Source organism: Miniopterus natalensis, chromosome 5 (assembly GCF_054644295.1).
Source record: "Miniopterus natalensis isolate mMinNat1 chromosome 5, mMinNat1.hap1, whole genome shotgun sequence".
Classification (NCBI taxonomy): Eukaryota; Metazoa; Chordata; class Mammalia; order Chiroptera; family Miniopteridae; genus Miniopterus; species Miniopterus natalensis.
The window spans coordinates 49,084,322-49,147,402 of record NC_142085.1 but is presented as its reverse complement, the minus strand read 5'-3'; the positions used below and the strand labels follow the sequence as shown (position 1 = coordinate 49,147,402).

The 63,081-nt window shown below is 39.8% G+C and overlaps 1 protein-coding gene and 1 pseudogene across 7 annotated transcripts; both read left to right on the top strand.

Moving 5' to 3' along the window:
* Window positions 1-14,238: 14,238 nt before the first annotated feature.
* On the top strand, window positions 14,239-47,146 carry GPR63 (G protein-coupled receptor 63). Of its 7 annotated transcripts, XM_016220211.2 has the most exons (4): window positions 15,164-15,394; window positions 15,481-15,556; window positions 17,304-17,371; window positions 44,521-47,146. In XM_016220211.2, the coding sequence occupies exon 4, from the start codon at window positions 44,665-44,667 to the stop codon at window positions 45,922-45,924; it is 1,260 nt and encodes a 419-aa protein (XP_016075697.1). In that variant the 5' UTR covers window positions 15,164-15,394; window positions 15,481-15,556; window positions 17,304-17,371; window positions 44,521-44,664; the 3' UTR covers window positions 45,925-47,146. The 7 variants fall into 7 exon arrangements, with proteins under 7 accessions (XP_087673644.1, XP_087673645.1, XP_087673646.1 ...); XM_087817518.1 differs by lacking the exons at window positions 15,164-15,394; window positions 15,481-15,556 and adding an exon at window positions 14,239-14,364; XM_016220212.2 differs by lacking the exon at window positions 15,481-15,556.
* Window positions 38,577-41,404, top strand: LOC107542769 (translationally-controlled tumor protein-like; annotated as a pseudogene).
* Window positions 47,147-63,081: the final 15,935 nt, after the last annotated feature.

The following is a 63,081-nucleotide window of genomic DNA, read 5'->3' as shown; positions in this document are numbered from 1 at the left end:
AGGGAGTTGACCCCTTGTGTACAACACAATACTGAGGCATTTCAGGGAGGGCTTGTGGGACAAGACACTGACAGAGAGATGTTATCCCTTCTCTACTCCTGACAGTACTTCCTAATTCCATAAGGTGTTCAAAAGAAACTAGAAGTAGCCCAGCCCAGCGTGGCTCTGTGGTTGAATGTCAACCTAGGATCCAGGCGATTGGGGTTCGATTCTCGGTCAGGGCACATGCCCAGGTTGCAGGCTCAATCAGTGACCCTCTCATCATTGATGTTTCTGTCTCTCTCTTTCCCTCTCCTTTCCTCTATCTGAAATAAATAAAGATATATTAAAAAAAAGAAAAAAAAAGAAACCAGAAGTAGAGAATGGAAGGAGAGAAAACTCAAGAATCTGAATAACTTTAAAAGAAATTATGTAAGATTGACGTGAGTAAAATATCAAAGAATATCCCTTCCTGAAGAAGTTGATTCTACTGGTAAACAGAGAAGGGATATGAAGGTGTGTGTACTTCAGGCACCTGAAAAAGGTTTGAGAAGGCAAAGTGAGTGAGCGAATGAAAATAATGTGGAACTAGTGTAGTGTGATTGTGAGGCATATAAGAATGCATAACCTGAGAAAATAAACATGGAAAGGGCAGGGTGTAAATGTTCAGACTTGTTCAATTTAGACACATCATATTTTGTTTTGTGTTCTCTTTGCTGTCCTAAAAATATAAACTGAAATATTTCCTCACCATCCAGGAGAGTTTGAAGAGTCAACCCTTCCTTCCTTCAAGAAAAGAGAAACTAGTTTCAAGATTTAGGTGCTGGGTATAAGGGGCCTTCTCAGCTCATTGTGAAAGAACAGGGAGAATATAGGGCTTGTGGAAAGAAGCAGAGTGGCTTGGAGAAGCTGAGACAAAGAGGGACGTCCTCAGCCTGCAGTAAGATTCCCCTGGGGGTAGGGAGTAGAAGGGGCTCAGAACATCCACTGAGTTTCTTACCAGTGTTAGCAAATCCAAAAGGCCCTGGGACAAGGAGAGAATTTATTTAGAAAGCAATTTGCAAAATGGGAAACACACCTTCAGCGGAAACCAAAAGTGTGCTCTGACTACACAAAGTGGGGATACCACCTTTTATAGAGAAAGTTCCCACCTGCGTTGCCAGTTAGTATACAAATTTGTACTGTTTCGATTGGCTTGAATCCCAAAGTCCTGATTGGTCAGCATTATGTGTTCCAATTGTTATGGAGCAGTTCTGATTGGTCTGTTTAGATGCAAATGAGGCTATAATTATGCAATTCTGATTGCATAGGATAGGTCTTAGTCCATTGCTTCAAAAGATGAAATCAGGAGCTCCCTTAAAATAGTTGACGCAGAAGGCATAACCCAACAGGGCACAGTGCAGAAGCCGAGAGTACAGTCTGAGGTTCCTCCCAGTACACAGAGTACAAGAGAAGCCCTGTCAGCAGATGGCTGCTTGATTCATTATTTATAAAATGTGGGCCCTCAGTTGACCATGGGAAGTCCATTTCAGCAGATAAATTTCTCAGTTGATCATCGGGAGTCAATCTCAGTAGATAAAAGTTCACATCAAATGAATCTCTCTTCTCGGGGTCCCCATCAGACATATAGTTTTACCCCATATTGGCCTCTGTCCTGACACTAAGAATGCATCTATTGCATCTATTCTTGCCCTGGATTTACAGGATTCTCCAAATATATGGAAATGTTCCCTACCAAAAATTCTGGTTTAAAAAAAGGTAGGTGTTAATATATAGGATGTCCCCCCAAAATGTATACAAACACTTTGAATAATTATAAAGGCAGTATTTATTCAAATACATTTCATTTTCAAAATTGAGCTGTCAACTATTAAAGTGTGTCTACATTTTGGGGGGACACCTTGTATGTGATGAGGGTTTATTTGATAGGGTCAGGGCTTCAGAGCATTTGCTCACAAATTTCAGGTATCTCTCCTTCTAAGTAGATTGGACATAGGAAACAGATACATAAAAGCAACTAGTCTGTTTTTCATAAATGAAGCCTGGAATTTAGACAAAAAGTTTTTGGTAGAGCTAATTCCCAGTTAAAAGGGATATCAAAGCCCCTTATTATCTTTTTTGTGTGTTAATTCTCAGAAAAGAGGCCCAAGGTGTGGAGTAGTAAAGTCTTAAATCTCTGTGATAACTCAGGGGTCTTGCCTTGAGAGAAATTTCTGTGAAGTAGAGCAGCAGAGGGCAGATTTGGATTTGATTTGGGAAAGTGCTACAAAGCGCTGAAAGCTTTGTAAAGGAAACATGAATTTCAAGGTGGAGAGCAGCACTGTTATAGGTATGTGGTTCTGGTTGTAAAATTTGTTGGGCTGAGATGTGGAAGGGGAAGGATGGAAATATACTGAATTTGTCTAAAGAGTTATCTTTTCCTAATGATAAAAGTATTATATGTTCAAGTGAGCAAAATGTGTAAAAATAAAATATAGAGAAGAAAGCAAATCTAGTTTTATCCAGAAATAACTATTGTAAACATTTTGGTGCATTTTTCTACAGTCTTTATATATATTCTAATATATATCCTGGGAATATACTGCAGATACTGCTCGTAGCCTGTTTTATTCACTCTATAGTGAATCACTAGTCATTTTCTATGTCTTTAAAAATTCTTCCTAAACATCTTTTCGAATGACTAAAATGTACAGCATAACCAGAAATGTATAGCATAACTTATTTAATCATCTTGCTTTTTAAGGGAAATTTTTATGGTGAAAATCATTGCAAATAAACCTTTGACATACCTCGATTATTTCATCATAACAGATTTCTAGATGTCACTTTGGTGGGGGGCAAAAATTATGAACTTTCTGTGGCTCTTAATTTATATTATGAAGTTGTTTTATAGAAAGGTTGTACCAGTTTATGCAAGAATGCCCATTTTATCATGCCTTGAAGGTCCTAAATAGCATCTTCTAAAACTCTTTGTAATTTAAAATGCTTAAAAATTGCATTTGTTTGAGTTTGCATTTCTTTGATTATGAGTGTATTAGTTACATACATTTTGTCTTCTGTAAATATGCCTTGGACTTGCTGTCCTATTGAGAGCTTTAGTGTTTTTCTTAACACATATATTGCTATATATATTGAGGATAGAAATCCTTTGTTATATTTGTGATACACATTATGAATTATGTGGTATATATGTGCTTCTATACTAAGACAATTAACTCTTTGTCTTTGCTGAAATGTATTTTTGTCTCATATAGATATCGTCCTCTGAAGTTCTGATCAATTTTTCAAGGACCAAATAAAATCTGATTTCCTCCTAACAGCCTTCCAAGATCCCTGAGGTGAAATTAAGCCTCTCCCCTTAAACACTACCACCATATTTGGTTTCATTACCCTATAGCCCTTGTTTCCATCTGCTTTGGAAGAAAGCGTTCCTCTTTGGATATCCCTTACAGTACTCACACAATCCTTTGCACAAAACAAGCGTGCAATAAATGCTTGTTGTTAAAGGAAATCAAAACAATTATAAGCTTAACTTTCAAAGATAAGAGATCCTTATCATTTCACAATTACATGTGCAGTAGACTTGGCAAAATCAGATACAATCTGGATGAATTAAAAAAAAAAATCACCATGAATTTTTTTCCTTATAACCCAAGCACAGGCTGTAGGGATTAATGATTCTATAGTAGTTGGGTTGAAGTTAGTCACTCATATGAGCTTTTTCTAAACTATAACCTTGAGCCCATATAATTAAATTTCGCTAGGAAAAAATACATCATAAAAACCATTCTAAGTGACACAGTTATAAAAAAGAGAATTAGAAGCTAGACAGGCACACTTAATCACAACTTCTAATGGGATTAGAAATATGAAAACAACCACCAAAATAACAAAACGTCCAAGAATACTGAGTTAAAACTGCCAGGAGTGATTCTGAATGGCATAATTTTGTTTTATTGGTACTCAGGGCCTTTAAGGAAACAGAGAGGGTGATAAACATAACCAATAAATAGGACAGCGGAGGGTGTGGTGGCAGGCCATTCCCCAGGAATACAGATGTAAAAGGCTGACTACTCAATTGTAAAACTAAAGCCCTCCATTTTCTTTGAAAAGTAAGAATTGTCCTTTTTTTTTAAAGGAAAATTCATATGAGTAAAGGTCTGAAAGACGGGCTGCAAGTGGAGCCTGAGTAATGTGAAGGTGTCAGTTCGTAGCAGGATTGCCTGTGCCCAGTCCTTCGGCTGCGCGAGGGGAGCATTCCCCTGGCCTCTGGGTGCCTTCACTCCTCCACGCTGACAGGTTGTATGCCTGAGGCCGCCACCACTACTGTGGGGGAAATGATTTCAGAGTGAGCAGATCCTCTAGAACTTGGAAGCCAAGAAAGAAGGAAACCCTTCACCTGGTAGGATGTGCCATTTTTTTAAGCTTTGAAATTCGAAGAGTACCATCCAGGTATGAAGCAGAAGAGGTCTGGAAGAGGCACGATAAGAGAAACACGTTCTGACACGGAGTCACAGAGATTGAAGGGGAGTTAAGCGCAGCACTCTGCATCTCCAACCCTCCCTCTTCCTGCCTCCACTCCTCTCCTCCAAACCATGTTTCTTTTGTTTAGTTTTGTGTTTGTGACCAGGAATACATCAGCAGGGGACTCAAAGGGAGCTGTGCCCCATTACTTTGGGGAGATCTCAATGTAAACGGAACTTTTTCTCAGTAAATGCTCCCAGGGCTGCCAGTGGTGAAAACTCTAACAGAGATGGTGGTGAAGGGATATTGAGCCCATGTCAGTGCTCACTAAGAGATAATACTGTGATCAAAAGTTAAATGCTGCACTGAAATAACAGTAGAAAATTTGAATTTTAGAATTGGAATGCACTTTAATGATGACTTAGGCAAGGCCTCCCATTTTACAGCTGAGGTGGTCTGACCGAAAGTATATAATGACTTAACAAGGTAACAGCTCGTTGGTGGCAGAGTCCAGATTAGAATAGAGGCCTTCCATTGCCAGTGGCTCCTGGCTCTCCAGGACACCAACTCCCCATCTCCCCAGGATTTCCAAGCATTTCTCTTACAGCTTCACATTTTGTAATACTTTACATAATTAAAGTATTTTATGAAGGTACATATATAAGCAAAATTATTTTTAAAAAGAAAAACTAAACCATACCAAACAAAACCCACGGAAGGACTGGGAAGAAAAGTAATAAGCCCGGGTTCTACATTTCTTCTATCCCATGCATCTTAGACCATCCTTCTGGGATCGTTTTCCTTCTTCCTAAATTACATCTTCTAGTAGCTCTTTTAGTAATAATCTCTGGGTAGAAAACTCTTGGATTTTACTTATTTGCAAATGACTTTATTTCACGTGTTTTCTTAAAAAAATAGTTTTGCTAGGTACTCATTTCTAGGTTGATGATTATTTTCTCTAAATAATGTGGTGATATTATTCCACTGTCTTCAGAATCCATTGCTGCTATCGAGAGGTCTGTTTCATTCTAATTGCTGTTCCTTTGTGAGTGAACAACCTTTCATTCCTTTCTGTTTTTAAGATCTTCTTTTTGTTTTGGGTGTTCTGAAGCTCTCCTATCATGTAGCTAGGTGTGGGTTTCTCTTGTTTATACTGCTAAAGTCCCAGAAACCTGTGTTTTAAAAACCCTCCTGAGAGTCTGTTGCATGCCAAAGTTTGAGAGCCAGTGCTACACAGCTCTGAAAGCACACCCTGTAGGGAGCCTGGCCATCTGAGGTCACCATGCTGGAAAGACTATGTAGAGAAATAGAGAATGATGCCCAAGGAAGTCCAGCTGATTCAGCCCCTTGCTGGTTGACATTAATTTCTGGTGTTTTTAATGTATCTTTGAATAGATATACAACTTTGAGATGTAGTGCTGTTTGTATATGTGTTTTTAATTTACATAAGTAATATTGTCTTGCACTGTTTCTTATGTTTTTCACTTAACAGTATATTTTCACATATTTCTCACTACTGCATGCTATCTCACTGTATGGATCTGCTATATTTAGCATTCATTCCCCAAATGATAAGCACCCAGGCTGCCTGCTACCAATGATCAACATTCTCATACATGCCATGCCCACTTCATGAACCTATACAAATTCCTATGAAGGATATACTGATGGATGAAAACTTAAATTCCCATTTTAATTTAAAAATAATTTTATTAGAAGACAAAGCTTTTTATAAAAAATTCTTAGACTGGTTGGGACACAGTCACTACAAATAGCCCTGATGCTTTCATACACACACACCACATATATAATCCCATATTCTTGGTTTGAGGGTTGAAACAAACAAAAAAGTCACACGAGTGACAGATTGTTATCAGTTATAATATTTTCAACTGAAGTGTATACTATTTGATGCTTTTCTTATAAACTGTGTACACATGAAACCAGGTGAAGAGTGCAGTTCCCTGTAGGAATGTGAATTCCCTAGCTGGTTGGCAATAGCATAGTCTTAGTAAATACATAACCAGTTGTCAGTGAAGGAGCCAGGGGCTAACACTATGTACTTTAATAATATTCATGGAGTAAACGGTTGTCTTAGAAAAGGTCATTCTTCAGAACTAGTATTGGTTTCTGTTATTTTGTGAATTTCATAACAATTCAGAAATAAATGTTGTTGTAATGTCCTTAGAAAGGCAGAATTTCAAAATTTTTAGTCTTATATAAACCCCTTTGTGAATTTTTTGTCATATCCTCAAAATATCTGCACTTTTATTCACTTACTATATTTTAATTGACACATTTTAAAAAAACTTAGCCTCATTATAAGGAATATCCATGAGATTGATCTGCTAGTTATATTTTCTAATTCACAATAAATTAAATAGCCATATTAAAAGTTATTCTCTTCTAATATTTGATTGTGCCAATAGCGATCCAGGTACCAGTGTTGGAGGCACACAGACTAAGACGTGGACCAAAGCAGGCTGAATGGCTACCCTCCATCTCTTTTTACCATCCTTGGCTTATGGATCTTACCACTGCAATGTTCATTGGTGTGTGCATGTGCCAGTGTGTGCCTACTCTGGGGTGTGATGGGTAGGGTTGGGGAAGGGAGAAGGTGAAGATATCATGTCTGCACTAAGGTTTACAAAAAGAATAGAAGCAACCAGCCAGTTATCCTTATAGACTCACCTACAGATCTTACCATGGACACTCTAAGGTGGAGACAGCCAAAGCTAGTCATTGGAGATAGTCACTGGGGCACAGAGATACTTGGAGAGTGGGCACCTGCAATACCGAGAGCAAGGTGTGGGGTGGTTGTGCATTCTTCCCACAGAGAACCTCAGCGGTCCAATCCCATGCCACTGAGGGGTCCCTTAACAAAGGGCTGGAATTAGCGCTTCGTCCTCAGTGTGCAATAAGTTGAAAGATGCCTTGAATATGACTCCTAAATATTGGCTAAAAAATATTATGATAAAATACTTTTGAGCCTAAAGCCTTGTTTATAAAGCTACTCTAGATGCAACCAGGCCCAGATTACAAAAATTTATCACTGTCCTATTAGTTAAACCAAGAGAAAGATTTTAATGAAACATTAGCTAAAACATCAAATAGAAAGTTTTTTTTAACATTGAAAATTATAGTGTTTTATTTCTTTATGAGCATCTTTTCTATGCCTTGGCAAATCGTCACGCTCCTTTCTCAGTTTGGATCCACTTCCGAAGTTTTAACCTTTGTGCTTTCAATGGCAAAAAATCTGAGAGTTCCTTTAGCATGAAGTTTTTCATCTGCATCACTTCCTCTGAAACACATTCTTCCTTTATGACACAACCATTTTCCTCACATATAACTATATGTTGGCCTTCGCTGAGTTCCTCTGGCTGCAAAGCAGAACTACTTCTCGACTGGAGGCAGTGTCAACTTCCCATGGTCACCTCCAGCTTCTATAACCCCATTTACGTTCGTTCCATCTACATCTTGCGCTACTGTGCAAAGCCAGGATTGCCTGTCATTCTTGGAACCTGGGTGCAAATTTTACAGTAGCAGCCTTACTTGAGCTTGTAGTTTCCCCAGATAGTTTAAGGTTAATGAATTCTTGCAGACTTCTGAAACGATGAAACTAGCCTTTACTGACGGTAAAATGTTCTTTTTGTCTCCTTCTAATAACCATTTCCCTCAATGCAGCACTTCTACACTTTGGCCTGACTGTTTAGCGAAACTGATTGGGATTTGTTTTTGATTATACTCCTCAATCTAAAGTAGAAGTAAATGCTCCATCTCAACCATAAGTGGCTTTCTGTTCGGAGCGCAACTTAAACTAAAAGATGTTGAGGCAAATTTACCTTGTTTTACATATTCATCAGGCTTTTAAAATATGGCTTGTGCTATAGCTTCATGTAGTCCTAGGTCTTTGCTGTGCTATCACCATTTTTAAATCTAACCACATCCAATATCACTTCCAGTGTTATCATTTTTTGTTTCTTTACCGCTGTCATCTGTTGATTATACATTTTTGTAAAATGTCACCTAGGTTTATCAATTATATAAATCTTCTGAATTCTTAATCACATAAATCAGACAAATGGTTTCTAAGAAAAACAGGCTTCAATTTTATTCTTCCCCTGTGCATATTTCAAGTCATCTTCCAAGACCTAGGAACCTCTTCCCGACATCTCCAAGAATATAATGCCTTGAGCTAAGTCTTTTTGGCTGGGGAATCTGGGCAAAGTAAACCAAAAGGGGAAAAAGAAGCAGTTTTGCTTGGGAATGTAATCCTTCTTGCGAGCTATTTCCTTCTTAATTCCTGCTGTTTCAGAGAGTCTTGCAAAAAACTGTTGAATTAAAAGTCAAAGTAGTCTCCCATTAGACTCATTCAAGCTACTCTGGGGTCACATACCTACATAGGCCCAACCATATCAACAGCTCCTATACTATCTCTGCATCAGGGAACTACAAAATGCAAAAAAAAGAAAATGGCATGCCTCTCAATAATTAATTTACTTTTGGCCCAATTTGTCCTCAACATTTCTAGGGCAAGCGCATTTACCCCTCTTTCTCCTGTCCCTTCCTCCCATCATATCCTCCACTCCCTTTCAGAGCTTGCAGCCGGAGACCCATCCACATGCCTCTGGATTCTCTTTCTTCCATTTTTTTTTTTTTTTTTTGCAGGATTATAGAATTCTTCAGTATGTACCCCTGAAGACACTGTGATTCATATGAAACTGTCAGACCACTATCACATCGAACAAAATGAACAATAATTCATTTATAGCATCTAATACTTAGTCTGTGTCTGGTATTCCTGATTGTCTCAAGGGTTCTTTTCACAGATGGTTTGTTCAAAACACAACAAAGTCCACACATTGCATTTCATGATCATGATTCTTAAGTCTCTTTTACTTTTTTACAATCTGCATGCTGTTTTTTCGCACCATTGATCCGATGGAGGAACCAGGTCCTTTTCTTACTGAGTGTTCAACGTTGCGGATTTGACGGATTGCTTCCTTGGGGGTGGTGTTTAAAACTTGATCCTCTGTCTCTATACTTCCTCTTAGGTCTAGAGGCTTGACTAGATTCAGATTCAGCTTCTTACGCAAGAAGGCCTCAGACTGGTTCTGAGGAATTCTGACTTTGTCATATCATGATGCATATATATGTCTGGTTGTCGGATGCTCAGGTTTTAGTTTTTTTACCTTTTCTTTCTTATCGTAGTTGCTTTGTCTCTTGGCAAGATTTCAGAATTATGTTACATTTATTATCTTTGCCCAATCAAATTAAAAGCAAAAGTTGAAATTTACATAGACAAAATGACTAGGCAGAATAGCAGTGGTTCTTTCTGAGTTGGACAATTTATGTTTGAAAAAGCTTCTCCTGGCTCACAGACAAAGAGGTCGACTGCATAAGGGGAAATGTATAGGATATGAACACTTAGGGATTATTGAATGCAAAATTACAAAAAGCACATCACTAATTACTATATTTATAAGCTACATTAATAAAAGTCAGGATGAAAACAGCTGAAATTACAGTCATTCATTAATTAGCTGATAGATTTCCAATGTCATTTGCTTTTAGCCCTTTCCCTCCTCCGTAGGGAATTTTAGATGGTATTTTACTGCTTTTTAACACCTCAGGAAACTACTGTATGCTTATAACTGGCCATAAATTGTACATGTGGAGAGACACATAAGAGACTATGACTCAGGGTCCATGCTGTGCTACTGACGGAGATTAACCATGAGCAGTTTGCACCACAGTTGAAGATTTTCAGAGTATAAAGAATAATTCTGGTGACTACCTAGCATGCTAATCATTGTTTGGTAAAGAAACAGAAATATAAATCATGAGGGTCAATGTGCCCACTAAAGAAAGAGACAGTGTGTCACCATCTTCTAGATGTTTGGTGCTAGATGTGTTCTGCTATGGGTCCAGCCCAGGAGTCTGCAGCCATGACCACACCAGGGGAGCTTTTAAAGTCACTGATGTCCACAACTGAGTCTGGGTCTCTGAGGGTGGGACCCAGGTATTGGAATTTTGAAAAAGCTCCTCAGATGATTCTCATATGCAATCAGGACTAAAAATCTCCAATCTGTATCAATTATGGGTCTTACTGTGCAGAAAAGCTCTCCCACATAAAGAAACTGCTGCTTGGAGAGATGCTATTTGCTCGGTCTTGCTACAAAGCAGAATTTCACACCTGGTCTCTATGGCTTCAGAGCTAGGGGCTTTGAACTTTTTTTGAAAATGACCCAAAGTATTACTTTGAACACATAAGATAATGAAACACAAGTTTAACAAATAACACTTAATCTTATTAAGTATGAAGCACTGATATTTTGTTTTACTTAATTAAAAAATAGTAATCAAAGCCCACTAAAATGACTTTATGACTTGCAGTTTGAAACACTTGTCTAAACCATGACAGTATAGACTTAATTTCTGTTCCAGACACATGGCAAAATCTTTTTCATCAGTGCCTCCTCATTTTGTTTGTTTTCTCATAGGGAAAGCTCCCCTCCTCCCTTTTTTCTCTCATTTTTTAAAGGCCATCAAGTTGGTTCCTGGCGGAAAAGCATTTCCCAGACTACACAGCTCATAGTGTCTCTTATTTCAATGCCTACAGTTAACACAGAGAGCTCATCACATTTTAAAAAATACTAAATTGATAGATTGTGATGCTCTGTAATTGTGTGTCCTTGATTAAACTTAACCTTTTTGAGGACAGTGACCATGTTGTATGCTTTTGCTTCTGCACTTTTCAAAATGCCTAGCACATCACAGATGCTAAAAACAGCTTTGTGACCCTAGACAAGTCAATCTCTGAGCTTCTTTTTCTTTAAATTTTTTTTTTTTTAATTTATTGGGGTAACATTGGTTAATAACATTATATGTTTCAAGTGTACAACATTATAACACAACATCTTTATACTCCATTGTGTGCTCACCACTCAAAGTCTAGTCTCCCGTCACCACGTGCTTGACTTCCTTTACCCTTTTCATTCCCCCCCTTACCCCCAACTTTAATTGCTTCATCCCTATAATGAAAGGGGCTATTGCAGGTTAATTCTAAAGTCTCTTCTGAGTTTTTAAGTCCATTTTTCTATGATATACAAGAAATTCTTCCATAAAATATAGGACGAAAACAGAATATATGAAACATTTTTATGGACAACTGTCAGAATAGTCCTTGTGTGGGAAGAAAAAGGCTGATACGGTTTGGCATTTTTAGCATACAAAATTTAAACTCTGTGCTATCTCCAAAAAGATTAAGAACAACTTATTGGAGTTTGAAAATGAAGCTGGGCCCTATGTCACTTGGATACTGAAATGTGATTATTCATAGGCGACATTTCTTTCTCAAGTTGAACACATATGCAACAAGAAATTTCTATGGACTCTTATTAAGTTGAATTGATCACATAATGACACAAAGCATTGGAGGCATGTAGAGGCAGATGTATCATGGTTTAGGGAAAAAAGTTATTGAATACAATTACGTTTTAGATATTGTTTGTTTATAAGTGGTTTGTTAAACATTACTGAGGCCCTTCCCAGTGGCTTCTGAAGCCAAAGGATGTGCTGCTGGTTCAATTACTTGAAATCCCACAACCACCAACATTCTTCTTATTCTGAGGCTACTGGCAGAGGAGCCAGGCAGTTGGTAGTCAGTCCCTTCGGTGGTGTGTATGTACAGGTGGGCATGGGTCATCTATAGCCTTTACCTACTCAACATTCATTTCCTCTTTGTTAACAACACTAATTTTCCCTCCTCTCTCCCACTCAGTCCATCTGGCTTGGAGGGAGCGTGGGCACTAAAGATGTCTTCCCTGACCTTTTTCAGACAATCTGGATGTGTATGTTCCAACCCATGGTTATAATGTGCCCATCTGCAAGATGGGCACAGAATCCAAGTGAGTCCAATGAGACTCAGTCCTTGGCCTGCTCTCTTGCTAATGGGATCAACTGCTAAGGAGACTGGAGGAGGGAGGAGGTGAGCCTGGGCCTGTAGGTCTAGGTCCAGATTACGGAAAATAAAACCAGTGCAATGAAATCACAGCCATGATATGGAGAGAAACTGCATCCTGACTCTCTTCGAGTATCTGGAGAAAGAAAAAAAAGATTTTAAAAACTCTCTCCCTTTTTTCACCCCCCAGCTCTACTCTTGGGATTTATAAGCATATGAGCCAGTACATTCCAATCTCCTGCACTGTAGGTTTTCTTGTTGGTTCTGAGTTGGGTGCCTGTTACATCCAACCATCTTCACTATACCCCTATAAAACCAGGGTATCTTCACTCTTGCTCGCTGCTAACCTCCTCCCTCATCTTAATGTTTGGTTCAGGCAGGACCACGCCTCCTGTTTTTTGAGAGCCCAAGGCTTATTTTCTCTCCATTTTGTAACAGAAATTGCTACAACCTTTCGCATATTTTCTCCCTGCCCTCTTCCTCCACAAGTCCACATGTGCTTATTTCGCAGTTGCAGGTGGCAGGGGAGGACGATTTGACTTCCAGTGTCAGGTGACCCATGCAAGGGTCTTTGTGCAAATTAGAAAATAACCCTTTCTCTGAGCCACACCCCACTCTGCCCCTTTCGAGCCCAGGCTGGATCTTCAACTCAGTTGCCTACCTATAGCCACTCCACCAGAGGACACTGTGCAGGGTACAAATGACACAACACTATGCTGAGGCCCTACAGTACTGAGAAACAAGAGTTGGAGCCAGGAGGTAGAGAAACAAGGGGTGACTGCGGTCTGTTCCTGGGGTGATGCTAGCTGCTGATGCTGTGTCCCTGGGGCCTCGCCCACACTGGGCATACCCCACTGTAGTCTCAGCAGTCATCACAAATGTTGATGATAGCTGGAAAAACAATAACGCTTGTCATTTAAAAGCGGCATGTCCCAGTATCATTTACATCCCAAGGTGGTGTGGTTTCGGGAGGGCCTTCCTGAGTTCAGTTTAGAGATCTTTGCGTCCAAGCTTTGTTGATGAAAGTCAATGGTTCAAGAAATCCAGCTGGAGGCCACCTGGCAATTGGCCGTTGGGAGAAAAGAGGGCGCAGGGTAAAGCAGGGCTTTTGGCCAGGCTCCCATGCCACACATCACATCAGTGACACCTCCATGGGCCAGTCCAGGGGCCCCAGCTGGTCTTGAGTCGTTCAGTCTCCTGCGCTCCTGCGGGAGACCCTCATGGCTGTGGCGGTGTTGGAGACAGAGGAACAATAAGCAGAACAAGGGAAGGAGACGCACTTCTGCTGGCTTTGGGGGCGCGGGCCAGGGCGGCGTCTCTGGGCAGGGGTGCATGCTGGCGGAAGGGGGGCGCGTAGAAGACAAGACCCTAAAGCGGAGAGGGCGGTTAGGAGAAGGGGCGAGGTTTCCAGCTCCGACCTTGGGGAGCGCAGGCCGTGGGCGAGGGTGGCCCTCGCGCCGGGTCAGAGCACTTACCCTACCTTTGCCCAGGCCGAGGGGCCACCAGACCTGGCGGGGAGCTCGGGAGGCGCCCGGGGAAGGGCGGGCGCAGCGGCGCGGGGGCGGCCCCGACGCGGCCTCTGGAAGCCGCGTCCCGCTCCCCACGCTCCGCACTTGCCTCCTCCCACCCCCGCCCACCCCCTCACCTCCTTTTCTAAAACGCGGCTGGCGCCTTTAAGAGCGAGCTCTGGTTACTCCGGGGGCGGGAACCCCGGCGGATCGCGGGGCGGCGGCTCCGGCCGCGGCGCTCCGCACTTTCGGCTCCAGCTCCCGCCACCGCCGCCTGGAGAGCCCCCGCCGCCCCCGCCGCCCCCGCGCAGCCCCCGCCCCCGCCCCCGGCCCGCCTCGAGCGCCGATTTCTGCGGGAGAGAAGTGCTATGTCAGGAAAGTTCCGGGCGGCGCTGGACGGGCCGCGCTCCCCGGGCTCTGCGGGCGCCCGCGCGCAGCCCTTTGTACGAGGTGCGACTCGGGGCCCCGGGACCCCGCGCAGGTAGCGGCGGCGGGAGCCCTGGGATCGACCGGGTCGGGGAGGGTGTGCGGTCGTGCGGGGTGTGCGGCGGCGCTGGAGGCTGCTAAGACCGAAGTTGTGCGGGCGGAGCTCGGGTTTTCGGGGAGATTTTTGCCGCTAGACTTGAGCGCTTTCTGCGGCCAGCGCCGCGCGGCGGGTCGGCGCCGGGACTCGGTTTCCCCGGGCGGCTCCCGGCGGGGCCTCCCGCCGCCCCCTGCGCCCCCCGCGCGCCGGCCGTGGGCCTTCTAGGAAAGCGGGCGGCGGCCGCGGGCTCCCCGCGCCCAGTTCCCCGCAGGCTCGCCGCCCGGGAGACGGAGCGCGGGGCGTGGAGGGGGGGGGGCGCGTGAACTTTTCCGCGGCGTGCATGACTTCGGGGGCGCCGCGCGCCGCCTCTGCGCGAGTGGGAAGGCTCCCCGCGAGCTCAGCGGCCCCGAGAGGCTGCCTCCCGCCCGCGGGCAGCTGCGCGCCGCGTCCTTTCTGCCTCGGTCGGTTTTCGGCGTCGCCCTGATTTTCGTCCTGCCTCCTCCGCCCCTTTTGCTTTTGGGATTTTTTTTTTTTTTTTTTTTAATTAAAGAAAAAAATGTCCTAGAGGCTCAGGGTGCTAAAAAAGAAAAAGAAAGAAAACACCCAACAATATATCTTTATGAAATTTGCCCCCAATTCTCAAAGTGGTCGTTTCGCCCCTGCTTGAACAGGTAGGCTGGGTCTACCCTTGGGAAACACAGGTAGCCCTGGAGAAGGGGTGCAGTTTTGTTCAGTGGGGTAAGGCGAGTTTTTAACCGTATATTTAAAAAACAGCATTTTCTCTTTATTTGTTGATTTTCATTGTTTTAGATGAAAAAGCTCCAGCTAATTTTAGGAGTGCTGTTTCTAAGAATCATAAATAAAGCGATGTTTCTTGAATAATCTGACATTGCTTCTTACAGTTTTGCCCTTGGATGAGGTGTGTAATACGTGTAATTATTTGGTGAAACCTGATATGTAAGTACATTTATTATGCAAATGGATAAGTTTTCTTTTTTCATGTGTCCTATGGGGGACCGAAGCCCATTTTCTCACACCTCTAGGTGTCTGCCACACCTGGCTACTGGTTTCTGCCTTCTCCACTTACTGTGTGTGTCTGATGTTACCTACAAATCAAAGGTGCTGATGAAAAGTCCCTATATTTTGTGACGTGTTGTATAGCCCAAATTTTAGTGACATAATTAATTACATCATCCAGATTATTTTCAAAAATAAAAGTAGAATGTGGGAGCTTTTTAAAGAAAAGAGTATCATGAAGTATTTAATCAAGTATATGCTTTATATATAATTTTGTATGTGAAAAATATACTACCAAAGTAGACAGGGAATTTGTAGGTAGTGTCTTGTTTGCAGTGGGGAAGTTGTGAAAGAAAGTTATTCCAGAATAACCATTGATATTATATCACTTTATTTGTGATATAGATTTTTGTGTCTGAGCATAATTTTGTCTCTGCTGTCAAATATACCAGAACTGAAACTTTATGGAAAGAACTCTCAGTCTCAAGCATTTTCTGAAAATTTGCAGCAAACTGAACATTCTTAGAAAAAAATTGCTTAGAAAAAGCCACATATTTAAAACTCTAACTGCAGTTGCCATTTTACCTTAAGTTTGCTTGTCTCCAGGCAAGTAAGTACTGTATTCAATAAGAATTTGGGTTTCTAAGGTAGATGTGACTTGGTTCCTGTAATAGTATTGATTGAATGCCTTGAGATTTTGTATATGCTTTATTTGATTTGAGATGATTGCTTTGTGAATTATTCTTTCCGAAACTAAATGTATAATATCACAATATACGTTCTAAAATCCACATCTGTCTATATCTATCTATCTAATATATGTAACAGAAATAATACACAATGTTTATTATATATAATATAATTATACAGGGTGGGGCAAAAGTAGGTTTACAGTTGTGAGTATGCAAAACAGAGAGTTTATTCTTGTAATATTATTTATTAATTATTGTATTGTTTTCCATATGAACAACTGTAAACCTCCTTTTGTCCCACCCTGAATATTATATATAACATATATAACAATATGTATAATAATAAAAAATATGCATATATAACGGAAAACTCTTCAGGGACTTGATAATACAGATGCACTGAGAACAGCAGGTCTAAAGATCATAAGCTAAAAATAGTTAGTTAGAGCTTGTCATCTCTTCAGCATTTTCGTCAATATCAGTTAAAAATACTAGGTTTTCCAATATGTTCTTATCATTGCACAAAGCTTGGATCAGGAGCTATGTGCCAATCATTCTAATCACATATTTATTGAAATGGACTGAATTATCCCATCAACGGATGATTGAATCAGGCATTTCTTAATCTTCAGTAGAGGAACCCCTTGGTAAAATTTGGCTTGTCAATGTAGTTTTTTTCTTTTAACGCTTCAAAAAATGACCTTCAGGGCATTCCCCATTGGTCTTGGCTTAGAGAGGAGACCTCAAAGGCATGGAGAGGCAAACCTTGGGAAAGTTTTGGTATTCTGTTTTGTGAAATGATGTCCTAATTGTTTGATTTGAAAGAGGTACCCATTAATGCTTGGAAAGATAATAGTTATATTAAAATTTTAAAAAGTTTGGATGAGCATAGAAGGAGAAATTTAATGTTACATGGAAATACAGGGTCAAGAGAAGAGTTTTTTGCCTGGAGGGTGTTCAGTCCGAAATTTGAAGTTCTGGGAAAAATGAGCATGTTTGTTTGTAGAGCAGTGAGAGCAGAGATGGAAATATTGAAGATAAGGGAGGGATAACACAATTCATATCTCAGATACTTATTGTGGTAATTTTAAATGTTCACCATTTCTTTGCTACTGTCCCATGAAGAGGTGGAGACTAATTCTCTTCCTTTATTCTAGGGGCTGAACTTAGTGATTTACTTCTAAAGAATAGAATCTGGTTGAAGGGATACTATGTAATTTACATGGTAAGTTTTGAAAACAAGAAATAGTTTTCTCCTGGCTCTCTCTTCTGGGATTTAGCTATTGAAATGCAGTTGCCATGCTGTGTGGAAGCCCATCCCACATGGAGAGGACACCTGTAGGTATTCCTATTGAGATCCCAACTAACAGCCAGCGTCCACTGAAAGACATTTGAATGAGTGAGTGTACAGGGTGCCTCAGCTACCTCTTCTGAGTAACAGCCATCTAGTGAGTCTCTTCAACCCTCAGAATTACCTTTTTGTATTCCCTAAATTAGGAGAGGTTTATTAACAATAGATAGATAGGACATTTTTCGAGTACTTTGTGTAAGTACTTACTATGTAAGACACTCTGTTAAAGACAGGGCTTATGAAGATGTCAACATCAGCTCTGTTCTCTCTGTATTGAAAGAAGTTTAAATCTAATAAAAACATTAATTGCATAATCCTATAATATATGTACAATTTCAATAATAAACTGTTTAATGGATGAGAAAAAGAATACCCAGAATACAATGCTCCACTCACAAGCAAAGCTTTGAGATATTTCTTATCGCATTCCACAGCTGAAGCTATTACATTTCAGCATATATATGAAAATGAGAAATGAAATAATTTTTTAGAATGATTTTTGCTTTACTTTCCTAGGTATTTACCAGAATTGTGTTTACTTATTGCATGTAGCAATTTTTTTGAAGCTATGACATGTATATATTTGGAGTGATTTCTTAGTTGTTTAGTTGAAACAGACAGTAACGTGTTTCCCAGAGTTTATGTTGTGTCTCTTGGACTCTCAAAAAACGACATTTGAAATGTTTTACTATGAGCCTGACATCACAGACTCAGAACTGATGGGATGTTAGTCAATTACAGTTTCAAGTTTCCTGGGAATTTGCTGCTTAAGGTCAGATGTGGCCCTAAATTGAACTGGATAATCCGTGAAATAGGTACTTTTGCAACCACAGAACATGGAGAACATTCCAGATAATTTGCAATGTGGGCAGCCCAACGTGGTTTAGTGTTCAGTCGGCTTGAGGCAGTGTGCCATGCTTGTAAAAAATGGTTTCTGAAGCTGACAGACAGCAAGCTGTTTCTGTCTTTGAGTTTGACACATAGGATAAAGTGCCTTTTAGTTTCTGTGCCAGTAAATATGGACAAGATTGGTAAAAAAGTAATTTGTTTCCATTTCTGTCTGTATGCCAGAAGATTCAGAAAACTCAAGCATGAAACTCTAGCTTAAAATACTGGAAAGGTCATTCGTGTTCATTAAAAATGTAGTGAAGAGTCGGCAGGTTGGATTTTATCCTAGTTTTCAGGTGTTGGGCAAGAGTGTATGTACATTCAGAGGTAGGAGGATAATCTAGTGATCACCTATTGAAATTAATAACAACACTGTTATCTTCAGTATTTCCTTCAAGCGATAATACTAAAGAAGTTATACCCTCCCAGGCCCAGTTGAGATTAAAAAATATCCCCAGCCACATCTGTACCAGTCACTTAGCATATGTGTTAATCGATTCTTAGTTTTCCGTTGAAACCATTATGTGTCATTTTGGTTGTAAGCATTACATACTTTTTGAGGTTTTTGACCAAAGCTTCTTAGTTAACTATTTTTCTTTCAATTGGCTTAGCCAAATCTGTATCTCTATGTTTTTATTGATTTTAGAGAGAGAGAGGAAGGAAGAAAGATAGAGAAACATCAATGGGTTGCCTCCCATATGCACCTCAACCAAGGATCGAACCCACAACCTAGTTATGTGCCCCAACTGGGAATCGAACCTGCAACCTTTTGGTATAAGGAGTAGATGTTCCAACTAACTGAGCCACCTGGCCAGGGCAGCATTTTTTTTTTTTAAATGTGGAAACTTCTAAGGATCTGCCTTGGGGAGGTAGTACAAAAAGGACATGATTCTTTATTCTAGTCGTATCTTCCAAAGGGAGATGCTGTCACCTCTTCCTATTTTTTTAAAACAAGCTGGGGACCCAGGAAAGCCTATGGTGTAGTTCTGAGAACTGGAGGGCTGATGGTGTAAGTGCAAGTCCAGGGTAGCTGGGTTTGTTCCAGCTCAAACAGCCAGGCAGAGTGCGAGTTCCCCTGTCGTCCGCCTTTGTGTTTTGTTCAGGCCTCCAATGGATTGGATGATGCCCACCCACATTGGGGAAGGCAGTCTGCTTTACTCAGTCTACCAATTCAAATGCCTGTCTCATCCAGAAGCACCATCACAGTTACACCAGAAATAATACTTAATCCAAGTACCCTGTATTTCAGTCAAGTCAACGTGAAATTAACCGTCACAATGAGCATCTCCCTTAGACTTGTGAATTACATAAGATCAGAGGATGTATCAGTTTTGTTCTTCATTGGATGCCTCGCTTAGTCAGAAGCTGGCTTAGAGTGGGCACTTAATAACTATTAAAGGAAGGAAATAAATAAATTTAAAAGAGTGTATAAGTCAAGTTGAAAAGTATATATCAAAGACTTAGATGACATACATGGATATGGTTGAAGACTGCAGATCACAGCAAGATATGCAAGTGACATTGGCTGGCACATGATGGCTCTGTTGACATTTTCTCTCTCTTTATCTGGTGGCCCTTTTGAATGCTAAAACTGAAGTCTTACATCATAGATTTTTGGACTCCGAGTATTTTAAGTATGACCTTTAGATTTTTCAGAATCTTTCCAAGTTAACCAGAATTATTTTGATCATGGCAGTGAATCAAGGTCAAAGCAGATTTGCCATTATTTTTTAGGATGAGTCAATGCTGCTCTTCAACAATCATATTTTGAAATGGTATAGTAAGAGCAGAAAGATATTTAATTCTTCGCTGCTTCTCTTACATTATTTTTTACCTTTCCACTCATGAGGACATTTGGTACAGTAGTTCTCCCTGTTTGCAGGGGATATGTTCCAAGACCCCTTGTGGATGCCTGAAACCACAGATAGTTTTGAACCCTCTGTGTACTATGTTTTTTCCTAAACATTCATACCTATGATAAAGTTTAATTAATTAGGCACAGTAAGAGATTAACAACTAATAATAACAGAACAATTATAACAATATACTGTAATAAAAGTTATATAAATGTGGTCTCTCTCTCCCTCTCAAAATGTCTGACTGTACTAACTCACCTTTTCACTTAAAGGAAACATTATATGGCTTCTCTTTGGCATTGCCAGCATCACTACTCTTGTGCTTTGTGGCCATTATTACGTAAAATAAGGGTTACTTGGACACAAACACCAAGAGGCGACACAGTTGATTTGATAGCTGACATGGCTACTGAGTGACTAATGGGCAGGTAGCAAATACAGTGAGGATATGCTGGACGAAGGGATGACTCACATCCTGAGCAGGCTGGAGAAGGGAGGGGGAGAGGTTTCATCGCACTACTCGAACAGTGTGCAATTTAAAACTTATGAATTGTTTACTTTTGGAATTTTTCATTTAATAGTTTTGGACCACAGTTGATTACAGGTAACAAACTGCAGAAAGTGAAACCATGGGTAAGAGGAGACTAATGTAGTTCCATATATCTCTTATGTTTATTGGAATTTGCTTTGGTAATGAATTACATTTACGTGTGACAGGATCAAGGATTTTAGCAGGTTTTTTTTCTTTTTTTTTTTTAACTTTTATTGATTTTAGAGTGAGAGAGAGGAAGGGGAGAGAGAAACATCAATTTGTTGTTTCACTTATTCATGCATTCATTGGTTGATTCTTGTATGTGCACTGACTGGGGATTAACCCAGAACCTTGGCTTATGGGGACAATGTTCCAACCAGCTGAGATAACTGGCCAGGGCTTAGCATCTTTCTTTAAAAATATATATATACACACACACACACACACATACATATATATATGTGTGTGTATATATATATATGGTTGACTTGTGTATACAGGTTGTTTGAGGTTTCTGGTAATCTCAATAAGGTGTCCCGATTTCACATTCTATGAAATTTCTGTTATACCGTACGAGAAGATATTCTGGTTAATGTGGGAGGGCTGAGGTAATAAGGTTGCAGGGTAGGGAGTCTTACCAAGACTCGTCTTTTGCCAAGAGATGATGTTTGAACCATCTTAGGCAGTGACGTCGCCCAGATGTGTAGGAGAAAAGAGACCATGGTGTAAGCATATGTATCCCCTATTTGTTTTTAGTAGACAGATAATGTGTCACACGAATCTCCAACAGCTAGCGCAGTCCCTGGCCCATGTTGACATCCTAGCCATTTTTGTTGAATTAACTGGGCTGGAGCTCTCAGGGCAGGCGCAGTCAGCAACAAAAGGTGTTGTTATGAAAAGCAAGTAAGCTATAGTACCATTGTGCCTGGAGGCAGGAATAAACTGGACGTGGCTGTAGTGGACTGTTCCAGGAGATATAGGAAGGATTATAAAGACTTCCAGCGTGGTCAGATCACTGAGAACAAAGCAGCTGCATCTCTTTTGTTCTGAAATAAACTACTGAAAGCAGAAGCTGGAGTGGAGGGCAGAGGAGAAACAGGTATGTCAAAATCACAGGGTGGAATCTTGAAGTGAGAGACAGGTTTAAGTTCAGTTTGGAGTGAGATATGAACAGTCCTTTGCAAGGGTGACGGGGTAGAATCCTCAGTGTCACTGAAGTGCTGGTGTTTGGAGGACGTGGTTTTCTTTTCTGGCTGCATAGAACTGCTGGCTTTCGTTTACTGAGCACTGACTGTGTCAGGACTTTACATTTGCCATCTCATTTAACCTTTACAATAGCTTCATGAACTAAGGCACACTATGATCACGTCCATTTTTCTGATGAGGAACCCAGAGATTAAGTAACCTGCCCAGTGACACACAGCCAGGTGCTCTGACCACTGCTAAGGTGGACACAATGGGCATCTGGAGGAAGAGCATGGAAGGTTTCAGTAGAAAGTGTACTGTGGCCTGGACTGCCTTTTTATTTCCTCCAAAGGACATGCCAGGACCACCTGTGGTAAGGGGCAGTGGAGAAAGAGAGCACCAGCATTTTTAGAAGCAATACCATTATAATGGTAGAAATCTTTAGATTTTATTAGATAAGCTTATTTTAAGGCCTTGGAAGCTTTCATTGTGCTAACTTTATGACTATTAATGAAAAATGAAATTTCTAATCCTCATGGAGATAGGCGTATGGGAACAGATGGGTCACAGAGTTGCTAAAGGGAACAGCTTTAAAAAGTGGAGTGGTGAGCTGTGTTGTACCCAGAAATTTAGATGACTCTGAAGCTGGATTTAAAAATGAAAAAACAAAACAAAACTCTTGCCTAAAAGCAAAAAAATGCAGCTTTTTTCTTTAAAAAAAATTGCATTGATTCCCAGAGGATCTTTGTGGGAACCAGAAAGGTGATCTAGAGATTAATATGAAAAGATAGGTACTGTACTGTTGATTTACAGATTAGTAGGTAAATAATTGGAGGAAATATAGGGTACTTTTAAAAGTAGTGACTAGTTAAATTACCATTTTTAAATTTTGTGCTTTTGGGGATAACAGAATTATACTCTACTCATAGTCTGTTATGCCCTTTGCCAATGAGAGTACATTTCTTGCATAATAATAACTTGCCTAAAGGATAAGGCACATTTGAATAAACCCTCCTGTCATCAGTTTGCAAATTTTTAAGTATTGCATTATGTTCTACCCATGGACAGTAGGCATGAAGAGGAAAGCAGGAAAATGTTTATTTTGCTGCCTTAATGTATTTGCTAAGGAGTAGAGTTTTTTTTTTTTTAAAAAGGAATATGTCTTATAATCATTGAAAAGAAGCATTAATATATATTTAAAATATATGAAAGTGTTCTTCAAGAAGAATTTTTTCTTGAATATAAGAAAACTATTCAATTTATAAGATTTGGAAAATATAGAAAAGAAAAAATTATCAACGCGTATTCTACTGGTCAGAAACATCTTTTAGTATTTTGATGTGCTTCCATCCAGTCCCTTTAAAAAATTTAAAAAAGATAGAGCATACTGTATCTACAGCTTTGTAGTCTGGATCTTCCCTCGACATTCTCATATATTTTCTTGTGACATTACCCTTCAAAAACAACTAATGGCTACACATCATTCTATTATATAAATCACATTAATTTAGTCTGTTTCTGTAATGTGAACCTTTATTCTTTATTTCATATTCTTGCTGTCATGTACATGAAAATTTTAACAGCTTTATTGAGACATATTTAACAGTATAAAACTGAGCAATTTCAAGTGTACAGTTCAGTAATTTTACTAAGTGGTGTAACCATTACCATAGTCAATTTAACATTTCTTTCCTCCATATGATCCCTTAGTGTATTTATAGTTAATCTCCCTTCCATCCCTAGTCCCAGGCAACCACTAATCTACTTTCTGTCTCTATACAATTGTCTTTTCTGAACATTTCATATGAGTGGATTTATATGTGGTTTCTTGTGATGGGTTTCTTTTGCTAGCCATAATTTATCTGGGGTTCGTTCGTTCATGATGTAGCATGTATCTGTACTTTATTTTTATTGCCAAATAGTAGTCCATTGAAGAGAGAGAATACATTTTGTATATCCATTGACCCAGTTGATGGACATTTAGATTCTTTCCAGTTTTATGCTATTAAGAATAATGTTTCTGTGAACATTCATATGCATACATTGTGTAGACATACTTTTTCATTTCTCTTGGGTCATTACCTGTGAGTGGAATTGCTGGGTTTTATGTTTAACTATTTGAGAAACTGCCAAACTGTTTTCCAAAATGGTCCTACCATTTTACATTCCCACCAGCAATACATGAGGGTTTCTATTTCTCTCTGTCCTCACCAAATTTGTTACTGTCCTATTTATTATAGCCATGCTAGTGAGTGTGAAATATTTTATTGTGGTTTTAATATGCATGTTCCTAATGACGGTGATGTTGAGCATCTTTTCATGTGCTTATTAGAAATTTGTATATCTTTGTTGAAGTGACTGTTCCTATCTTTTGTCCATTTTATGATTGGGTTTGAATATTATTAAGTTATGTGTTCTTTGCAAATTCTGGATACAGGTCTTTTATTTGATATGTGTTTTGCAAATACTTTCAGTCTGTTGCATGGCTTTTAATTTTCTTACTTAGGTCATCTGAACCAGAAAAACTTAGAATTTTGATAGGTTCAATTTGTCAGTTGTTTTTTTTTTCCTATGGACTGTTCTTTCAGTTTCATATCTATGAATCCTTTGCCTTACTCAAGATCTGGAAGATTTTATATATAGTATTTTAATTATTTGAACTTTTAAAGGATATTATAAAATATTTCTTAAGGATAGATCCTGAGAAGTAAATTTTCTACAAATTTGTAATATATATAGTTAATTAGGTTTTTTTGAAATATTACATTAAAGAGGAAGATGTACAAATCATAAGGGCAAAGTACAGTGAAGTTTGAAAAAATGAATATGTTGTATATAACTACTACACAGATTGAGAGAATATTACCAGCATGTCAGGAGGCCCTCAACACCCCAGAAGCCCCTTCCTAGTCATTACTCCTGTTCCCCAAAGATAACCAATAATTACTAATATCATGGAATAATTTTGCCTGCTTTTTGAATTTTATATAAATAGAATATTATATACATTTTTGTGCCTATCTTTTGTGCAATATTGTATTTGTAAGATTTATCTATGTGGTGTGTTGCAGTAGTTCATTCATTTTCATGGCTGTATAGTATTTCATTATGGAAATATATCACATTTTTTAATCAATTTTACTGCTGATGGACATTTTTGCTTTTCTAGTATTTGGCTATTTTTAATAGTGCTGCTAGGGATATACTTGTACTTGACTTTTGGTGCACAAATGTGACCAGTTTTGTTCATTGTATATATGGGAGTGGGTTTACTGGGTTATAGAGCAGGCATAACTACAAATTCACCATAAATGGCAAACTGTTTCCCACTGACTATTACCAATTTCTCCTCCCAACAGAAATGTATGCAAGTTTTATTTGCACCACACCGTGACCAACACTTACTGTTTGCTGTCTTTTTAATTTTAGCCCTCTGTTGGATTTGTGTCTTGCTGTGGTTTTTATTTGCATTTCCCTGATAAGTAATGAGGGAGAGCACCTTTATTGTGTGTGTGTGCGCGCACCGCTATTTGGATATCTTTTGTGAAGTTTCAGTTCAGTTTCTTTGCTCATCTTTCAGCAGCTTTGTTTGTGTTTTTCTTATAAATTTGTTGGCATTAAAATATCTATATCTATATTAAGGGTATGAGTTTGTTGTCAGTTATCTAATTGCAAGTGAGCCTATCATTTGGCTTGCCTTTTCATTCTCATAATGATACCTTTTGGTCAACTTATTAATCTTTTCTTTACATAGCTAATACTTTTAATGTTTTATTTGTGTCTTAAAAATAAACTTGATTTGGAAACTTAATTAAGATTAGGAAACTCAAGCTTGAGCTAATTAGAGGCTGGTGTTTGGTTGTTCAGCTTCCTGTTCATGCCTAGTCCAAGAGTGAAGTCCTTCCGAAATCGCTTCTCCCACCCGCCTATGAATCCTGGACTCTAGCTTCTACTCAGCATCTCAGCCTCCCAGCTGCCTTTCTTACTCAACTTTAAGCTTCTCAGCTACTTTAAAGCCTTTCAGCTGCCACTTTTCAGGCTTTCAGCTTCACAGCTGCCTTGAGAAAAACTTCTGAGCTGGCATTTTAGAATTGGCTCATGCCTCTAGGGGAAAAGTATCACCAAATGCAGAGCTACCTCACTTTTCCACACTTCCTTCTCTCTCAGATTGTGGCCTCTCAGGTTCCCACTGCTCTGGTAGCTCTTAGATGCCTTCAGAGAGATTTTAAAAAAATATCCAGCTGTTTTGGTGGTTCTTGGTTGGGGGCATTGGTCTGCCACAAGCTTGTCTTTTTTTTTTTTTTTTTTTTTATTGCGCCAGGGAAGGAATTCCCTTGGAATGTTTTTTAAGGCTGTTAATAAAGCTTATTGAATTACTGTGAGGTTGCATTTCTACTGATAATAATTCTGGCAAACTAGAATTATTTTCATCTTTTAAACCTTTGAAAATTTGCAAGGCAAAAAAATATCATTTTAATTTTCTTAAAAAATTTTTTTATTCTAGTGAGACTACTATTTCAAATGATGGTTGGCATCTTCTCTTTATGATTTACCGAAAATTCTTCATTATTGTTCACTGATTTTGAAGAACTGTGTAACATTGCCTTTATTTATTTTTTATGTCTGTATTGATTTCAGAGAGAGGAATGAGAGGGAGAGAGAGATAGAAACATCAGTGATGGGAGAGTCATTGATCAGCTGCCTCCTACATGCCTAGGGGATCAAGCCTGCAGCCGGGGCATGTGCCCTGATCAGAATCAAGCTGCAATCTCCTGGATCATAGGTCGATGCTCAACCGCTGAGCCATGCTGGCTGGGCACATTGCCTTTAATAATTAAGAAGTCATTCATCTGAAGATAAAGGATTATTATCTTAATGAACCTAAAAGCAGTGGCTTTCCTATTAATGTTTATAATGTTTGAAAACTTCTGAATCAAGGGTTATAGCTCCTTTTCTTTTGTATTCTTTCTTGTTATCTTGTGTATGTTATAGTCCATGTAAACATGAAGCAGATTGCATTAAAAAATAATGCAGAGGTGGGCGCAATAAGCTCATGAAGGTGGTTTCCCGTGTCATGCTTGTTCAGTGCTTAATCACTATGAAACATTTTTTTAGTTACTGATTTATGCCATTTCAGTTAGGAGCATGGTCTCAAGTCGGTGAGGCATCCCGTTTTTTAGTCATTGTCTTCTTTCTCGCATTTATCCAAATCAGTAACATAGGACCAAGTGTTTCTTGGTGATGTACCACATTTATGGGGGATAAGTATCTGTTAGCTAAATCTCCACAAATGTAAAACGGGAATTGAATGAATATCTTACCTTCCTCACATGAAGTTAAATTAATGTCACTCCTAGCAGTATCATATAAATGCTGAATAGCAGCCTTATTACTCACACTTTGAAGGGTTTTAAGTGTGAGAAAGTTTTAGACTGACCAGAGTTCTAAAGCAGGAACATGAAAATTTTTAAAATCAAAAGCATTCTCCATTAACATAGTTTATCCGACTCTAACCAACTGTTTGGATTTCCAGAAATTATCCAGACAGTTGAATTTTTAGTAAACATTATGAAAATAGTGTCTGAGGATGAGGGATAGTGTAATTTTCCTCATCATGTTAGGCATACTTTGGCTCTTTTAATTGTGGAAGTATAATTTTACTCCAAGAAATGTGCTTGTTTCAGTCACTGTGCTACTTTTTTGGGTCATTTCATCAACTCTGCATAAAAAATAATGTCTGCTCTCATGCCGCCTCTAGCCCTCAGGGAATGGTGTTCTGAAGAAAAAACTGAAACCTTTGGGGAAGGCTGGTCTAAAAATAAAATCCTCAAGTTACTGGACCAGGGATGTGGGCCATAGCTAGGGACAGCATTTTTCACATTGTAGACTGCTGTGTTAAATGCAGTGAACGTCCCTTTCTCTTTCCTTGGGCAGCACCTTTTGGAAAGAACCAGGAACTTTGGAGCCAGGCTGTTCTGGGTTCCACTTCCAGCTCCCCCATCAGCTGTGATTGGAGACATGTCGCAATTTGAGCCTCAGCTTACTTGTCTTCAAAATGGGGGAAATAATTTTTGTCTTTGGGGTGGTTTTCCAGGATTAGCAATAATGTAGGTGAAGGCCTGATACATGGGGTGTGTTTAAGAAATGGTAACTATAATTGCATATCTTAATTTTTTTCTCTCATTATGGAAGAAGACTTCTTTTCCCTGACATGATGATTCACAGACTAGAGCCAGGTTATCTAGGTGCAAATCCTAGCTTTGCTATCTATGAACTGTGTGACCTTGGGCACGTAACCTAGTTTCTTTGTAGCTCAGCTTCCCCATCTATAAATGAGGATGGTTATGATGCCCACCTTCTAAAGTTATTATGAATATCAGTATTAGTAAAGTACCAGAATAGTGTCTAGCTAATTAGTAAGCACTAGGTTAGTATTTGACGTATATAAGTAAACACTGAAAGGCAGTGTTAATTGGTTATTGTTTTAATAGAGGTAATAGGGTTAGAGATGGGACTAGAGGCAGCATTGCTGCATGGTGAATGAATGACGGCTCTCGGGTAGGAGAAACAGGCACGAAGAAGTTTAGTGAGATAAAAATTGGCAACTCTGAAGCTTTCACAAATTCAAATGGCTGCCTTTGATCGATAGAAATACCAGAGTGGTAGAGATAATTTTCTTTTAGTTCACACTTATGAGAACTTATAGAGAAAGAAATATACTCACATGAATGGTTTCTGCTGTGTTCTCCAATGTCAGGAAAGAGACTGAAAGGGAAAGGAACATGACTGGGGCAGAAAATATTTCCATGTAGCTCTCAATTGGCATGGCAATCAACAATACCATACATTTTCTCCTTTGGTTGAAATACACACACACACACGCATATACAGTATGTTTCAGATATAAAATTGTAGGTTGAATAAGCCTATGGATTATTTTCTGAATACAACTGAATGCTATTGTGCATTTTTTAAATATTTGCTTTGAATTAGCATAAATAATACCAGAGTTGTCTTCTTTTTTGTTGAATTTTTATAGTAATTTTTATTATTCCCTACATTTCAGGTAGTGCCAACTGAACTTCACATAAGGCTTTGTTTTCATACAAATTGAATATCTGGTAGACTCACGTAGATTTTCTTACGTTGTCATCCTTAATGGCCCACTCTTATGTTAAAAAACCATAGCTACTGCTCAGAGGTAAATCAAAAACTAGAAGGCATCTTAAAGGTAAAACAAACTTGTAGGGGAGACTCGAGAATGTGTACATACATGCCTAAACAATGAGGGCTGATATGCTTTTTATGGAAGAGCGGTTTTCTCTTCATCTCAAATATTACAGAAATTTTTAAAAAGAGAAAGAACAAAAACAGATGGGTTCAGTAATTTCTTAGCATGAACATTGAGAATCCTTTTATGACTGAGGATTTTTGAAAAGTTCACCTCGCCTTGTTTTCTGCAGACTTCCATTGGCCATAACAGCTATTTCAAGTTAAGAGAAATTCACAGTGGTATCTAAGTGCAATGAATGGAGGAGGTAGAATGAACAGTTAAGCCCTGGCCCACACTTACACTGTTTTCCTCTACCTCCAACCCTACCCTCTAGAAGAGAGCAAACTAGTCTTTTATCCCGGAGTTGAAAACTAGAAACTTCTCAAGAAATCAAGGGAACTGCCTGGGAGATAATTGGAGCTGATAAGGGGAGTGCATATGCCCCCAGTGAAGCCCTTGTCTTCTTGATATTTGAAGGCCCGCCCCTGCTCAACCTAAAATCAAGCCTGTCTTTTGAGAAGTCCACACACAGAACTCCCTGCCAGCTGCCTTATTATAGACAAGGCTACCAGAAAAGCAGGAGAACCAATAGCAGCCCTAGAGGAGAAAGCCACCCTGTCCTTTATTCAGAAATATCTACAAGATACATGACGAGACACAAACAGTATCACAAAAGAGTGACAAGACAAACAGAACAGATGTCTTTGTAAGAGATGAATAATTAAGGAACAGAAGAGAATATAAAAGAAAACTTTAGGGGAGTTTTAGGAAGATGAAATCTGGAAAATAACAGGATGTAGAAAATTGGAACTTGAATAAGTTTAGAATAAGGAAGAACTTGCAAAAATTAGACATTTGTTTGTCAAAATTAAAATAATTCGATGGAAAACATGAAAGATGACTATAAGGGAATTTCCTAGAGCACAGTGCAAAAGGGAGGCAGAAAACTTGAAAGAAGGGCCAACAGACAGGCTCAGTCAAGTTGGTCTGATACGTATTTAAATACTTGGAATTCCAGAAGCTATAACAGAGTAAATGAATAGTTGAAAATATCAAATAAATAATAGAAGCTCCTCTTATGCTCTGGGAAATAATCCAAATCTTCATATTGACGAGTCTGAGACCCCAGCAGAATGGATGAAGGCAGCTTTAAGTTCAATCAATTCTTGTGAAATTTAAGAACATTCAGTGGAAAGTTCCTAAAAGCTTCTAGAGAGAAAGTGAGATTGTCAAGTTCCCATTAGTCCTTGAGCACTTCTTTGCTTTCTGGGTACAAGGAGGTACTTCAGCCACATCTCCTACTTTTCCTGTCCCAGGCTGGAGCCAGCCAGTTTTCTAAGGAGGCTTCTTTTCTTTTAATGGTGTTTACAAACCAAAACCTGGATGCTCACTGTTTCTGGAGTATGGATTCTAGACACTTTCGGTGCACAGAGCCAGATGGGGAGGGGATATAAATGTATACAAGCTTTAACCTATGATGCATACAGAATAGTTTTGCCAAGTATCAGTATCACTACTAACAAAAAATATGCTAAGTAAAGTTCAGAGTTTCTTTGCAAGTTTTTTGCGTTTTTTTGTCCTTAGAATGTGGGTCATTCTGTGGGTGTACAATCAGAGTACTATGTTCAGAAGATAAAATCTTTCTTCAGTGTGGTTATGAATTTGATACACAGATTTAGGTTCATTAATTTTTGTATGTATTAAATCCTGAGGGTTTTGCCCTGGCACGTGTGGCTCACTTGGCTGGAGTTTTGTCCTGTGCACCAAAATGGGGGGAGTGTTCAATTCCCAGTCAGGGCACATACCCAGGTTTCGGGTTCGATCTGGCGAGGACATGTGTGAGAGGCAACCCATCAATGTTTCTCACATCTTTGTTCCTCGCTCTCCCACTCTCTCCTTTTTTCTAAAATCAGTTAAAATTTTTTGAGGATTTACATGTTTATCCCTTTAATATTAAGTTTTGAATACTTAAAATATTTAAATGGTTCAAAATTATGTAAACATATGCTCAGAAGCCTTCCTAGCATCTCTTGTCTTTTCCATCTTAGTACTTCCCCACTCCCCATATTTGACCCTGTTCTTTTTGCAAAAATAAGCAAATACATACATACATTCATGTTTGTCCTTTGTTTTACAAAGACAGCTCATTGTATATGTTCTTTTGCACTTTGCTTTATGAGTTCATTGTCAGTTTATTGAAATCTTTACTCTTTTTCACAGCTCCATAGTATTCTGCTGTGTGGCTGTATAAAATTTACTCACCCAGTCTTCTAGATGAGCAGTTAGGTTGCTTTCAGTATTTCGCTATTACAGTCGGTACTGCAATGAGTAATCTCATGGATATGTTGATTCATATTTGTGGAGGTATTTCTTTAGGGTAAATTCTTGGAACCGTGATTACTGGGTCAAAGGGTAAATGCATATAAGTTTTTGTTAGATATTGCCAAATTTCCCTTCAAACAAGTTGTATCATTTTGCACTCCCACCAGTAATAGATGGAATTGGTTAACAAAGATAGCAATATCAAGTATGTTAAATTTTTTGCCAGTCTTAGAGGTGAGTAATAGTATCTCTGAGAGTTTATTTCCCTTTCTTTTATTGAGAGTATAAAGAATTCTCAAAACAGTAAAAAACAAAACAATTCATTTAGAAATATAGGCAAAAGATATGAAGAGACATTTCACTGAAGATCGTATACAGATGGTAAATAAGACTCCATATCATTAGCCATTAGGGAAATGCAAACTAACAATAATGAGATATTACAACAAATTTGCTAGAATGGTTAAAATGAAAAACAGTCACAACACTAAATGCTTGTGAGGATGTGGAGCAGCTGAATCACTTACACATTGCTGGTAGGAACATATAATGGTACAGCCATTCTGGAAAACTGGCAGTTTCTTATAAAAGTAAACACACACTATCATATGACCCAGTAATTGTGCTCTTGGGCATTCATGCTAGAGAAATGAAAACTTACATTTATACAAAAACAGGTATATAAATTTTCATAGTAGCTTATTTAATATATACAAAAACTGGAACCAACACGCATATCCCTCAGTGGGTGAATGGTTTAACTGTTGTGGATTGATGGACTATTACTCAGCAAGAAATAGCAAACTATTGATATATGAAACAACTTGGATGACTCTCCAGAGAATTATGCTGAGTGAAAAAAGTCCCAAAGATGACATACTGTATGATTCCATTCATATAACATTCTTGAAATAACAAAGTTATAGGCATGGAGAATAGATTAATGGTGCCCAGGGGTCAGGGACAACTGTGGGGCTATGGGAGGGCTAGGGGTGTGACTAGAATAGAGCAACAGGAGAGATTCTTGTGGTGATGGAATTGTTCCATATGTTGACTGTACTGTTTTCAATGTCTCGTTAGTGATGTGTGCTATCATTTTGCAAGAGACTTGGGAAACTGGGGAAACAGATCTCTTTATTATTCCTTAAATTGTAGGTTCACTTCTTGTGAACCTACAATTATCTCAAAATAAAAATTTTAATTAAAAAGTACATGTTACTTGGTTTGGTGTCTGGTTGAGATTCTGATATAAATATAGATATTATTCTAAATACTAGAGAAGGTATATTTAAATTGGACCAAAATATTCCATTATTGATTTTAAAAATGAACTTAATATGTCTACCCATAAATTTTTGATAATCTGTGAAGACTCAATTCATGAATTAGAGGTGATTTGTATTACCTCAGGGTTTAACTTACCTAGGAACCAGTGAGGCTAGGAAAAAAAAATCAATGAGAAACTATTTTTTCTCTGACTGGGCTTCCCCTAAGTTTCTCCAATTTCTGAATATTTGATTTATATACTTAAACACTTCTGAAATATTGGATAAAACATAGTACAGAATTTAATTTTCATGGAATTTGGGAAACATGTTAAAGCATCTAGCATTTTGGGATCCACAAATCTGGACCAGTGCAGAGTTTAGCTGATTTCAACTCCCTTGAAACCTCAGCAGCCCTGGGAGAAAGCCCTGCTCCTGGAGCACAGGTCTAGACAGTCTGCACATCCTCACAGCTCCATCCCTACTGCTAGACTCTGAGTGAGTAATGAGCATGCTTCCTGATTTACTGGGAAGGTGAAGGGCAGGCATAGTCTCTCCACTCTCCTGGCTTAAAACAGCATCAAATGTGTAAGTAAAGCTACAGAGGTTTGGCAACTGAAAATAATTTACCCAGAGACACCTAACTCAGTCAGTGCTTTTCTTTAATGTGCCTTGGGATAGCCTCAGGGTCTTTTGAAAATGCAAATTTTGATTGAGCAGCTCTGGAGCCTGAGATTCTGCATTTCTAACAAGCTCCCAGGTGATGCAGATACTGCGAGTCCACAGACCACACAGTGAATAGCAAGTTCCTAGATAACATTGCAGATCTGCGACTTTTTCACCTGGCATTCCAAAGACAAAGAACAAGACAGCATCTGGCTTCATATTGAAGGCTTATCCTTTCCTTCAAATCAGAGTATGAGTGAAATGGTAGGAGATGGAAGGCACAGGAAGAGAAGGCGTAAGTGGAGCAGCCAGCCAGCGCCACGGAGCCGTCCTTCCAGGGATCAGCAGCTGGCACTGCAGGAAGTCGAAGCACTGGTGAGGGTGGAGGCCGGAGACACTTCATGCCAGAGGAGCAGTCAAAGCCCCTGTTGAAATAGCTCTGCTGGGGTGGTGGAGGCTGGGGCTAAAGAGCCACCGCTCTGCTCTGCTTTAGCTAAAAGCACAGGCATTGGGAACCTCCTGGAAATGCATTTCCCAGTATGGGCTTCACATCCGGTCCAGTAACCTCCAGGGACAACCATTTGTCCCATTAAGAAAAGCACCCCATTCAGAATCTGTCGTTCTGCATTTTTTTGGGAGCTCTCAAGATGTACAGTAGTAGCAGACCAGTTAGGAAGCAGAGTCCTTCAGCCCTGCGTCCTGCACGGCTGATCTGCATCTTTAACAACATTCCAGCATAACTAGAGGGGCTTGGGAAGTGAATAGTGCTTGTCCAAACATGTCTGTCACAAAGGTGGTGAAGTTCATTCACTCACCTCAAGGTTACCTGGGTCACTCAGCTATAATGAATAATCCTTATAGAACGGGGTTTTACTATATTAGAGTTTAAATGAGGCATGGCTTTATGCTTCCTTTCAAATACATTGAAAATATTTTTTTAGGATTCAAGTTAATTACTTCTATTATAAAAATAATAAAAGTACATTAAAATGTAGAAAGAAAAGAAAAAGCACGTATTTCTACCACCATTAACATTACCTTCAGCATTGGGGTGATTATTTTCTTTGAGCCTCTGTGTGTATGTGTGTTTATGTGTAAAACAGTTATACTTTATATGTACTATTCTATCCCATTTTTAAAGACTTTACATTACAGGCGTTTCTCCATGTTTTTACAGTCTTCATAAATAACACTTAAAATGTCCGAGTCATGTCTTACTGAGTTAAGTAGGCCCCTAAATATTGGTCGTTTAGATTGAAAAATCCTTAAAGAGCAGTCAGTATTTGGAATATATGTAGGGAAATGGGAAGTAGAAGTAGATGATTAGGAAAAGGAAATGTTCTTTCTTTTGGTACCTTTTCTTTCCTCTAAGTTTAAAATTATCTATAAATCTTAAAGTTCTGTTATTTTATTGAAGGGATTCACAGAGATGGGTATTTTACTTTGTGGGTAGTTATAGTCACAGAATGTATTTAATCCAGAGGAATCCCAGATTACTTTTTAAAATCAGTCTTTCCTCACTACCTGCCTGGGCTTAAAGACCTAATAAAAACTTAACAGGTGCCTTGCTCCTGGGGAGGTAATGTCGTTGTAGCATAGTGCAGTGCTGACCCGGAGGTGTGTGTAGAGTACACTTGGAGCACAGAGAGAAGGTGCTTCGTTCAATATGCAGCCCTGAGAAGGATTCCTGGAGAGAATGATATCTTAAAGCAAGTAAGAGTGCATAAGAGGGACCTGACAGAAGTGTGGAAGGCCCTGTAGGTGGAGGGACCTGCAGGTGTCATGGACCCATTCCCAAACAGTCACTGCACAGAGATGGAGTGCTTGGCAGTGACATGATTACCTCCATGGATGGCCCAGTAACCCCACCCTTAACAGATGATAGGAGAAGGGGCAAGAGTCAGAAAAAAACAAAAAACAGCAATAAGTGGATATATTATAATCTAGGAGGGCAGAATTTCCTTTAGAAATTGTGATACACATATTTTTGGTGACCATCTGTCCATATTTCCTTGGCTCCCAAATTCCTATCAGTTATGAGCATGTTGAATCCCTCAGATTAGAGGAGAAAAAAAGATTGGTCACCATTGTTGTAGTTGATGGGAATCCATCAAGTGTTTAAATGGTTAAGATTGTGATTTAAAAAACAACAACATCTGACTACAGTTTGATGGGTGGATTTAAAGGGGGAAGGCAAGACTGAGGAAGAGAGACCATTTAGGAGGCTCCCACCTGGACTAGAGACATGATCATAGGGATAAGGAGGAGGGAAGCAGTTAAGGAAGTACTTAGGAGGTAAAATTGGCAGGCGAGAGTGACGGGTGTGGTGTGCTGGTAGGTGGACAAATAGATGGTGAGGTCATTAACTGCAATTAGGGCACAGAAGAAAAGTAGTAGTAGTAGTAATAATTCCTTTTTAGATTAGTATCTCTTTTTCAGTGCTTTGGTGTTTCTTAGCTGGGGTTTCCTAGAAACCATAGCCTGAGGCAAAGCTAACGTAGTGGGAAACTAAATACGGAAGTATAATCTCTGGGTCACTAGAATGCTGGGAAAAAGGAGGTGAGGCAGAGAGGAAGGAGAAGCGAACGCAAGGTAGTATGTTACTGATCTGGCCACAACTTCATCAAGTGAGTTGTCTTCCAGACAGACTTTAAAGAACTCTCCATAGGCCTGGTGGTCTGTCAGGGCTGTAAGGAAGAGACATCCTTTCTGTCTTCTCCCCAGCGAAACTCACACCGTGGAGTGTTGTTAGACCTTCACTCCTTGGCTGGGATGGGGAGCCCCTCTGGGCAGCCAGTAGGAAGCCTATCTCATGCCCAGCAGTGTAATATGGGTTGAGAAGGGGTTGGAGGAGCCAGAACCTTGGTGGGTTGTGTGGGGTCGGATTTGGGCTGTTAGCTGACGTCCAGGGGCTTGAAGGAGGCCCAGGTGGCAGGTGGAACTAGGGAGGCATGTCAACAGGGCCCAAAGCACTTTCCCAACTTCTCTCAACCTTGTTCTCATTTCCTAGTTTCCCTTTTATAGTCTGTAAGAGTTTTATAATGCTCTGATTTTTATTATACTGTTTTATTTTTATTACTGCTCAGGTTTTAATCTTAGATTCATATTTCCCTAGTTTCTATGAACCTGATGCCTGCATTCACATAATTTCTAGACTATAGGTTTAATATAATTGTGTTCCTCTATTTATTTCTTGAGTCTCTTTGGGCTGCTGTAACAGTACCACGGACTGGGTGCTGGCTTATGTACAGCAGAAATTTATTTCTCACAGTTCTGGAGGCTAGAATCAGAGGCCAGGGTGCCCACTTCCAGGTTGCAGACTTCTCGCTGTTTTCTCTCACGGCAGAAGGGGCAAGGGAGCTTCCTCACGCCTCTTTTAACAGGGCACTGATTGTATTCATGAGTGCTCCACTCTCATGACATAATCATTTTCCAAAGGTCCCACCTCCTAATGCCATCACGTCAGGCCATTAGGTTTTCCACATAGGAATTTTGAGGGGACACAAATATTCAGAGTAGAGCAACTCTGTGGCTCTTTATGTAGAGGACAGAAACCTGCCCTGATCTTCATATCCGGCCAGGTAATTGTTTCACCTGTTCCCTGTGTGTTACTATGCTGATCTCTGTGGCTTGCTTCCCAAATGGACAAGATGCACTAAATGTTTCAATAAAGACTCTAAAGGTAATACTGTAGAATGAACTCCTATTTTAAGGGTTTCATATGTAGGGAATAAAAGGAGGCATTAGGTTATGAATATGGTAACATAATTTTTTTGAGTGATTTAGTAGCTTTTGAGTGGATACTATATGCCAGGCTGTTAAATGAGTTTCAGGATACAGTGCTGAGCAAAACAATATCACATCTGTGCCTTCCTGGAGTTTGCTTTCCAGTCAAGATGGGGGCATGAGCACAGGCCTGAGTCAAGGGAGGCCATGGATACTGTAAAATGATTGTGGATCGAGTATTATCACGGAGAAGTACATGTTAAAATGAGACAATAGAGTAGGGGTGGGGACTCGCTTGGTCAGGGGAGGTTCCCATAGTAATGGAAGAGTGAGAATTCACAAAGTGAATGGGGTGTAGGGATGGATGAATAGTAGCAGGAGGTGGCTTATTCATTTAACAAATGTTTACTACACATCAACTATGTGACAGGCACAGTCGTAGGCCTTGGGAATCCAGCTGTGAATATCCCAGGGGAAAACTGCTGCCTTATGAGAGTTGTTGATAGTTAGAACAGGATGATGTAGGTGAGCTGGAGAGAAGTGGCCTGACAGGAACAGTATTTAAGAGTTAAAATGTACAGTTCTTGGGGGATGGAATGAATGATAGCCCAGGGCGGAAGATGTGAAAGTGACTGTTAGGTTTCTGGCTTGTATAACCGGGTGGGTGGCGATCCAGTCCCTGAGCATGGGAACACTGGTGTCAGGTAGCTTAGAGGGGGGCCATGCAGGGTTTGAGGTGCTTTGGCGATATCCTAGTGGAGGTGTTCTATGAGCAGTTGGGTACACAAGGCTGGAACTCAGAAGTCAGTTTTGGGGCATTAAAACACATTTGTCAGGTATCTGCATGCAGGTAATTGAAGGAGTGGGCAGGAGGAGATTGCGTATGGCATGAGAAGAGAAGAACAAAGCTTTTAAACCTTTTAAAAATCAGACTGAATAATAATTGCTTTTAATTAGCACGGGGATTTCAGTCTCAGTGCCCATGTACTTCCTTAGGTGTAAAAAACAAAACAAAACTTTTCACTCTTGCCCTATGCAAATAGTTTATAGGTGATAAGAGGAGATATTCAAGTTTTAACATAACAATTATAAGTCTAGGCAGGCTTAATTTGTTTTAAGATTCCAGGTTCATTATGTAATAAGACTTGGTATTTCACTCCAAATATTGAACTTACAGTCAAATAACATTATGAGAAACATCCATGGCAGGTAAGTATATCTGTGAACTATTCAAAAAGGCTGATGAAATTAAATTGGCCTGTGTTTTCCCTAATAATAGTTTCAAGGCAGGTAAAGATTTTCAGCAGAAGAACGACCTAATGAATGTGAGCCCGAGAATAAAAATAGAAATAGCAGACAAAAGGAATTTTAATAAAACCTGTCACTTTTTCCCGCCCGCATCCCCCGCCCCGAGCGCCTCTCGGGCTGCACCGAGCTGGCTCCGGGCTCCAGGCTCCAGCTAAGGCAGTGCCACCGCGGTCGTCTCCTGCCCGCCTCCATCGGGACCGTCTCCCGGCCTTCATCAGCCTTGAGGAGCTGTTCTCCTGTGTCTACGAGATCTGGGAGATCGCAGGCGGGCTGTGCGTGGAGGCAGAGGGAGAGATGGCCAGCAGGACAGAGGGCGACATTGACTACTAGCTTATTGGTGGAAATGCCTCTGCTGAAGGCCCCGGGGGCGAAGGTACCAAAAGCACAGTTGTCCCTGATGTTGATGTTGGCATGAACCATCGTTTGCAGGAAACCAGCTTCACAAAGGAAGCCTACCAGAAGTACATCAAAGGCGATGTGAAATCAATCAAAGGGAAACTTGAAGAACGGAGACCAGAAAGAGTAAAGCCTTTTATGACAGGGGCTGCAGAACAAATCAAGCACATCCTTGTTAATTTCAAAAACCTGCCAGTTCTTTATTGGTGACAACCTGAATCCAGATGGCATGGTTGCTCTGCTGGACTACCTTGAGGATGGTGTGACCCCATATATGACTTCCTTTAAGGATGGTTTAGAAATGGAAAAATGTTTATGAATTTGGCAATTTGGATCTATCACCTGCCATCATAACTGGCTGCTGCTTTTCATCCACACACCAGGACTAGGACAAATGGGACTGATGGTATCTTGAGCTCTTTATTTATTTTGACCTTGACTTATTTGGAGTGGAGGCATTGTTTTAAGAAAAAACGTGACATGTAGGTTGTCTGAAAATAAAATGCATTTAAACTCATTTGAGAGAATGCCTCTTAGTTTAATACATTTTAAAATCCATCCTGTGTAATGTTCCTGGAGAAGCTAAGTACCTGGTTGTAGACCACTACTATAAAGCATATAGACTGTCTTCAGATAACATCTGCAGTGGGAAATACTTCTGAGACTGGAATATAAAAAACAAGGGTCAAAAGTCTTAATTCTGAGTTGAAGTAAAGGGAAAGACCATCCTCACAGCTGAGCCAACATCTGAAGTGGGTTCTTTAGACATTTCATCACCTATGAACAGAAGTAGTTAACTGGAAGAGATTGCCAAAAGAATTAAAAGAGACTAATACAGCTGGAAGCAAAGGGTTGTCTGAGCTTATTTATCATATCAAGTTAGGACCAAGTTCTATAGAAATCTAGGTCTCCTGGAATTGTGATACGCTTTTGTCAGACTTCATGAAATAGGGTTGGCAAGGTAGCTTATCCTGCCACCTATTTTGTATGACTTTAAGGTGGTTACATTTTTAAATGGGAAAAATCATTAGCTTACGGGATTTGACAAAAGAAACCTGTCACCCATGGGCTCATCATTTTTTTTTTTTAATTAAAAAATTTTTTTTTGCTTTTTTGTATTCTAGAAAGATTCCAGGAAGTTAATCTTCTATTAGCCACTTAAAAATATATTTTCCTAGTTTTTTATTATAATTAATATACTTTTCTATTAAATGCTTACCTTTCTTGCCACTTGAGTTTCCGTTTTAATTGTCATCAGAAGAACTTAGAATATTCTCCTTGAAATTGAAACAGCTCTTGCTGACCTTTAGTTTAATTTCCCTTTAGTATTCATGGGGAAAAGTAACATGAATGCAAATAAATCCTCATGCTTAATAATCTAATTTTTAAAAATGTCCATGGAAGAACTAAATGTTCCTTCATAAGAAAAATTTTTGTGTGTGTGTAAACATTCTGGTTGGAATTAGAAAAATATCAGAAATGGAACAGTGGTATAAATAGAACACTGCTTATGGTTCATACTTAAAATGTACACACAGCATTTTTTCCTTTAGTTTTATTGCGTATAGGATTTAAGTTAGATATATCTTGAAAATAAGTGAAATTTTAGTGTAATGATAATATTCTTTTTATCAAAATAACTTTACATAAGCCCTCCCCTACCCCATCCACTGCACTTAATTGTTACATATTCTCTTTTGCTTCGTTCAAAGCTTTCTACTACTCTACCTACAGATAAACCAAAAAATAATAGAATTCAGCTCCCCAAAAGTAGACATAGCTATTGTGATATACATTTATTTGTAGACTCTTGTTTTTAACTTTTAAAGTAGGTTGCCCCTGAAAGTGATTGTTTTTTGTTTTGTTTTTAGTGAAATAAAGTTGGAATTTGGGTTACTTCTGAGGTGAAATGCCTGGCTATTTATTTCTGCTTCCACCCACCTCATAAGAGAACAGGAGTATAGCCACCTTCATCCTGGTGTGTTCTTTGTCTACCATTCCCCTTGTCTAATTAGAACCTCTAGACATGTATTAAGGGCCTATTACGGGCAAAGGCTATGAATGTGTGTGTTACCTGTCTTATTTGGTACTTCTCAATCCAAAGCTTCTCTGGGTATCTATAGGGAGTGCCAGCTTCTTCTAAGCACATTTCCCTGGAAGTACTGAGGATAAGGAGTTCTCTGTTCTGGTCTATTCAGTCAGCTACCACACCACCACCTGCTTTTTGCTTTAAAAAAATTCCTATTGATGTGTCTTTCGGCCATACCTCTTGTCCTTTTGGTTTGTACATTTTGTTTTGAAAAAGTGCCTCTATTGTCATTTCAATGTGATTTTGAGATTCAGGGGCTATGGTTTCTGCCCTGTTTAACCAGAAATCCAGGAACCAGTTGTTCATCACTGTCTCTCTAGTGCTTGGCACGTACTAGGTTCTTAAATAACTATTTGATGAGTGAGTAATTGAATTAATTGAGTTAGGAGTTTATAGTAATGGGATTATATATATATATATATATATATATATATATATATATAATTTACACACACACACACACATATATATATATATATATATATACACACACACACACACACACACCTGAAAAGCATCTTTTAAATGTGGTTTTGTCTTGGCTTCATTCCAGTTTTTGTTTTTGTTTCTCAACCTGGTCAAGGAAACTAAGTGTTTAAAAGTGTGTCAGCAAAATGAAAAGGCAATGTACTGAATGGGAGAAAATGTTTATCATATATCTGATGGGTTAATATCCAAAATATATAAAGAACTCACACAACTCAATACCAACCCCCCCAAACAATCCAATTAAAAATGTGCAGAGGATCTGAAAAGACATTTTCCCAGAGAAGAATACAGATGGCCAACAGGTACATGAAAAGATGCTAATCTTTCACTAATCATCAGAGAAATGCAAATCAAAACCACAATGAGATATCATCTCACACTTGTTCGAATGACTGTTATCAAAAAGGCAAGAAGAAAGTGTCAGCGAGGATGTGGAAAAAAGGAAACCCTTATGCAGTGTTCATGGGAATGTAAATTGGTGCAGCCACTATGGAAAACAGCATGGAGATCCTTCCAAAAATTAAAAAGAGAACTGCAATATGACCCACCAATTCCACTTCTGGATATTTATCCAAAGAAAATGGCAATATAACTTGAAAAGATATCTGCCCCCATGTTCATTGCAGTATTATCCACAATAGCCAAGACATGGAAACAACCTAAGTGTTCATTGATGGATGAACGGATAAAGAAAATGTCATGTATACATACACATGTATGTATGTATGTATGAATCAATATATTTGGAACATATATTCCATACATACAATGGAATATTATTCAGCCATATAAAAGAATGAAATCTTGCTCTTTGCAACAACATGGATGGATCTTGAGGGCATTATGTTAAGTGAAATGAGTGAGACAGAGAAAGACGAGTATAGTATAATCTCACTTATATGTGGAATCTAAAAGATAAAACAAAAAAGCCAAGGTCATAGATACAGAGAATAGTTTGCGGGGGCGGGGATAGGGAGTGGCTGAAATGGATGAAGGAGTCAAAAGGTTTTACAGACTTCCAGTTAAAAAATAAGTCATGGGGATGAAATTTATAGCATGGTGATCATAGTTAATAATATTGCATTGCATATTTGAAAGTTGCTAAGATAGTAGATCTTAAAAATTCTCATCACAATAAAAATAATTTTAACTATGTATGATGACGATATTAATTAGACTTATTGTGATGATCATTTTATAGTATATATATCAAATCATATTGTACCTTAAATAAAATTAATGTATGTCAATTATATTTTAATAAAAAATAAAGTGTGTACTACGTCAGGATGGATATATGTTTGTTTGCTTGATCAAGCACAATTATAGCTGTTTTTAGGCTTAAGACACATTTGCCTGTTTATAATGTTTTTCTGTAGATAGACTTGTATTGAGGCTGATTATATAGCAAGCATTGTCTTTATTATTTATATGTATGTTTAGGTAGTTCTAAAGAGATTATGGTGATTATGGTGTATAGCTTTCTAACTACCACTACCCCCTAATCATTGGCCCTTTGTGGTTAATAAGATTTGAGAGTCACTGGCTTAGTGTGGCATCTTATCCAGGTATATTTTGCATTTAAAAGTGAAAATGGATAACATATAGTAGGGATAAAGAAATTAAGCTGTAAAAGTGACAATAGCTAGTAAAATTAATATTTTGAACAAGCAGATTAGTATTCTTACTCATAAAGACAGCCCTGACAACAGGGGATTGTAGAGAGAGACAAGTATGATAGAGAGCTAACAGTTTGGCCACAGTGCTGGATCTTGGGCCTGTCAAATGGGGGGCCTCCACCCTCTATACCCCAAGAAATGAATAAATGAGCTTTTGGCATTTACCCCTAAAATCAATAACTAATTCTAAGTCCAAATAATGAGCAAGTTACAGTGTTATTTTAAGCCTTGGTGCATTACTTTTCCCCCCAATCTTTGGGATTTAGTAAAAGAATCTAGCCAGAAATCCGAAGAGAATTCTTTCTAATTAAAGAGGTCATCTCTGCAATAAAGAAGGAAGAACTCACATCACAAAAATGGGTTAGTAAGTTGGTAGACTAATAAAGTCTCCTACGGAAAACTTTAGGGTTGCAGAAATTGGGGGTAAGAATAAGAGAAAGGTGGTAGGAAACATTTTGGAATAAGATGGCCAAATATATGTAAGTTTTCTGGAGTAAATTCTCTACTGAGTATTTTTGTGGTAATTTCTTTTAGAAATCCCATCTTTATTATTTGGCTGACATCTTCTATCAAGTTGCTAACGCACAATAAAGTCGGTTTTAGGGAGAAGAAATTTCTCAGTTTTTTCTGTCTTCTCAGATAGAAGTATTTGTATCATAAAATAAAGGATGGAAGTTGGTGGTCATGAGAATCAAAGAAAGCTTTAGAAAAAGAAAAGAAGCCTTGAAAATATGATCAAGACTTTTTACATATAATTTTTCTTGTCTTTTTGAATAACTTTTCCAGGATGGTGATGGTGGATTTCTGGGAAGAAACACAAAGAAATAGAAAGCCCAGAAATGGCTTCAGACCTTTATAGAAAATAACCTAGTAGGTGTTAGAACCAAAGTGTTAAATAGAAAACCGAGTTCAGGTTTTTTGCCATCTAGTTTGTGTTAATGTAAAAATAGAATATGAACCTCTAGCAAAGAGCTATTAAGAAAAATATGAGTACTCTCAGAACGAGGTAATAAAATCTGTATTAATAGTGACTGTGGAAAGGCCGTGCTGCTACTGGAAATGTGAAAGGAAAATTAACAGTTAGGTTCTACCTTTTGACTTTGAAGTGGTGAACACATTTTGATTTCTTCTCACTTCCATTCATATATGAATGCCATGAAATTTCTGTCATGACTGACTAAAACTAAATCAACAGAACAACATCTCCGTGCTGCCCATGCTAGAGATGTAAATATTTTTGAAAGGTTATAAAAAGCCAAACTGATCCTTTATGATGAAAGGTAAGAAGTCAGCTGTTATTTACAAAGCTCGTTTCTCATTTGCTTTCTGTGTTTTGGGCTTATTTTCAGGCTACAGGACTCCTGTGGAAGATGTGACTCTGTTTTCCAGAACGTGTTTCCAAGCCCATCAGTGAAACATGAGGCCGCTGCTCGGGGTTGAGACGCTGGGAGAACACCTGCCTGTCCCTTGGCGCCTTCCACTCTACTGAAACCATGGTCTTCTCCGCAATGTTGACTGCGTCCCATGCTGGGGCAACCAACGCGACATTCGTCGTCTATGAAAGCACCCATATGAATATGACGGTCCCACCACCGTTCCAGCCTCCTGGTGTTGGGCCGCTGCTTAGATACAGTTTTGAAACCATGCCTCCCACGGGGATGAGTCCCTTGACCGCAAATGGCACAGCTGTACCCCCAACACCAGCAGTTTATAAGGGCCTAAACCTGCCTCTCCAGATCATCCTGTCTGCTATAATGGTATTTATTCTGTTAGTGTCTTTTCTCGGGAACTTGGTGGTTTGCCTCATGGTTTACCAGAAAGCTGCCATGCGATCTGCCATTAACATCCTCCTCGCCAGCCTGGCGTTCGCAGACATGCTGCTTGCAGTGCTGAACATGCCCTTTGCCTTGGTAACTATTCTCACTACCAGGTGGATTTTCGGGAAGTTCTTCTGTAGGGTATCTGCTATGTTTTTCTGGTTGTTTGTGATTGAGGGCGTAGCCATCCTGCTCATCATTAGCATTGATCGGTTCCTTATTATAGTCCAGAGGCAGGATAAGCTAAATCCATACAGGGCTAAGGTTCTGATCGCAGTTTCTTGGGCGACTTCCTTTTGTATAGCTTTCCCTTTGGCTGTAGGCAGCCCTGACCTGCAGATTCCTTCTCGAGCCCCGCAGTGCGTGTTTGGGTACACAACCGATCCAGGTTACCAGGCTTACGTGATTTTGATTTCTCTGATTTCCTTCTTCATACCCTTCCTGGTGATACTGTACTCGTTTATGGGCATACTCAACACTCTTCGGCACAATGCCTTGAGGATCCATAGCTACCCCGAGGGTATGTGCCTCAGCCAGGCCAGCAAACTGGGTCTCATGAGTCTGCAGAGACCCTTCCAGATGAGCATTGACATGGGCTTTAAAACACGTGCCTTCACCACCATCCTGATTCTCTTTGCTGTCTTCATCGTCTGCTGGGCCCCGTTCACCACCTATAGCCTTGTGGCAACGTTCAGTCAGCACTTTTACTATAAGCACAGCTTCTTTGAGATTAGCACCTGGCTACTGTGGCTCTGCTACCTCAAGTCTGCATTGAACCCCCTGATTTACTACTGGAGAATTAAGAAATTCCACGATGCCTGCCTGGACATGATGCCCAAGTCCTTCAAGTTTTTGCCGCAGCTTCCGCGTCACACAAGGCGACGGATACGGCCCAGTGCTGTGTACGTGTGCGGGGAACATCGGACGGTGTTGTGAATATGGGAGCTGAGCTGCCTGACGTTTGAGGTCATGGTTGCTCTTTATCTGACTCTGCATTTTCTTCCACATGGCTTTTCCACTCACACTTGACTGTTTTTTATAGGTTCGTGTGTAAGTGCGTGTGTGTGCAGTGTATAGAAAGAATGGTGACTAGTTATAATTCTGTTACCAAGGATACACACTAGGGAAGTGATCACAGATGTTACCTCCAGGATTTGAGAGAAATCCTCAATTTAGGGTGGGGAGTTGGTTTTTCGTTTCTTTGGTTGATTTCGTTCTGGAAGTAGGAATCAGGATTGTGCTTTACTGAGCCTGCATTTACACTGAATTAATTGCAAGTGTTTTGTATGCTGCTCAGATGCGCTTAGTTGAGTTGATTAATTCTTTTCTTCTGGAAGACACTGCTGCTTTTTGCCATTGTATTGGAGCCAAAAACCACGTACATCTCAGTAGATAAAGATTTACTTTTATTTAAAAAAACACACCCAAGGGGGTTAGTGACATTTCAAAGGTCATTAATATTTACTTTGGTGCACTTTAAGAAACAATGTACAAACTAATTCAGTCATGTTTTTCAGAATTGTTTTTATACATGACATGTTTGTGCTTTAGGAAACATTGCATTGTCATTTCTAGCAAGGTAGTTTTTAAAAATGTTTTATCTGCATGTGCAGTTTTAAAGTAGAGAACATAGAAATGTAGAGATTTTTCTAAGCACAATAGCAATTCTTTAGAGCAATAGGGCAAAGTCAAGGAGACAGAGAATCCTTGCATATTTAAATGGGATGCAGTGAGGGGTGGCTGTTGCGGGCTTCGGTGATTCCTTTTACTCCAGGATTCTCACTGCATCCAGCAGGGAGAAGGGCCTGCCGCCTATTGGACACCTACCATGTGCCAGGCACTGTGCATCATTTTATCCCCACAGCATCCTGTGAGGTAGGTATTATTTTTTCCTTTACACATGAAGAAAGCAAGTCTCAGAGACTAAAATCCTGCCCAAGGTTAGTGGTTGAGCCAGGATCCCAAAAGTCTTGAGGCTGTGCACTCACTGTGCCACGCACACACCATTCAGGTTCAGATGTTTCACAGTCAAGAGGAACTTTGCATATCCTTTTATTTTTTAAGACTATAAAACCTTTTAAAAAATAACTTAATTTTTTTACTACCAAAAGAAATGTGAAACTATTGCAAAAAGTCTGGGAAATATAAAAATGAAATCACCCACCCTTTCACAATGGAACCTTAAAATATTAGATAAATAGGGCTATCAGGATGTAAGGTGATTTTTTGGTTTACAAAACAAATGACTGACAATTTGGAGAAGTTCAGTACAGCTGTATGTAGGTCTCCGCCTTGCGGGTTTGGAGGTTTCCAGTTGTTCAGCTGTTTTTTAATGTTCTAGGGCTTCTAGGACAGCACTGTTATCCGTGTGAGCCCGTAGCAGAGCTGGAGTTTGTGAGTGTGCTCAGAGGTGAGGCTCCTACAAAGCAAAGATAAGCCCTGGTCTGAGTGTAGTTGTAATATGGCAGGTCTAGGGTTTCAAATTATTTTTCTCTTGCTGATGATCTGACCGCCTTGGTGCATTTAGACCCTTTGGTCCCCTTTTGTCTGGAGCCACTAATACACTTTATAAAATAGCTGACAGGAACGAAGGCAGTAAGGGCTGAAAGTGTAGCCTCGTGGCTACACCATGGGCTTTATAAGTAGGTAAGTAAACCATGAACACTTTTTGGACTTATAGCACCTTTTTGGAATTTTAGTGCTTTGTAGACTAGTGGGACAAATGAGCCTCTGTTTTTTCAGCTGTACAGCCAGAGAGTTGGATTTGATGAATCTGAGGTCTGGCCCAACTATAATATGCTTTCCTCCCTGTGAGAGTGGAGATCTTTGAAGAGCCCAGTGGACGTCAGCCTCACTCTTTGGTCTCCAGTATTATTTCTTTACATTTTATTTCATTAGTTACTTATCATTGACCACCTGAAGAGCATGCGGCACAGTATCAGGAGTTAGGACTTAAGGAGGTTGATGAGATCACAAAAAACCTGGGAAACCCTGCTCTTGCAATTGTAATGGTGTTGGAACTCATTTTCCAGTTAAAGAACTTTTTCTGGACTCATGTATATTATTTAATATGTTTTGGTATCATCTGATGATGATAGTCACCTACCTCTTTGGTTTCTACTTATATTATTCACAGGTAAACCTGTTGTGCCCATAGGGATCTTACAGAACATAAACACTATAGTAGATACTAGTAGCACACTGAAGTATATCATACTGTCCATTTTCAATATAAACTGGATTTCAAGCAGATATTAAATACATTTGAAATTAAACTTTCTCTAAGGAAAGTCGGCATGCTCTGTATTCTTCTTACAATATATATTGGCAGTAGGTCTTGAGACTCCTTTTTGGTTGGAGTTGAAACTGCGCTTTTGTTTTCCTTGTCCTTTTATGAGCAGTCCTTAGGTACTCCTGTGCTGCTTGGCAGGCGGCGCATCCTCTGGCGAGCGCTCTGGACCGCCTGCTGAGAGCTGAGGTGCTCCGCGTTTGTGAAAGAAGAAAGAAGGGGCCTTGTGAGAATTTGGCAACACCGATCAGCAGTTCTCTTTACACTGGATAGTCTTGATCAGATGACAGTTTACAAACCATTTTGAACGTTTTTATTATGTATACAATTTGAAAGCTTTTAAAAAAAAGGTACTATGGAGTACCTTTGAAAAATTTAGGTGCAGACTCCTATGTTGCCTACTCCCCTGTGTTTTCTTGCGGGGAAAGTAAACACCACTACTAATTATCACCACTGACTGGCATAATCAGAAATGTGTTTGTTTTCGTTTTCCTTATGGCTAATAAGCATGAAAGACATAGTGAACTATTTGTGGTCGAATGAAATCCCCAATAGTCTGGAGTAGTGATATTCAAACTTTAAGTATTCCCAGAGGGGCTGGGATTGGGCCCAGAATGCACACTTTTATTTCATTGAGCATTCTGCCTGATTCTGTTGCAGGTGGTCCCTGGGGCATACTTCAAAACACACTTCTATCAAAAATATACCCACTTCAATATTGTCTGTTTTACTCGGAAATGTTTGTTTTGTGTTGGAAGCCGTTACCTTCTCGTGCATGGGTAATCCGCATCCAGAGGAAAATCTGCTTAACCTTGTGCCTAATTTGCTGCCATGTGTGTTAGTGCTGGATGTCAGCAGTATTAGCTTTACCTTCTTTCAACTGGCAAAATTCTGATAAGCCATCTCATTTCAACAGGAGAGCAAAAGGAGTGACTTAATATTTGGAAGTCGTGACTTTCTAGAGTCTAGTTCCTCTAATATCTTTTCTCCCAGAGAGGTGTTTTTATTGTATGTAACCTCCTGAAGACTATGAGGGGAATGTAAAGATTCATCTAGTTCTTGCTGCTCTCCTTATGCCAGTCATGTTCAATGGAAGCATGAAGAAAATAAAATAACCTTTTAAAATCTGTGTATTTTGGTTGCTAACAAAGATATTTAATTTTTCTTGATCTTTGCTTTTGTTTACATGAAAATATTTATGTATATATCACAGAAAAGTTTTCACTTGCTTGACATTTTATTCTGCCATGATTTTTAGTTTTAAGTTTAAAGGACTAAATTCAGATTTATTTTCTGAACCATAGTCCTTCCAAAACTGCCTTCATTGAAAACTCAGTTTTTATAATAAAAATATCAAAAAAACATGTTTGTTATTACAGGTAAATGGTAATACATTTCTTAGGTATATATTGGTACTAGGACTTTGTAATTAAAAATAATTTATTTTAAAATAGTAGCTGACCTGTCCGGGGAAAAAGAAAACACTTTGAATTTTGGACTGTTAATAGTCAGAAATCAAAAAAAGTATGGTTATTTATGCATATTCTTACTACAACCAGGAAATGTGCTACCAATAAGAAAATAAATGTTTAACGTTTCTAAAAGAGTTTTTTTTTTTTTTTTAGGACTACTTTATCCTATCTTAGAAAATTTATCATGAATAATACTTCCTGTTAAATTAAAATCTGAGTTTAGTTTCAAATACTGCTTGCTTTGAGTTCTCATTTTCATATTTGATCTCAAAACTGGTATGTGTGTACTGTACTGTAGTTTTAGAAGTTCTCAGGGATAGTTAAGGTTGAAATCAAACTTGGCAAGAGATCATTAGTATTAAGAAACAGTTTTAAGAAATTCCATCTGGAAGAGTTATGAAAATTTTACTGCTGAGTCATTTAAAATTAGATTGTCACTTGGCAAATAAATGACAGCATCTGCTCCTATTTTGAAAAAATTTCCTACTGCGCTCCCATTTCTAAAATCTAAGGCCTATCTAAAATCGACTTTTAAATCCCTAGGAAATAACATTTATTTGTATAAGAGTTAATTTTTTTCCAGTCAAACATGGAATTTTATTTTTTTCATTCACATGCAATAGCTAAATATATTTCTTTTATTTTAAGTTACAAAAGAAAGTTGATTTACAAATGAAGGTTGTCATTGAATCTACACTTGACAGTTTCTTCTGAAATGGAAAGGTAAGAAAGATACAGCAAAATAGAGGAACATGTTAAACTAAATGCATTTTCACATCTACCATGAAAATAATGAACCCCACTCAGCTCATTCATAATAAAGAGAAACTTTAGGAGCCATTACTACCTTAAGTAGCAAGGGGCATTCAGTGAGACTCAATGCAAAAAGAAAAATTTCCTAGTTATATCAGTCAGCTTTCAACCAGAGGAACAGAACTAGTAGAAGATATTTATTAAGAGATTTATTGCAAAAACTGGCCTACGCAATTATGGGGCTGGCTGGGCAAATCTGAAGTCCAGAGGGCAGACCATCAGGTAGAGGCTGAGAATCATAGGCACAACCTGAAGCTGCTATGCCCAGGTGGAATTTCTTCCTCAAGCCTCAGTTCTGCTTTTAAGGCCTTTCAACTGGTTGACTCAGACCCACCATACTATCTAGGATAATTTTTCTTAATGTGGACTATGAACTCTAATCGTATCAACAAAATACCTTCACAGTAACATCTAGATTAGTGTTTGATAGAATAAGTGGGGTATGTAGCCTGCAGAAATTGACACATGAAAAGATCAACACAATGGTGATACCCAAATTTACAATAAAATTCTCCTGTGATGCTGTGATGGTAGTCTAAAAATAATCAATTACATAAATCTCAGAGTTGAGATTAATAAAATGACCAAGACAGGCTTGTTGCAGAGGATGGGATACATGTTCTGACTGCATTATATTCAGATTCACACAATCATGGGACACAATATCTCTGATTTTCACTCTATCTGTTTTGAAACTTCTTAAAAGGGAGTAATAATTAATTGAAAAGATGATTACATAAACCCACTTCCTTTATATGGCAGCTTTCATTATTTGTGATAACTTGTCAAGGATGATGCCTTTTAAGGAATTCAAAAGCATTTAAAGTTATAATTTACTCTCAGCATAAAAGTGCAGTTAGTAAAAATGATGGGTTACATTTTTGGCCATTTATTGTTGTCAAAATACACTTTATTTTAATTCAAAGTATTTTCTTTTTTTTTCCATCTGAGGAAACTGTTCCCAAGAGATTAAGTAACTTGTCAGGCATAGCTTGGATTCAAACTTAGACCGAATGCCGAAGTTCATACTTTTCTAAGACACCTTGTTCCCATTATTCTCAGGTAACAGATGTGAGTCCCTAGTGAAAAGATCTTACTAAGCATCATACTGGGTGATGATTACCCACCACACATTACATAAAAATAGGAACAGCAACACCTGTTCACGAAGTTGTAGATATTAACACACATCCTAGTTTTGCTGGTTCTTGGTTTTAACTCATTACCTATATTTGGCTAAGTCGGGAAAGAGACTGTCCAGCTGATTGGGCCCCTGGGAGCCTTGGGACACCCAACTCTAATGTCATAGAGATGGAACCTTCATGGAACTTGCTGACTCTGGCTAAAATTTTAGGGACACTTCAATACCCAGACACTTACCTTAAATTGCATAAATCCCAGAACCCCTTTTGGAACGGCTGTCGCCCTGGTGCCTAGTTGGGTTTTAATAATGTACTGACTTGTCTGAAGTACAGGAGTTTAGCTATAGTAGCCAAGACTACTTGGGAGAAGAGGCAGAGGTAATGGCAAGTCAGAAGCTCTGGGGCCCTGTGCCAGCTTTGACACTCCTTGCTGTGTCCCCAGAACTCTTTCAGTGTGACATAAAATGGCAGTGTTTTTAGGATACCCATTAACTCATGATTGGTATAGTAATTATAATTTCTTAATCAATTGAATCATCTGTACCAAACAAAACAAAAACAATACCAAAAAACTGTTACTGTAGTTTATTACATGTTTTTGAAAATAACGAAAAATTTTTAAATACTGACATCTGTTCTGTGGCAGTACCTGTTAGAGGTTTTCAAATACATTATACCCTAAGAAGCAAATGAAGAAACAGTTTTAGAGCAATTAAGTGATTTGCCCAAATTCTGGCAGCAATTAGGAGGTAGAGCTGGGATTCAAACACAGCTTGACAGCTCCCAACTTTAGATCTCTCTTCATTTCACGTTGAGTCAAATTGTACTGTCAGGGGAGGGCTGGATAGTGAGGTTGTAAGTTGTGGGAAAACCAGTAATCGAGTAAACAGAGATCAGATCAATGATTCTGGAAAGTATCTTAATCTAAGAGGTACATTTTTCTTAGAAAGTAGAATAATAGAATTTTTACACCTTAAGGAAAGATTTTCTTTTCTTTTTTAGTTTATAGTGTATCACCCACGGTCAACCACTAAAACAGCTGAGCTCATGGACAAAGAAGCATGGCAGATAACTGTGATGAGGCAGGAATTGCTGCTTCCCAGTGTGTGGTCAGCAGTTGGCTCTCCTCAGTCTGGACTTAACTCCCAAGTGGGGTCTGCAACGCCCCCCTCCCCTTACACTGTTGAGTATTGCTATCACTTTTGCCCTCTGGACTTAACGCTGGAAAAACTTGGCCTTCATGGATGCTGGGGACTCCCTGGGAAACGGTCAGTAGCCAGGGCATATTTTTCTGCTCCCGCCTCCTCTTCCAGGACTCATCTAACGAGCAAGGTGACTGCACGTGGCACAGAAGACTCCTCTCTAACAGGAAGAAAGATGGAGCTCTCTTGTGCAACTTCCCCAAAGTATTTAGTCTTAAAAGCTATGATTAACTTACATTGAGAGACATTAAGATGTCTTTTTTTTTAAAATTCATCTTTATTGTTGAAAGTATTACAGGTGTCCCATTTTTTCCCCCCAACTGACCCCCTCCACCTCGCTCCCACCCCCTCCCCAGGCCTTCACCCGGTCATTGTCTGTGTCCATGGGTTATGCTTATATGCATATAATTTCTTTGGTTAATCTCTTCCCACCCTCCACCCCTCTTCCCTCTGAAATATGATCGTCTGTTGCGTGCGTCAATGTCCCTGGATCTATTTAGTTCATCAGATTCTTTTGTTCGTTAGCTTCTTCTTAAAGAAGACCCTTCAACTTTTCCTGTAGTGCTGCTTTGGTGGTGATGAACTCCTTTAGCTTTTCCTTGTCTGAGAAGCTCTTCATCTGACCTTCAATTCTAAATGATAGCTTTGCTGGGTAGAATAATCTTGGTTATAGTTACATGTTTTTCATCACTTTGAATATTTCTTGCCACTCCCTTCTGGCTTGCAAAGTTTCTGTTGAGAAATCAACTGACAGTCGTATGGGTGCTCTCTTGTATGTAATTAATTCCTTTTCTCTTGCTTCTTTTAAGATTCTCTCTTTGTCTTTAACCTTTGGCATTTTAATTATGATGTGTCTTGCTGTCTCTTTTGGTTTCTCTTGTTTGGGATCCTCTGTGCTTCCTGGACTTGTAAGTTTATTTCTTTCCTTAAGTAGGGGAAGTTTTCTGTAATTATTTTTTCAAATAGGTTTTCAATTTCTTGCTCTCTTTCCTCTTCTGGCACACCAATAATACGAATGTTGGTTTGAAGTTGTCCCAGAGGCTCCTTATGCTATCTTCATATTTCTGGATTCTTCTTTCTTTTTGCTCTTCTGGTTGGATGGATTTTGTTTCTTCATGTTCCAAATTGCTGATTTGATTCTCAGTGTCCTCTGCTCTACTGTTGATTCCATGTAAATTATTCTTCATTTCAGTTTGTGTAGCCTTCATTTCAAATTGGTACTTTATTATGTCATCGATTTTCTCAGTTATTTTCATCATATTCTTACTAATATCCTTGAGCATCCTTATAACCATTATTTTGAACTCTGTATCTGTTAGCTTGCTTGGATCTATTTCATTTAGTTCCTCTTCTAGAGATTTCTTCTGTTCTTTCCTTTGTGACATGTTTCTTTGCCTCCACATTTTGGCTGCTTCCTGGTGTTTGTTTCTATGTATTAGGTAGAGTTGCCATGTCTCCTGGAATTTGTAGAGTGGCTTTGTGTAGTAGGTGTCCTGTAGGGTCCAGTGGCTCAGCCTCCCCAGTCACCTGAGCTGGGCCTTCTAGGTGCTCCCCTGTGTGGGCTGTGTGCATTGTCCTGTTGTAGTTGAGCCTTGGTTGCTGTTGGCGTCACTGGGAGGAAGTGACCCCAAGGCCAATCAGCTGTGAGGACCAGCTGCAACTACAGCCAAAGAGCTGCTGTGCTGGAGACACCCCTATGGAGCAGGATTTACTTCAGTGGGGCTTTGGAGTTCACCAAGTGCGCCCCTTGAGTGTCACTCGTGGCTGTGGTAGGGTTGTAATCCAGCGTGGTAGAGTCTGACCACCAGATGCACTGTCTCTGGGGCCTCCCGGGAGGTGAAAGTCAGCCTGTGACAGTGCCTTGCCCAGGGCCCCCCAGCATGAGCTACACAGCAAACCGTAGTTGGCTGCTCCTTGTGCTGGGCTTGGAGGTGCCCAGGAGAGGCCAAGCTATGAGCCAGTGCAGCTGCCGCCAGTGCCAGGCCTGGGGCCGCTTATCAAGCAGTATGGAGACCGCTGCTACTTGTTTGAGAGATTTTAGGAAAGTCCTGAGCATGAGGCTCAAGAGGCCACTTGCACAGAAAAGCCCCTGGAAATGGCCTGGATGAGCTGCAGGTGGGGAGGGGCGGGGCCTCCGGGAATCACGGGGCGGGGCCAAAGGTGAGAGTCAGGTGCTGGCGATTCAAATATGGCGCCTGCCTGCGGGCTGTGTGCGGGGAGGACTCGCCAAAGGAGCCATGGCCTCCGCCAGCCCGTCTGCCTGGGAGGAAGCCGCCCTCTAGCTCTCGCCCGGATCTCAGGCAGGTTAGTTCCCCTCGAGTGTCCCGGGTCCTTTCCGGCTGCTGCCCGGTGCTGGGCTCAGAGGGAGCGTCCGAGTGAGTCCGTGCCGGGCCCTTAAGAGGAGCTGCTGGGGCTCCCGCAGCCTCCGCGACCCTCAGCCACAGTCCCCGCTGGTTCTACAGCCCGGAGCTGTGGGGACGTCTCTTCCCAGCCCTGGAGCCCTGGGTTGGGGCCTGGTGTGGGGCTGGGACCCCTCCCTCCTCCGGGAAACCCCCACCGCCGAGATTCCCTCCCGGGTTCAACCGGGCACCGGGTGTGGGCCGCGGCCACTTCTCCGGGATTCAGCCCCGACTGGCCTGTGTCTCTGCCCCTCCTATGGGTCTCGGAGCTGCTTCAGTTCCCTGGTTGTGGGGCTTCTGTGCAGCCAGGTTTCAGGAGGCTCTGAGTGATGGTGGTTCTGTATTTTAGTTGTGATTTTGTTTTGGCTGCGGGAGGCAGCGGGTGCAGCTGTTACCTCCGCCCCATCTTGTTTTCCTCCCAACACTAGGATATCTTACGTTCATCTGTGTGAAGGCTACTGTTGCCAATCACCAGGTTTCTATTTGATCTCTCTTAAGGGCAAGAGGCTTCTCATGAAAACAAATCTACAGTAAAACAAGAAGCACGCTGAAGGGAATGCAGCAATGTAACCTGAGAAGAGAGGTGATGACACACCCCTCCCCTCAAAAAAAGTGTCTAGCCTTTCTCCCTTGAGTTCACAGGTTTCTGTCCCCGCTGGATGCTGTGCTCCCTGATGGCTTGTTACTGTTTCCCCAGCACCTAGCATGGTGGCTCATAGAATGTAGTGGTTTCTAAAAGTCTGGAAATGGACTTTTTGATGATAGAATCTTGGTGGTAAAAATCCTAGTGGACTTTTCCAAACCAAGTAGGTTTAAGTGGGAAGATCTGAGACAAGCACCCAAGTCTTTAGTCTCTAAGTCCAGTGACCCACCCTCTATACAAACCTGCCTCCTTGCCTTAGGGGAGAAGGTAATCTGGGGATTTTCTGACACTGCATCTAGGCTAGTTTGGGGGACAAGTGTGGAGAGTGGATGGGTAGGGCCGCTAAATTTTTATTTGCTAAATCTGACAAGCCTGAGAGTAGTGCACTTATGTATATAATTTTTTGACCCATGATGTGCAAATCACGTTATGGAGGAGGTCCTCTGTTCCTTTTGTTTGTAAGACTGACCTGCAGTTACATCTGTGGTCTTGACGAAATATGCTGGGTTCAGGCTTCAGAGGACAAAGGGAGGAGATGACTCATGGTGCAGCCCAGGGCTCTGATACAGATGGACAGAAAACAGCAAGTAAAACGGTGTGTTTCTGTAACTGTTTTGTATAATCTCAGTTTGTTGATGAATGGGAACGGTGATATGGACAAAGCGTATTCAATAATCACCTCCATCAGGGAGATTTGGATGGGAAAAGTTTTCTATTACTGGAATTAGACATCCATATGTTGAATGTCATTTGAACACTTGCAACAGAAATTCAGAGTTTAAATCACTTTCACCATGGTGTTGGCAGGACTGGGAACACTTTTTTTTTTCAGCTGTTCTTCCTGATGGGACCTATAAATAGCTTTAGGGAAGTATATAATTATCTCAAAGTAGAAGCTGAAGATAAAAAGCTGCTTGAGATTTTAAAAGAACATTTAATAATTATTATTATGTAACATTTATTAAGTATGCTCACTGTGCCTCATTGTCTTTGCCAGGAAGAAACTTGAAATAAAAAGTCAATCCAAGATGTCACATATATAAATAGACCAAAAGGTATATTAACATGGTGCCAGAACAAAGGGTTGATTCAATAAAAAAAGAAAACTTAGGAGAACAAAAAAGGCAGCCAAATCAGTGTAGTATTGTATAGAAATGAATAAAACTTATATTTAGTAACAAATCTTTAAAATACTGGCAGTTTAAAATAAAGATAGTCACATAAAAACGCATAACATTATGGTATAATCATGGGGTACCGTGTTTTTGGCAGCTAGCTTAGAGTTTTACATATAGAAGGAGTTTACTTTGTTCAGTGAATGAATAGTAAGCTTTAAATACTAAATACAGATTCATTGTTGGTTAAGGCAAGCTGTTATGAATGATGATTTCAGTCATTAGTTCCTGGCTAAGACTTATTACTTATAGAAAGTTAATAACCAAATAATCTTATTAATGGCAGTCATCATTTACTTGATGCCTACTAGATGATGCAAGTATTATATCTATATAAATATATAATCTCTAATTCTTATAATAACTCTGGGAGGTGGTGATTCTATTTTATACATCCTGTAAGGCTCCAAGTGGTTAATTAAATTTAAGAGGCCACAGGACTCATAAAGTAGAGATTAAAGAATTCAAACCCACATCTGAGTAGACACTGAAGCTCAGGCTCCTTTCAAATTGTAGTATCATCTGTCCAACCTCTTACCTATGCTTTGTTTCCTTTGCCTTATTTTCCTTTAGAACCTGATTGTCCTGCTCAACCTAGCTCTGATTTCATGATTCACCCTATTGCCTCTGGTCCTCCCTTCAGCTTGTCCTCAACTCTTCTATGGTCTTCTGGCCTGAGGCTTTGGTAACCTGTCTACATTATTCATTGTCTTCATCTTGTTATAATACAAGGCTCAGCATTGCTACACACTTCTCAGCACTGATAATTTGCATAGATGCTATCCCACGAGATAAAATATGAATACATATCCTCATCATGGCCTGAAGCCATGTGTTTCTCATTTGCAAGCAAGAAGCACAGAAAACGAACCAAAGATCCTTATTAAATATACTTGACCCTTCTACCCCGAGAGAACTGAATATAAGGGCAGAAATCCTGCAGGCCAGGCGGGTACACAGCTCCTGGAAGCCAAGGCCAATAGAAGACTTGAGATCTAAACAGTCCAAATGATGGTAGTTTCTTTGTGTTGGGGTTCTTCTGAGGAACATGTTCTGACATGATGACCACTGGAGAGGCAGGCAAGACTTTGGTAGTGGAGGGGGACTCAGGTTGATAGAGTTCCGAGTCAGACCTTTAACCAAGAGCTGGATACCTTCTTCCCCAGGGATGTTAGCTTGGCCAAGAGGTCATAGAGTACCTAAAGGCTTGTGACTCTTGTCATGAAGTCCTGAAGTCTTAGAAGCAGGGCCTCATGGGAAGTTGCCCCCTTTGGCACCCCAAGTGCTCATCTGGGTGCTTTCAATGTAATGGCAAAAGGGGCTGATAAACAGTGGTATTATGAAGTTACAGGGTTAGAAATAACATTAGAACAAAAAAAAAAGCAGTTCTTTCCTCTTCTGGAAAAGGGCCAGTTACCCATAGTAACATAGCACAGCAATCACCAGCTTGCGAGAAAAGTCAGATCTAGGCATGGATACGGTGAGAACATGGAAGTGGAGCATGAAAACTCTGTCAGTGTCTGACAGTAGCAGAGTGAAGTTAAGTAAAAGAAAGTGGGAAATGAAGAAACCCTGAGGAATGAGACTGGCAGGAAAGAGGCCAGTGGGTAAAAGCTTCTGGAAGCTAATGAGATGCAGAGCTGGCTGTCAAGGATGTGGGCTGATGTCTAGATTTGCAGTTTGTTTACACATTTAGGTCTCCCTCTATTGATGGCTAAGGGAAAATGGACCTTTGCTCCACCATGTGCTGTGATTATCTTCATGCTCTGCCACCCAGCTTGCTCACTGGATTCTCATTACTTACTCTCATGTGAATGGCTTCCTCCCTTTGCCCTGACTTTTGGGATGTTTTCTAGCAGTTGGTTGTGCTTCCTTCTTGTACTACAATTAAAATTCTCCAGCCTTGCTTCTTCAGGCAACCCTGGGTGATCATCTCTGGTCCAACCTTAACTCTGGGTGGTATTTCTCTGGCTCCACAAGTGTGACTTGAACATCAGTCTGTGCATTCATAAAGTAGTGCTAGCTTTTGTGACAACAAACCCCTCAAATGTGTGACTCAACACAAGAATCATTAATTTCTCTTTCATACAACAACCCAATTCAGATAGGTGTTCCCAATTGGCTCCCAAATAATTATACAGGAATCCAGGATGATGGAAGTTCTAGCTTCAGTATGTGGATGTCAATGTACCAATATTCAGCCAGTGGACTGGATAAAAGAGGTACCATGCTTGGACACCTCAGAGAGTTTTATGGTCCCAGCCTGGAAGTGACATTCATCACTTCTCCCTCATATTCCACTGGATAGAATTCAGCCACATGGACACACTTTGCTGCAATGGAGACTGAAAAATGTGGTTTAGTTGTGTGTCTCAGATGAAGACATGAGTTTAGTGAAAACATAGTGTTTTCTGTTACAGTAGAGTTGGCAGTGACCCCTTTGTTTCTGATTAGTGTCCCAAAGAAAGGAAACCACCTGAGATGGTGGGCTTCTCTTGCTGATAGCGGCCCAGGAGGGTTACTCTTTGTGCAGGCTGAGCTTTGCTTTGATACAGTTAGCAGAAAGATTTTCCCTTAAACAGTCTAGCACCTCAATTTCCTTATGCCACTGAGGAACTCTGTACCCCAGGCTGTGAAATTTATGGGGAGGAAGAATGAGTGACAATCTTGATATCCTGGTAGAAAAGGGAGACAAAAAGATAAACAATCCCACACTCCTGACCAGTCAGACTCCTCCTGGAGCACCTTGCAGGACTTCTGGGAGTGTTTCAGGCCATGTCAGATCATCCAGCCTGGAAGCAAGTGCCTCCACTACCATTTGTCACCTCTACTGGGATGTTAGTCAGTGTGTTGCTGTGTCTTAGAGTTCTGGTTGCTGACACAGGTTTTATTCAGGAACAACGAGAATAGAAATGTCTGACAACAGAGAGGTTTTCTGGACACTTACATAGTTTATTAGTCTGGACAACAACATGAGTTGCCTGTACATAGGTCAGTTGGCAAGCCAATTATATCGTTTCAATAGCTGAAGACGAGATAAGCTATGTGAGCGGGGGAAGCGTGTTACTGCCATATGAAAGTGCAGTCAGTGGGTACATTTATAGGTTATCCCAGGAAGCTAGCTACTACTGTATAGATTCCCCTCCATATTTGAGGTGCCTTTTACCCAATGATGGGACACGGACTGCCTGCTCTAGTAAGTGCAACTGCTGGTTTTCTCTTCTCTTCCTTTGGTTCCTTTTTCTCTCTTCCCTCTTTTATTTATTACAACTCTAGGTGCTCATGGGACTGAGAGGGCTGGGCATAAACCCTTAGGATGGTAGTTGTAGAAAATCCTGTTCTCTGGATCCTGGTATATCGGCCCAGCTACTGAGCTGCCCCAAATTTGTTCAAATCTAAGTAATCACTACTGGTTACCACAAATGGCTGGACAGTTGGAGAAGGCTCACAACCCATGAACATCTGGATGGAAGACATAGGATAACTAATGCTGGAGGTCAACTAAGGTACGCACAGATATTCATATAAAAGTGAATCTTAAACACCTTTGTGTGTTTCATGGCCTTGGTATTTGTGATGACTCACAAATGAGATTCTCCTGCCTTCTGACTTCATTTCTTAATTCTTCCATTTAGGAGTTCACTTTACCCTCAGGATCTGATGCTTGCCTGTAAATTACTGTTGTATCTCCTTGATTGTGATTCAAATTATGCCCCTGGAATCTTGGCCATAAGCTTTCTTTGGAAAACATTTCACCTGGTAAAAAAAATTCCCCCAAATTCCTATGGTTCACCTGGGCCTTAATCTGCAACTCTCCTCCTGGGCGGCAGAATCCTCCTGGGCCGCAGAACCTGGAGTTGGTCAGAAGAGACCATTGGAACAGATGGAACAAACCTGAAGTTACCTATGGCTCAGATCCCTTACTCCTAAAATACTGTATTTCAAACATTTGTGTGTGTGTGTAATAAACCCACTTAGTTTATTAAAAGTACAGAGCCCCAACCAAAACCTACTGAATCAGAATGTTTTATAAACAGTTTGATCCCCAGTCTGCTTTCTGGGAGATTCTCTCTGGTCCATTGAATTCTGTGCATATGACTCAGATGGGTATTGGAGATAATGATCTATCTAATAGTATTGTCTTGGAGCAGTCTACTTGGGGTTAGTAAAATTTCAGGATCCTAAGAGTTGATTTAGCTCAAACAAAGCAACTTCCTTAATAGTTTATGAGGCTTTCAATCCCCACTCCACTTTTCATTCCCTGGATTCCATGGGCTAATGATACAAAGTCAGACATCATATTAAGATATCATCTTTGAATTGTGAAACTGGGCATGATAATTTCAGTCTCTTCGCTGTTGGCCTTGCCTTGGTCTCAAACATTAGCTCATGTACTTGACTCTAAACTGAATGGCTTCCATTTTGGTCTCTGCCTAGGGATAAAAGTAAACAGCTGTTGCAGGAGTCATCGGAAATTTGCCTCTCACTCCTAGACTCCATCCCGGCTTCTTCTACATTTAGGTTAGCCCTTCTCTTTGTCAGTCACTCCTAGCGTGCATAACAGCAGATAGTTGAGTGGGAAAATATTCCAATTTTGTCTCCTAGAACAGCTCCTCCCTGCCTGTCCTGGCATGAACCTTAACTGACAGCAAAACATTCCATTTTCCAACCCCTGGTTTCATTTCATTGTATTTTTAGCCATCTCAGATTGCAGGCCACAGACAGAAATGGTCTCCATTAGCAATTCATAATTTTCATTCCTTTCTGCTTTCAGATGAGCCAGTTTCAACTTAAGGGAATCTTTTCTTTGTAGGACCTTATAGAAAGCCACAATAAATAATATTCTCTGAACTCCTAATTCTTTACTCTCAAGTCTTTTAGTGGGGAAGCTGTTGGATGCACATGGTGTCAGTCCCAAGATACAAGTAGAAGACTACTTTCTTCTTTCTAATTGCACCTTCCCGAGGCAACCAATCTTAGCTATTGGCTATGTATACTTATGCATTTTCCTCTATGCTTATAGAAACTTAAACTTTCAATTATGTTTAGTTTTGTTTGCTTATTTATTCATTTTACAAAACAAGGTTATTCTGTATACATTATTGTGCAATATATTTGTTCTTTAATAGATCATAGTTGTTTTTACAGTTCAATCTACATGGATGTAACCCATTCTTCTTACTAACTGCACTCCACATTTGCATCTTTGCGCTGATTAATGTTTCTCATTGAGTTTTATTCCAATTCTTGTCTTTAACTATAACTCTGAGCCTTTAACTATTTCCTCTCTGACTGTACTACTTTAATTATGTCTCCAAATTAGGAGCATAAAAGAAACAGTGGTTGATGGCATGTCTTAGGTAATGTGAAGGATATGTAAACTTCACAAGCATTAAGGTGCCCAGTTTACCATTTTGAAATTTGATTTTTTTTCTGTTTTTAAAAGCAGGTTGTTCTTTCTTTTTCTTATTATAATAACTGGGAATTCTTTCTCTGTGTACTTTGCAAGAGATCACACTTGGGGAATAGCCCTAGGGAGACTTTTCAGCTGCAAATAATGAAGTAATGGTCTTATGAGGGATCTAGAAATTAGATGAAAACCAGAAAGGTTTAAGATTTTAACCCTAACCCAGCAAATAATAACTTGTGTTCTTCCTTTGATATGAAAATTTAACTCTTAGGCATATTAATTTATTTTTCATCAGTGAGAGGGATACATTTTATTTTTTAATAACTCTATTAAACATTAATTCCTGATGGTTGGTTGTGTAATATCTGCTTAGTACATATGCTATACTTTAAAGTGAGTAGTAAATGACTTTATAATGATCAAGTCTCCCACCTCCCTTCAAAGATATGAAAGAAGAGAAAACAGTGATTTTAAACTGAGGAAAATCTAAAATTACCTATTGAACTTATCCTCAAGGTGACACAGGACTTTTCCTGGTTTCCCTAAGG

Coding starts and splice junctions, on each gene's coding strand:
- GPR63 (XM_087817519.1), top strand. CDS start 44,665: ATGGTCTTCTCCGCAATGTTGACTGCGTCCCATGCTGGGGCAACCAAC.